This window comes from Symphalangus syndactylus, chromosome 18 (genome assembly GCF_028878055.3).
Source record: "Symphalangus syndactylus isolate Jambi chromosome 18, NHGRI_mSymSyn1-v2.1_pri, whole genome shotgun sequence".
Lineage (NCBI taxonomy): Eukaryota > Metazoa > Chordata > Mammalia > Primates > Hylobatidae > Symphalangus > Symphalangus syndactylus.
Window position 1 is genome coordinate 22624192 of NC_072440.2, and position 69448 is coordinate 22693639.

Sequence of the window (69448 nt, forward strand, 5' to 3'; positions counted from 1 at the left end):
GGCAATATGTACAATATATACACATATATATGTGCTTTATTTTAGATGCACAAATCATCTCTGATGATACACAAGAAACTGACATAGTGATTGCCTGGGAGAAAGGAATTGACTCACAGGGGCTGCTCTGGGAGGGAGGCTCCCGTGAATCCTTTGGTACCTTTTCAGATCTATCCAGAGTACAGGTGTTGCCTCCTCAAACAATAATATATATTTTGAGACGGTGTCTAGCTCTGATGCACAGGCTGGAGTGTCGTGGCGTGATCTCGGCTCACTGCAACCTCTGCCTCCTGGGTTCAAGCGATTCTCCTGCCTCAGCCTCCCAAGTAGCTGCGATTACAGGCACCCACTACTATGCCCAGCTAATTTTTGTATTTTTAGTAGAGAGGGGGTTTCACTGTGTTGGCCAGGCTGGTCTTGAACTCCTGATCTCATGATCCGCCCGCCTCGGCCTCCCAAAGTGCTGGGATTACAAGTGTGAGCCATCGCACCTGGCCAATAATTTATTTTTTAAAAACCAGTTATTTAGAAATCATGAACTCACAACTTTCTCTAATTGCCTATTCTGCTATTTTATTTTTGGGTCTTTAATAAATATTTCTTATGGCCATTTTTTTTTAAGGCAGCAGAATCGGTTGGAACAGAAATGATTGAGTGTGATGATAATTCAGAGCCCAGTTCCTGCAACTCCTGTTTGGACTCTGCTGTCCTCGAATGGCAAGCAGGTGACTTAGTGTAATGATACTCAGCCTCACTTTCTATTGCAATCCGTTGCCCCAGTGCTGAATCTGCCAGCCAGCCTAACACATTCGCACCTCCTGTGCAATGGCCAGGCCAGGACAGCTGCAGCCTCCGGGGCTTGCCCCCTCCTCCCTTGGCTCCTGGCGGCTTCCCACCCCATCCCTGCTCCCAGGCTCTGTCTCCCATTTTCCTTCCTGCTTCCACCCTCCAGGGCTGCACTGGAAAGACCTCAGTTCCAAAACCTCTTTCTGTTCGCCTCAGGTTGGCCATCCTGCCCTATTTCCAACCCCAGGGTCCCAGGCCCCATGCCAGCGCCTCAGCTGACCACTGGCCGGACACTGGCGAAGCCTCCATGCAGGGTCTTGGGGTCCTCCCTGCACAGTCACACGCGTCCCCTCCATGCCTGCTTTCTCCTTTCCCATATTCAGCCCACTCGGAGTATCCCAGCTCACTGCAACCTCCGCCTCCTGGGTTCAGATGATTCTCCTGCCTCAGCCTCCCAAATAGCTGGGATTACAGGCACCCACCACCACGTCCAGCTAATGTTTTGTATTTTTAGTACAGACGGGGTTTCACCGTGTTGGCCAGGCTGTCGCGAACTCCTGACCTCAATCACCTGACTTATCTATGCCCCTCACCTGTAAAATGGAGGATAGTAACAGCCGTTTCTCTGAGTCGTTAGACTCAATGGAGACGAAGCACTTAGCATCCTCTCTGGCACGGGAAACAGTAAACAGGAAGGGTTATTAAGGTGTCTCTCAGCCCTGACGGTGTACTTGTGTATATGTTAAACATTCATTGGCCCCTGCAGAGACAGAGGGAAAGCTTCCCTTTCTCCTGGTGAAGGCTCGCTGAAAATCAGCAGACAAAAGGAAGATTAATTGGAGAAAAGGCAAAATCTATTTCAACGTGCAGAGCATGACGGAATCACAGAAGTTACCGAATAACCCAGCGGGGTACAGGTGCATACGCCCTCCTTCACGGGGCAAGGAGAGATGGGGGACACGTGGCAATTTGAAGGACAGTCAATGGTTTTTAGGGGGAAACGAATGAGTCCAATGTCCAGATGATAATTAATAATTTCTTTGGACATTAAAAGGGAAAGAGAGCAGATAATGGTTTGGGATGAAGTTTATCTGGGCTCTAGGTGTGGTGTTTAATGTTCAGTCTCATATCCTCTGGGATATGAGTTTTAACCTCTAGCTAATGATATTCCAGGGAAGGTAATTGTGTTCCCCTCTGGCAAGTCCCATTTCTAGGTAGATAAAGAAACTTCAGAGAACAGCATCATCCTGCACTTTGAGAGAGACAGAGGATTCAGAGAAGGAGGCAGGGAGGTCAGATAGACCTTGAGGCTGCTTCATGTCAGAGCGCCATATTTTAGGGCAACGCTTTTTGAGCCCCAACACCCCCATCCATGTCAGTTACTGTGCTGGTGCCAGGACAAGAAACATGAATAAGATACGTTACCCCTCAAGGGTTTTTACAGCCCAGCCAAGGGAGGTAGGCGGGGCAGGTGCAGGACAGGAGAGCAGTAACTATAACAATACAACATGGTGGTCCGGCACTGTGGCTCAGGCCTGTAATCCCAGCACTTTGAGAGACCAAGGCAGGCGGATCACTTGAGGTCAGGAGTTCGAGACCAGCCTGGCCAACATGGTGAAACCCCGTCTCTACTAAAAATACAAAAATCAGCCAGGTGTGGTGGTGCGCACATAATCCCAGCTACTCCAGAGGCTGAGGCACAAGAATCGCTTGAAACTGGGAGGCAGAGGTTGCAGTGAGCCGAGATCTTGCCATCTTAAAACAAACAACAAACAAACAAACAAGCCCGTGGATTTGGTGCTTATGAGGGCAGCTTCTGCTCTCAGTGCTATGTATGAATCAAATCACTTCATCCTCACAGCAATCCTGTAAAGTGGATTACTGCCACGTCACAGATGAGGAAATCCAGGCCCCTCTGCCCACACTCACGGCCAGGGAGTTGGAGGTCAGGGTGCTTTGGAGGCCGCCCTTTGAACCGTCCCCTGCTGCAGCTCTCCCTGGAGCAAGAGGGCACAGTCCAGGGAATTCATAAAAGGAACTATGGGCAAGTGCAGAGGTGCCTCTCAGACCCAGAACCAGCCCCCCAACCCATGGCGGTTCTCTGTGTTTCCACTTCTCAGATACTCCTCGCCACGCTCTTGCCAGGATCCATGTCTGTCCCTCCCCATGGGGTGAATGCCCCCTCTCAGGGCTGGTCTTTATCCTCCATGCCCCCAGATCCTGCCACAGGGCCTGTCCCTAGGAAGTACCCTGGAATGAATGGAGGAGACAGGCTGAGTGTTGGGTGTGGGCTGAGTGGGGGACCTGGACAAAGGCAATGGGAGTAGAGGTGGAGGTCTGACTGGCTGTGGGTAAGTGGGACAGAGTCTCAGATCACTTGCTGCCAGGTCTGGGCCTGGGTGACCCACAGGTGGTGACCATGCACGCTGAGACAGGGGACACAGGTGGAGGAGCAGGATTGGGGCCTGGCAGGCTACGACTCAGGGATCTGAGTTCAGGAGGAATCGAGTTGCGGGAGGTCCCGATTCCAGAGTCACTGGCTCAGCACAGTCGTTGAAACCATCCAAATGGTGGCATTATCTAGAGAGTGGGCCCGCCTCGAAGCGGGCCGAGGGAGACTGCAGAGAACACGGACGGCAAACCAGAAGGGCAGTCAGCTAGGATTCAGTATCGAGGACCTGAAGACCCCGAAGTCCTAACAGTTTAGGGGCAAGGAGCCCCTGCAGGTATCGATGTGCAATTAAAGGATCAAACAAAGCCCCCGGAAGTTCAGGCAAGATCAGCCTACCATGTTCCACCCCTACTAGGTTAATAGGCAAAAAATGTAGGTGCTTAAAATAACACTTTCCGTTAACCTGAATATTTCAACATTTCATCTTCCCCCAAATGATTCATCCTCCATGAGTTAAGGATAATAAAGCTCCATTGTGCTTATATAGCTGAGGTTATTCCAGTAGGTGTGACACCTGACTTCACTTTGAGCCTTACCTGATGTGACATCACACCCACACTGGGCATGGCAGAACTGAGTTTGCTCCCGTTTTTCAGATGAGAAGACCGAGGCCCCAACAAGAAGGCTCTGGAACGCAGACCTTCTGGGGCCTGATGCAAAGCTGATTCCACAGCACCAGGACCAGATCACTGCATGTATCCATATTCGGCCCACTGTGTGGATGGGGGCTTTGATCTCTGGAGGCAATGATCCAGGAAGTGGAAAACATTCCAGGGTAGCTGGTTAGGCAAGGTTGGGAAACACATTTCCAACTGTTCCAGACACAGAGGGGGCGCCAAGCAAATATTTGCCAAGTGGATAAAAATTTCATCATTCTTGTTGCTCAGTGTTGCAAGTTCCTGCCTCGAACACACAGGGTGGGTGGGGCGGGCCCTGGCAGAGGCCAGGATCCTGCAGTGAGTGGTTAATTATTCTAGGAGTTCAGGCTTGCAGGAGGTGGGACGGAGCTGGGGAGGGTGTGTGTCTAGTTCATTTCTAACAAACTCCTGCAAAGTTAAACTAAAGCTCTGTAGTCCTAGAAAGGTGTGGCTAGATTGCCCACCTCTAGGCAGGTCACCTTCGAGCCTGTCCAGACCCAAGGAGGACCTTCCCAGGAGAAAAAAGCCCAGGCTGAGATCAGCCTTGGTTTCCTTGCTGCAGGTTGAACTAGGGTAGGGGAAGGGCGCCTACAAACCCATTGATTAAATTCCACTGCTCAAGGTTTCCCTGTGGAGCTGAGAAACATGTGGCCATCTTCCCTGAGCTTCTCACGCGTTTCTGTTCTCACCTTGATCCTGAAATCTGGAAAACCACGGCAGGCAAGATCTGCTGGAGAAACTCCTCCCCTGGGGAATTCTAACTCCAGTTAGATTCCTTTAGCAAACTAGCTGTGTGCCCAGAGGCAAATCACTGAACCTCTCTGAGCTTGTTTTCCCACCTGTAAAATTAGTCTGTTGTGAAATAGATCATTTCACAGCACCCCCTTCTCTCTGGAAATGCACTCTAAAAAACTAGCTTCTCCTCCCTAGTTTGGAAGCTTTGAGAGGGCTGGGACACAATTCTATTTGTTACTCTCTCTCCTCCAATGCCAGAAGTGCAGAAGGCACTTAACATGCTGAATAAGTAAAACTCCTTTAAAACTAATGGGAAGAAACACTTGGTGTTTACTCTGCACTAAGCAAAACAATTTCTGTGGATTATCTCATGTAATCCTCATACTGCTCAGGAAGGTACTCTTTTTTTTTTTTTTTTTTTGAGATACGATCTCACGCTGTCTCCCAGGCTGGAGTGCAGTGGTGTAATCACAGCTCACTGCAGCCTTGACCTCCTGGCCTCAAGCGATCTTCCTGCCTCAGCCTCCCAAGTAGCTGTGACTACAGGCACATGCCACTCTGCCCGGCTCATCTTTTTTCTTATTTTTGCATACAGATGAGGTCTCACTATGCTGTCCAGGCTGGTCTTGAACTCCTGAGTTCAAGTGATCCTCCCACCTATGCCTCCCAAAGTGTTGAGGTTACAGGCGTGAGCCACCGTGTCGGCCAGGAAGGTACTATTGTGCCTGTTTTAAAGGTGAAGAAACGGGTCTGGGTGCTGTGGCTCATGCCTGTAATCCCGACACTTTGGGAGGCCGAGGCGGGCGGATCATGAGGTCAGCAGTTTGAGACCAGCCTGGCCAACATAGTGAAACCCTGTCTCTACTAAAAATACAAAAATTAGCCGGGCGTGGTGGTGAGTGCCCGTAATCCCAGCTACTCAGGAGGCTGAGGTAGGAGAATCGCTTGAACCAGGGAGGCAGAGGTTTCAGGGAACCAAGATCGTGCCATTGCACTCCAGCCTGGGCAACAGAGCAAGACCCTATCTCGGGGTGGGGGGTGAAAAAAAAAAAGAAATGGAAGCCCGCAGAGGCTGGGCAGCATGTTCGAGGTCAGGCTGCCTTGTGTGGAGTGGTTGGAACCGGAAGCTGGATCAGAACCTCACATGTTTGCAGACAAACTTGTCTCCTCAAAGGGGCAGATCCATTCCAGGAAGAAAAAACAAAGCTTGTCTGAGACCGGCCAGAAAGGGGGAGTGTCTAAACTGCTTCACTTCCACTTCTGGGAGAAGGTGCTTATGACAGGGAGACGGGGAGCCCCTCCATGTTGGGGTTCCCTGTCTCCACTGTTCCTGACTGCAGTGGTCAATTGTGTTATTTGCCCCTAGAGCAGTGGTTCTTGACTGGGGGTGATTTTTGCCCCCCAGGGGACATCTGGCCACATCTGGAGACTTTCAGTTGTCATAACTGGGCAGTGTTACTGGCATCTAGTGGGCAGAGGCCAGAAACACAGCCAAGCATCCCCCAACACACATGATGGCCCCCATGACAAGGAATCATTCAGTGTAAATGTCAGCAGCGCTGAGGCTGAGAACCCCCGGTGTGGAAAACAGGGACTCTGCAGTGGACTCTTGGAAGGGCTCTCATCTCAGTTTTCTTCTTCCGAAGTACACGATTCCCATGTTGTAGGGGAGGAAACTGAGGCTCTGAGAGGTTGGGAGTTACTTTAGAGCTCTTACTTATAAAACCAAGATTCTATGCTGTGTCGATTTCTCCCCTCCCTGTGGACTTGGAAAATGACTCAGCATCAGGGGGAAGTTGAGGGGATACAGTCAGGTGAAAAGAGAAGTAAACTGAGTCAGGGAATCTGGATCTGGCCCTGGCTCTTCATGAATTCACAGTGTGGCCTTGGTAAGTCACTGCCCCTCTCCGGTCTTGTTTCCAAAGGAAGGGCCAATAAGATAACTTTGAGCTCTCCCCAGTACCGCCTGGCAGGACACTGCCCCTGCGCTGCTGAGATGGTGCCTGGGGGCTGGAAAGACGGGGAGGGGCGATCCAGGTCGTGATGGGCAGGGGGGAATTTGGGGCCTTCTCAGACACCTACATCCACCTCTGCACAAACGATAAATCCAGGGCAAGGAGGATGGAGCCCCTACCCTTGGGAAATGGAGAGAGATGTTCTCCTTGAGCAGAAAGAATCAAACTCCCTGGGTCCACCCACTCCGGGAATTCCAGAGACCAGCCTCCACTTCACTTCCACTTCTGGGAGAAGGTGCTTATGACAGGGAGTCGGGGAGCCCCTCCATGTTGGGGTTCCCTGTCTCCACTGTTCCTGACTGCAGTGGTCAATTGTGTTACAGCCTTCAGAGTTTAGAGCCAGGTTCTCCTCCAATTCAACCCAGCTCAGCCCTTCCCTAGAACATCCCAGCGGGGCTGGGACATTCCTCCTTGGCATGGCACAGGCTCCTGTTAAGTTCTGGGCCCATCTTCTTCTGGAAATGAGATGTACTATTTACCTGCTAGAAGGGCAGGTGGTGGGAGAGTAGCTTTGGGTGGGACCACAGACATGTCACAGCAAAATTCACCTTAAATAGCCCGGATGCCAGAAGCGAGAATGCCCAGGATTATGGGGTGAGGGACAGCTTGCTAGGGGCTAGCCTGGTCACAGAAGCAGGGAGCTCTGGGGCCCCAGCACTGCTTGGAAGGCAGAGACAGGATCTCCAAGACCCTCAAGGTCCCCAGAGTGACCTCTGCTGGGCATGACAGAACCCCTGGCTCCTTAGGAAAACCGAGGCAGCCCCAGAGCTACAAAGATTTAGCACTTGGTTGTTTTATTTCCTCAAAAATAAAACAGAAAGGAGGCGGGGCCCCAGCTCAGCACCAGGCGGGCAGCTCGGAGTTGTGGCCTCCCTCCTCCAGGGCTCGCCTCCGCCTTTCCTCCCACCCCCACTGGCAGCCAACAAGTCAACGGAATTCCTGGCCTTGAGATGTCACTCCAAAAGCCACCTGAGCTGAGTGAAGAAACACTCTCTTGGTGAAAGCAGAGACGGAGCTGCCAGGCCAGGCATTGCTGGTAGCCGGCATCACCTGAGCTTGCCTGTGTCCTGCCTAGCGTCAGTGGGTCTTCCCCCGGCCCTCTGAGATGACATCCTCGGGCCGGGCACGCATGTACCACTCCACCCAGGAGCCATCGTAGATGGGCACATCGGGCTTGCCGCAGAGGTAGGCCCCTAGTGCCACGTGGCAGGCCGTGACGCCAGAGCCACACGTGGCCACCAGTGGCTTAGACAGGTCCACTTTCTTCTCCTGGAACAGATGGCGGATCTCCTCAGGGCTCTTCTCCAGCCCCTCCTGGGTCAGGAAGTCTGTGAAGGGGATGTTCACGGTACCCGGGATGTGGCCAGGTTCAATGCCTACAGCAGGGGAGCAGGGAGGAGGAGACAAATAGAAGGATGCTATGAATGGTGCCTCATATTTGTGGTGCCCGAGATATTGAGAGCATCCCATGCAAGCATGGTGCTAAATCCTTTATATCCACCATCTCATTTAATTCTCACAACCATAAAACTTGTGCACTGTTTAGAGGAGCCCCATTTTATACACGGTGATGCTGAGGTTAAGTACCACCTAAGGCTAATGCATCTAGCAAATTGCTGACTGAACTTTGAACCTAAGAAGTGGGCCCCAAGGTTTCCTGACTATGCACCCTAGGGAGAGCAAAGCAATAAACAAGACCCCTGCCTAGCTAGAATGTGCAGTACCTGCAGGCAAGGAGTTTTAATCTGGCAGGGCAGACAGGCAACTGAATAATTACAAGCACAATGGGCGTTCCAAAAATACGCTACTGGGTGGCCTGGGGCATGTCAAAAAAAATAACGCCAGTAATAGCAATAGCTGATATTATTATTACTGAGACAGGGTCTCATTCTGTTGCCCAGACTGAAGTGCAGTGGCATGATCGTGGCTCACTGCAGCCTCAACCTCCTGGGCTCAAGCAATCCTCCTGCCTCAGCTTCCCCCCGAGGGGCTGGGACTACTACAGGCACACGCCACCATGCTCAGCTAATTTGTTTTCTTTTTTTTTTTTTTTTCTGAGATGGAGTTTTGCTCTTGTCGCCCAGGCTGGAGTGCAGTGGCATGATCTTGGCTCACTGCAACCTCCACCTCCTGGGTTCAAGTGATTCTCCTGCCTCAGCCTCCCGAGTAGCTGGGATTACAGGCACCCACCACACCTGGCTAATTTTTGTATTTTTAGTAGAGATGGGGTTTCACCATGTTGGCCAGGGTGGTCTCGAACTCCTGACCTCAGATGATCCACCTGCCTTGGCCTCCCAAAGTGCTGGGATTACAGGCGTGAACCACCGCACCTGGCCTAATTTGGTTTTTATAGACATGGGGTCTCACTATGTGGCTCAGGATGGTCTTGAATTCCTGGCCTCAAGCAATCCTTCTGCCTCAGCCTCCCAAAGTGCTGGGAATATAGGAGTAAGCCACCTTGCCCCGCCAATAGCTGATGTTATTGAATGCTTACTTTATGCCAGGCACTGTTTGGAGATGGTCAGCTATAGTTTCTCCTTTAATCCACCCCAAAATTCTCTGGGAAAGAAATGATTATCCTCTCTTTCGTAAAGATGAAGAGAATGAAGTACAAAGACTAGCTTGTGCAAGCTAGCAGAGGGCAGGGAGGAATAAACCCAGGCAAGTCTATGCTTCCCACCATCACGCCACACTGGCTGGGGGCTCAGTGGGTGGAGGAAGTTTCTCTGAGAATGCCCCGAAGGATGAGTAGGATTCAGTCACATAAAGGGGTCTGGGTGGATGGAGGCCTAGAGCATCCCGGGCAGAGGGAATCTGAGAGGCGAGGGAACCACCTGTTGCTCGGAGGGGTTAAAGGTCATTGTCGCGAAAGCCCAGACAGTGAGGAGCCAGAGGCCCAAAGGGGAAGCCGAAGGGGATGGGAACGCTTTAGCAGGCCTGGAGTAAGACTTGGGGGCTTTGACCTGACTGCAGGGGGAACTCAGGCTTCTGTGTTTACTTTTTTACTGTTACTTTTTATTTTTTTATTGAGAAGGGGCTTGCCATCATGTCCAGGATGGTCTTGAACCCCTGGGCTCAAAGGATCCTCCCACCTCAGCCTTCCAAAGTGTGAGGATTATAGGTAGGAGTTACCTTGCCCAACCTAGATTTCCATTTTTAAAAGATCATTTTGATTGTAGCAGAAAGAATGGGATGGGAAAGGCCCACACCTCTGCAGACTCCCAGGGTGCTTTTTGTTTTCACTGCCCCAGCTTGAGGCAGGGGTTACTAACATTCCCATTTTCACGCAGGACTGAGATTTGCAACAAAATAAACCTTCACAACTAATGCTTGGGCCGGGCGCAGTGGCTCATGCCTATCATCTCAGCACTTTGGGAGGCCGAGGGGGGCAGATTACCTGAGGTTGGGAGTTTGAGACCAGCCTGACCAACATGGAGAAACCCCGTCTCTACTAATAATACAAACATTAGCTGGGCATGGTGGCACATGCCTGTAATCCCAGCTACTCAGGAGGCTAAGGCAGGAGAATCACTTGAACCCGGGAGGCGGAGGTTGTGGTGAGCCGAGATCGCACCATTGCACTGCAGCCTGGGCAACAAGAGCGAAACTCCATCTCAAAACAACAACAACAACAACAACAAAAACAAACAACGCCCCCCCCAAAACTAATGATTCAAATCTGAGCCATTCAGACTCTTGTCCAGCTTCTGTCTTGGTTTCCATCCGCAGTGGAGTGACACTCCCACAGGAGCTGCTGACCCATGTATCGGTATCTATTCTCAGACCGTGGCATAGAGACAGCACTCCTGAGTCCGTGAAGAGGCTGGAATGGGTCATGCATCCCACTTAACAGACACAGAAACCGGGCTTGGTCAGATATCACATAGAGACCAGCCCAGAGCAAGGAAGAACAAACTCTCAACCCAGGGTGGTGACTGTAAAGGGAGGGCCATCCCTACACCTTGAATCCCACCAAGCAAAGCATGTTTCCCCTGCCTGCTGGACTGCTGTGGCACATCGCAGGAGCACTTGGCCAGGCCTCAGGCTGTGGAGTGGGAATGATGACGACAGTGATATTCATCACTGATCCAGCTGCACTGAGCTTAGTTTGTTTTGACAACAAGCCTGCTAGGTGTGTATCACCTCCCATTCTATAGATGAGCTAGTGCGACTGAAATAAGTGTCAGGCACAAGTGTGCAGCACACTTGTGCATGAAAACCCAGAGCTGAGTGCTTTACACACTTGCTGTCCTTGCCCCTACCATGTCTTTATGCTCTGTGTTACTGCTCCCATTCCACACAGGCAGAAGCTGCGATTCAGAGATTAAATGACCCGTCGTGTGTCACGAAGCCCATGTAAATGTGACAGGGATCTGAACCCCAGTCTGGCACCACCAGCTAGCTCCCCTGTGCTGCTCATCCCCCTGGGGCTGAGACGGCGAACCCAACAGAATCCAGGTGGTGCTCTCATTAGGCTGAACCACATGAAACTGACGCCTGTGTAGGTTCAAAAATGGTTGGATATCAGCTGTTTCCTATGGTTCCGGTAACATCAACATTGCTTTGCAGGATTCCATGTGACAGGGACCTTCTGTATTCACCAAACCTCTTGAGAACATCGACTCTGTGCCAGGTACTGAGCTAATCTTCAGGATGCATTAAGAGCAGGGACAGTCCTTGCCCTCAGGCCATCCAAAACAATGCTGCCCCACGGTGAGCCCAAGCGGCTCCAAACCCAATCTGTAGCCATGGGAATGCTCTTCAGAGAGCCCTCTAGGGGCAGTGGTCAGTTTCTTGCACTCTTGAAGGCACAAGAGAAAGGGCTGGGGAGTTCCTCGTTGCTCACAGCTGGTAAGTGCGCAGGCTGCCGAGTCTGAATCCTGGCTGGGTTGTTTCTTGAGACCTTGGGCAAGGCTCCATTTCCTCCTCTGTGCAATGACAGTATCTACTTACACGGGATGTTTGAAAGACTCACACCACTGTGATCACTGACCAGCCTGCTTTGTGGGGACCCCTCCTCGCATTATACAGAGCTTACCCACAGGCTTCTTGCCTGAGGAAATCCAGCCCACAGGCAGAAGGCTCTGCCCTACCCACTTCTGTTTAATCCCCCTTCCACCCTCAGTTCTCCAAGCTTTGGCCCCTGGGAGAGACTTTCCTTTTATGCAGCCCCCGACTTTGCCTTCATTCCACCATCCTCAGGTGCATGGGTAGCCCTGATCAGGACCATCCCTCTGGGTTTTTCTCTCATACTGGGGCCTGCCCCCCAACATTCCACAGTGACCCCCCACACCTCTAGTGTTGCAGTGAGAGCTATTTGGGCAACCAGGGTTCCCAATGAGCTAGGGAGAGTCACTGCCCAAAGCACAGGAGGGGAAGGGCCAGTATTACTGCTCTGCTTAACAAACACAGTCACTGGGGCAAGTGGAAGTCCAATCTCCTTCCCCACCTCGTACAGTAGCCTTTAAAGGCAAGGTCAGGCTGAGGGGGGAGGGTCATCTGAGCCCAGGAGGTTGAGGCTGCAGTGAGCCATGATTGCGCCACTGCACTCCAGCCTGGGCGGTACAGTGAGATCCTGTGAAAAGAAGGCAAGGGAAGGAAAAAAGGGGAAAGGAGGGAAGGGAAAGGGAAGGAAAGGAAATGAAAGCAAGATAAATTAGAAAAATAAAAGAAAGGTCAAGTGCAGGGCACTGCTCAGGGCGTAGAGGCCGCGCCCCCGACGACCTCCTGCCCCCTTCCCCCGCGTTACCGTCTCGGGGCTCAGGCTCGGTGCCGCGGAACCTTCCGGCGGCTCGGGAGTCCACCACCTGGAAGCGCCGGGATTCCAGGTTCTCCTTGATGTCCTCGTAGGTCTTGATGAAGGCGAGGTCGAGCTGAGCGCGGAACTCGGCGGGAGCAGGTTGGCTCTTACCGGAGCTGAGCGGGAGGTTCTGGCGCAGCCAGTGGCGGAGGCCGCCATCAAGCAGTGACACGGCACGGTGGCCGAAGGCGCGGAACATCCACCAGACGCGCGGGGCGGAGTAGAGGCCCTGCTCGCTGGCATCGTAGATCACGACGTGGGTGGCCGCGCCCACGCCCAGGCGGCCTGCGTACTCCGCGAAATGCTCGGCGCCGGGCAGCATGTGGTCGTAGGGCGAGGTGCGGTCGCTGCACTGGTCGATGTCGAAGAAGGCGGCGCCCGGGATGTGGCGCTCCTCGAACTCGCGTCGCGCGTCGCGCCCCAGCTTCGGCAGGTACCAGGAGGCGTCCAGCAGCTGCAGGGGCTGCCCAGCGCGCGGGACCCGCAGCGCCTCGGCCACCCATTGCGCTGACACCAGCGCGCGGAAGAGCTGCGACGAAGCCATGGCGCCGACACTCGGGCTGCGGGCCTGGGCGACAGGGAGGATGTCAGGAGGGAAGCAGGGAGAGGCCGCTGTTGGGGCTGGGGCTGGAGCATGGGCGAGGGCCGGCGGGGGAGGTGGGGCCCGTGCAGGGCAGAGTCCAGGGAACGCAGAAACCAGCGGTGGTGAACCCGGGCACAAAGGTGGGTAGCCAGGGGCCTCCCTCTGCCAGGCCTCATATAAACACAAGCTCCGAGTGACCCAATGACCATGACCTCCTGGAGAGCCCCAGGCCGCGCCCCTCACCTCCACTTGCTGGGCACGAGGGTGGGTGGAGGTATCCTAGGGCAAGGCCCTGCTGGCTTCAAGGCACAAACAGGGGCAAAGTCTCCACCCCTCCCTAAGATGCAGCTCGGCTTTATTTGCAACCAAGTCCCAGATAGAAGTCATTCATTCACTCATCAAGCATTTATATTGGCGACCTAATAGGAACAGTAGCTGGAATTTACTGAGTCCTTGCTGGGTACCACTGAATCCTAACAATATCCGAGAACAATGCCTGACACAGTAGACTCTCCAGTATGTGTTGAATGAGTGATCTTAAGAGGCTTGATATATTATTGTCACCGTTTCAAGGAGGACACTCAGGCTCACAGAAGTGCACTAACCTGGCCTGGTGCGGTGGCTCACGCCTGTAATCCCAGCACTTTGGGAGGCCGAGGCGGGTGGACCACCTGAGGTCAGAAGTTTGAGACCAGCCTGGCCAACATAGTGAAACCCCATCTCTACTAAAAATACAAAAAATTAGCCAGGCTTAGTGGTGGGCACCTGTAATCCCAGCTACTCGGGAGGCTGAGGCAGGAGAACGGCTTGAACCCAGGAGGCGGAGGTTGCAGTGAGCTGAGATCGTGCCATTGCAATCCAGCCTGGGGGACAAGAGCGAAACTCTGTCTCAAAAATAAAAAAACAAACAACAAAAAATGCATTAACCTGACCCGGCGGTGCCAGGCTTCTCACTAGCCAGTCGGTCTGGCACCAGAATCCGGACTTCTCAGCCACACACTCTGTGCAGGCTCCGGGAGTCTGGCAAGGCCAGGTTTTGCCTGTCCAGCCTGGGCTCTCTCTGGCCCTTCTAGTAGCAGCAACAGTGACTTCACACCTCCTTCCCTCTCCTCTCCATCTTTCCTGCATGCCAGAGGCTGATAGTGCACCAGCTCGCCAGCCCACTACGCCAGGCCAGCCCACAGCCTTCCTGGGTGTAGACTCCCGAGATACTTTAAGCCCTTTGTGCTGGGAAGCCACCATTGTGCAGGTGAGAGGAAAGCGCCCCTTCTGCCAGGCAGGGGCTGAGCCCCCACCAGGGCACATGGCTGGGTGTGTGGAGTATGGGCTGCAGGTCAGCCCTCACTTATCCCCTGTTCGAGACCCAACCTTCACACCCATTGCATGCAGTCCTGCCAGCGAAATGAAGGGGGCAGGTAGAGAACAACATCTGTGGACCGAGTGCGTCTGTGGGCCAGGTCACATGCTCAGCACCGCAGCCTTGGGCGGGTATTAGGATGCCTGCTTTATGAATGAGGCCACTGGCAATTAGAAGAATAAGTGCCTTGCCCGTGGTCACAGGAGGCAGCCTCAGGATTTGCAACCAGAATTTGACCCCTCAGGCTGGACTTCCCCTGCCCCAGGTGCCATGATGACCAGGGCCTAATGAGTTCTAGGGTGACACCCTGTGCCCACCCCCACAGTCTCGCCGCAGCTGGCTTTTAGGAACCTACTTCACCCATGCGGTCAGGCCTTGTGCCGGACACCGAGGCACTCTTGCCTTTGCCAAGCCCTGGGGGGAAAAGTCAGGCTGTAGGCAAGAGACAGTGAAATTGAGGATAGTTTAGAATTCAGTGTTGAGCACAGAGGGCCCCTACGTCAGCCCGGGGTGGCAGCAGAAGAGGTGAGAAGGCTTCCTGGAGTAGGAGGAGGTCCAGACTAATCTGACTTTTCCAGGGGCCCAGGAAGCCTCAGCATGGTCTTTAGGGTAGGGAGGCTGCCAAGGGGTGTTTGGTTAAGGGGTGATCCCCATTATCTGCATTACAACACAGCTAGGGGGCGCTGTGCTGGCAGATGCTGCAGGTTCCTTCCTGAGGAACCCTATTGTGGGAACCACAGCAGCCCCTGTGCGCCCCCCAACACTGTCCCCCATTCTTGAGGATCCTTGTTTCCCTCACCCAATCATACATTTACAGTAGAAAGAGCCCTGGTTTGGGAGTCAGAGAGCCCCCAAAATCAATGTAAACCCCACTCCACTGCTTAACTGGTTGTGTGATGGTGGGTGTGTAGGGTCTCTGGGTGGTTTCTGTTCCTTATAATGGAGCTTCCCACCCCCACCTCTTAGAGCCAAGATTAAAAAATAAATGTAGAGGGGCAACCATCATACATTACATCTGGCTGGTTTTAATAATCATTAAAAACCGTTTAGGCCGGGCGCGGTGGCTCACGTCTGTAATCCCAGCACTTTGGGAGGCCAAGGCGGGCGGATAATGAGGTCAGGAATTTGAGACCAGCCTGACCAACATGGTGAAACCTCATCTCTACTAAAAATACAAAAATTAGCTGGGCGTGGTGGCATGAGCCTGTAGTCCCAGCTATCCGGGAGGCTGAGGCAGGAGAATCGCTTGAACCTGGGAGGCAGAGGTTGCAGTGAGCTGAGATGCGCCACTGCACTCCAGCCTGGGTGACAGAGTGAGACTCCATCTCAAAATAATAATAATAATAATAATGTTGCATTATTTCTTCCATTACTCTCATTGGTGGCCCTGGAACTGACAGCAGCAAATCTAAAATCTTAGAATTTCAGGGCTTGGTGGGACTTCAGAGATCTGAGGTCACCCTGCTCCAGTCTCCCTGCTTCATTGGCACTTCTCACAAAGGTCTGTGGGCCATAAAGGAAGGTGTGAGGGCAGGCTGTGGGTGTTAGGGAGGGGTAGAAACCAGGTGCCCGTGTGATTCAGGAGCCGGGATCACTGTAAGTGGGGGTGCCCTGGGAGTGGAGGACCCCAGGACATAACCGCCCCAGGCTCATGTCAGAAGGGTACACAGCTGCATTGAAGCAAGCGTGAGCCGCAGGCTGGATCCAGGGTACCCCTTGAGGAGCAGAGCTTTGGCGCTCCCCTAGGACCTCCCCAGCCTGGTCCCTCCTGCCCACCCCCTCCCCCAATCACCAGACACTAGGCTTTGAGGATTGCTGTGAGCATTTTAGAACAAAACCTTTTTTTAAAAAGGGGGATGAGGCCAGGGATGGTGGCTCATGCCTGTAATCTCAGCACATTGGAAGGCTGAGATGGGCAGATCACTTGAGCCCAGGAGTTCAAGACCAGCCTGGGCAACATGGCGAAACCCCATCTCTACCAAAAATTTTAAAATTAGCCGGGAATGGTGGCACATGCCTGTGGTCCCACCTACTTGGGAGGCTGAGGTGGGAGGATCGCTTGAGCCTGGGAGGTGGAGGTTGCAGTGAGTTGAGAGGGCGCCACTGCACTCCAGTCTGGGCCACAGAACCACAGCCTGTCTCAAAAAACAAAACAAAACAAAACGTCGGGGTTGGGGAACAGGGAAAGCTTCCAGGCTAGCCTCTGCAAAAGCTAGGGAGGGGCAATGGCATCCCCCAGTTTGCAAGAGCCCATGGTGAGCTTTTCAGGAATTTTGCCAACTGGTTGTTAAACACAGCTATTATTAAAAATTGAATTACATCAACTTATGATTAAACGGGCTAAAAACAGGCAATTTTTTAAAAAGCATGAGGCTTCAGGGAAGAGCCAGGTAAACAAAGGCAGCTGGTACCACCTGCGCTTCAGACCAGGGATTAGGCCTGGCCTTAACTCTGGGTGTGTCCTCCAGCAACTCGCTCTGCCGCTCTCTCCTGTCTTAGTAAGTTTCTGGCCTACTCCTCAGGGTTATTGTGGGAACTAAGTCACACCACGGGAGTACCCAGCAAAGTGCCACACCAAGCAGGCCTTGACAACGTTAGTTCCTTTCACTCACTAACAAGTTATTGGCTAGTGTCTCTTCCTGGGGCCTCTGGGTCAGCAGGATCTCGTCTCCCTGTCCTCCTCTCTCTCTCCCGCCCTCTCTGGTGGCACCAGGTCACCCCACTTCCACCCAAGGCTCCCCACCCGCCACTCGCCACGACCCCACCCGGCAGGCCGCCCCAAGCGGACAGTCACCCTTAGTGCCAACGTAGCGGCGCGCCTTCTCTTCTAGACTGCGCCCCCTCTTCCGCCCAGGCCCCGCGTCGCGCACCCCCAAACAGCCACTCCCTCCCCCTCCAGAAAGGCAAGCCGCCACGCCGCGGCAGTTACCCGGGTCTCGGACTCCCGGCTTCCTGGCTCCGCCATGGCCCCCGCGGCGCGGCGCCCCCTCCCCGCGCCCGCAGCTGTCCCCTCCTCCCGCCACCAACCTGCAGCGGGCCAAAGGGAGGAGACTCCGGCACAGCCCACCGCCGCGGCCACTCGGAGCCGCTGCTGCCCGCGCCTTCCACCGGCCGGGCCGTGGGGGTACGCCCGCTCCGCCCAGCCCGGGCCCGCGCGGCCCCCGCGCCACCTGGCGTCCCCCTCAGACCCCCGCGGGTCCCGGAGGCCCCGCGCGCGAGGTTGGCGCTGCCGGGCGCGAAGCGGCGGCGTGGGGGAGGCGCGGGATGGCGGCGGGCGGCGCAGGGTCCCCCCTCTGGCGGTGACGCGATGGTGCGCGCCGCCCGGGGAGCTGCGGCCGGGGGTTTGAACCGGCCAACTTCTCGAGCGGGCCGGGGCGAGCGCCAGCGCTGCGTCCGGGGCGAGTGAGTGCGGGGCGGGGGCGGCGGCCGGGCGCCTGGGCCGCCGCCGGCCGGGCCACCTGCTGCTAGGGGAAGGATAGCGTTGCGAGAGTGGGACGGGGTGCCCCGGGAACACCTAAACCACCTAGGGCAGAGGGCAGCGAGCTGCGGGCCGGACTCGGGCACTCTGGAGGCGGGCGAGCTCGGGCTGCCTGGGGAGGCCGCAGGCGATGGCGTGTGAGCGGCCCGCGGAGCTTCCTCGCCGTGCGCCCACCCCCTCTGCCTTGGAAGGAAAGGGGATTCTAAGCCCAAGATGCCATCGCCCCCCATCCCGGGCATGTTTTCACTGCTCTTTCCTGGCAGGATCGAGTACTGTAGCTTCTAGGAGCCAGACCCCCGCCCCAGGAAGCGCCCCTCTCTGGAGTCCTCGGAAACTCTTGCCCCACCCGCTTCTGCGCTGGGCCCCCGGGCCCACTGGGAGGGGCGGGGCCGGCTTTCCAGAGGGAATCTGCAAACTTACCCCGCTGCACGCCCCAGCCCCGCTGGCTTGCTGTAAACAAGGAACCGGGGGGAGTGCGGAGGGAGAAAGAGCTTCTCCCAGGCCTCACCCTACTGCACACACCGACTTCCTTCCTCACGCCTGTCTCTCTTTCCTGGTTCCCACCCGTGCCAGGTGACACGCAGAGCTGAAACCATGGTTCATCAGGTGCTCTACCGGGCGCTGGTCTCCACCAAGTGGCTGGCGGAGTCCATCAGGACTGGCAAGCTGGGGCCCGGCCTGCGGGTGCTGGACGCGTCCTGGTACTCACCAGGCACCCGAGAGGCCCGCAAGGAGTACCTCGAGCGCCACGTACCCGGCGCCTCTTTCTTTGACATAGAAGAGTGCCGGGACACGGCGTCGCCCTACGAGATGATGCTGCCCAGCGAGGCTGGCTTCGCCGAGTATGTGGGCCACCTGGGCATCAGCAACCACACGCACGTGGTGGTGTATGATGGTGACCACCTGGGCAGCTTCTATGCTCCCCGGGTCTGGTGGATGTTCCGTGTGTTTGGCCACCGCACCGTATCAGTGCTCAATGGTGGCTTCCGGAACTGGCTGAAGGAGGGCCACCCGGTGACATCCGAGCCCTCACGCCCAGAACCGGCCGTCTTCAAAGCCACACTGGACCGCTCCCTGCTCAAGACCTACGAGCAGGTGCTGGAGAACCTTGAATCCAAGAGGTTCCAGCTGGTGGATTCACGGTCTCAAGGGCGGTTCCTGGGCACCGAGCCGGAGCCGGATGCAGTAGGTAGGTGTCCCAGTGCTGGGTGGTCCCTGGGGATTATTGCCCCATGGAAGGATAGGGAGTAAGGATGACTGGGACCCTCTCTAGGGTCCGTCCCATGCCTTCAATCCTCCCATGTAGGCTTTCCATCGATAAAACCAGAAGGTGGAGACAAACCTAAAGGCTTTTTCAGCTTGGATGCACAAGGACCCAAGAATGTGTCCTCGTAGCCATGTGCTAAGAAGCCACCTAGCATCTGTGTGGAGTGACATCAGCAGAAGTCACTGGTGACATGTCCACCACCTCCACTCCCAGGCACCAGCTGCCCCACATGTACTAGGATATACCTAAGGGTGTCATGCCCGTGAGCCAGCGTTTGCATTGCTGTACAGAAACCTCCCACGGACACATCCAGCTTCTCCAGGCCTCTCAACTCCCGCAGAAACCCTTATAGACATCAACAGTGTCCCTCCCCCAGGATCCCCCTCTCCCCAAATCTAGCTCTCCTGGGGCCCCTGACTGCTGTTTGCAAAGGCGGTCTGTTCCATAACCTTTCCAGGCAGCTGCAGCCTGTCGGCAGAGCTGTAACAGCAGCTGCCATTTCATGCCAGACACTTGGCACCGCATTATCTCAGTGAACAAAGCTCAATGCCCCTGTTTTGGCAGCAGAGGGGTGGGGAGACTGAGATGCCAGGACATTAAGTGGTGGAAGTCAGGATTCGAATCCAATGCTGCCTTGTTTCAAACGAGGGCTATAAACCAGGATGCACCCCATGCTGCCCTACCTCTACTTCCCAGGGCCAGGAGGGAGTCCCCTCTGCTAGTTGCCCCAGGAAGGCGACTCAGAAGTTCCCCTCCTGTGGAAGGGAAGGCCAGGTGGATTGGATACTGCTTGAGGGCTGGGGGGAGCCTCAGGAGAGGAAGTGCTGAGTTCTAGAACCTCCTAACCAGAGAGAACCTCGGAGGTCTTCCCTTTTCTAGAGGCAGGACTGCAGTCTCGCTGCCATCACTCCTGCTGAGGGCCCTCCAGTCCCTGCCTGGCCATCTCCAGGAGCAGGGCCCTCTCTTGTCTCTGGACACCTTTGTGGCTCTTTCCTCGGTCAGAGCTCCTTCTCTACAGAATCTAACTCGTGTGCAACATTTTGCCTGACTTGTTGAAAAACATCTCTTCCTGTCTGTACCTCCCACAGAGAGAATGCTGGGAAAACTGTTTTGCACACTCTTAGAGCTGGAGGGCCTGAACAGTGACCTCATCTGACAGAGGGGAGACTGAGGTGCACAGAGGCAGGGGCCAAGGCCGCATAGCTAGTTAGTGACAGAGCCAGGACAGCAGGGTCTCTGCCCTTTCCAGTGCAGCTTTTTCCAGGCCCCATATTTTTCTTGCCTGCTTGCTCTCTGAAGGTCTGGAGTTGAAGATTCAAGTTCATTTGGCACCTCCCAGAGAATCCTGGCTGGGAACGCCTGCAGCCCTCTCCTGGCCTTGGTTCAAGACGCCTCTTCTCCTTGGGATTTAAGCTGTCATGGGGGAGGATCAGTGGAATTGGTTCTCTTGCTGCTTCCCAGCCTGCCCTGAAGCAACCTAAGAAATAAGTGGAAGGGACAGCTTGGAGGTGCCAGGCCCAATGTCCTCACCCATTTTACAGATGAGGAAACTGAGGCTCAGAGGAGGAGAATGGCCTGCAGTGGGTAATGCCTCCTGAAGGCCCGGGATGCTGAAGTTCCTCCTCTGTAATCCTGTTCACACCTCCTTCAGTTTCCCTCAGGAGCACCAGGGAACATGGATTCTCATTTCAGCTCAGCCACTTCTCCTTGGGGTGACCTCAGTCCAGTTGCTTGGCCTTTCTGGGTTTCCTTATCATAAAATGAGAAGAGTCACGCCAGCCCTACCCACACAAGTACGCATTTGTTTAAATGTAGCAGTGGCGGCCGGGCGTGGTGGCTCACGCCTGTAATCCCAGCACCTTGGGAGACCGAGGCAGGCGGATCACAAGGTCGGGAGTTCGAGACCAGCCTGACCAACATGGTGAAACCCCATCTCTACTAAAAATAAAAAAAAAATTAGCCAGGTGTGGTGGCGCACGCCTGTAATCCTAGCTACTTGGGAGGCTGAGGCAGGAGAATCGCTTGAACCCAGGAAGTGGAGGTTGCAGTGAGCCAAGATCGTGCCACTGCACTCTAGCCTGGGCAACAGAGCAAGACTCCGTCTCAAAAAAAAAAAAAAAAAGTCGCAGTGTCTGGAAAGGGATTTCGAGAAGGGTAAGGAACGATACAAATCCTGGAGGGTGTGGCACTTCCCGCCCCAACCCCCTCCTCCAAGAGGCTTTGCTGGCCTCCCATACAAGATATTTTGGGGACACAAAGGCACACGAGGCTCTGCCAAGTTTATGGTTCCCAGCTTGGTGTGGGATCAGGGAGGCACCCTGTAGGTTCAGCGGTCCAGATGTAACACACAGGGGCATGGGGGTGGCAGGCCTGAGGGTCAGGCATTGGCCCTGATCATCTCTGGAAGGAATGACCCTAAATGGAGCTGGAAGCAGAGCTTAGACACCTGGCGGCCACTTCCTGCTCACCTTAGGCAAGCGCCTTCCTCTTTGTCTGTAGTTTTGTGCCTCCACAAGCCCTTAGTCCTGGAGTCGGCCAGACCTCAGGTTCCATCCAGGTGTGATACTGATGCTTAGCCTCAGGGTAGTGCTTTCACCGCTGACTGTTGTTCGTGAAAGGAGCGCTGCTCACCTGTGAGGGGGGCTGGAGGAAGTGAGAGAGGCAGAGTAGGAGTTTATCCAGCCCAGTTTCTTTATCGACTTAATTTTCTTTGCCTCCCTTCTTGGAGGGAGTGAGGGTGAAGAAGGGAGGAGGGTATCGACCCCCTAATCAGCACTTTTTATTTGTAGAACCCTTTTTATATAGTCTCTTCTGGACACCTACAGCAGCCCTGCAAGGGGAGGCAGGCAGGGGTAGGTAGGCTGGGTCCCACTTTGTGGGTGGGGACAAGGAAAGGGCTTCTCTGTTAAGGCAAAGTGGCTGGGACTTGACCCCAGGTTGGCAGGCTTCAAGTTGGGGCTGTTTCCCAAGGCCACTGCTGTGGGTGGGGTGAGCTGTAAGCAAACCCAGGGGCTGAGGGAAAGGTCACGGGTCCATGGTGTGGCTCCCGGGCTGCTGTATGGGACTGAAAATCCACTCTGCCTGTCCCTCCCAGGGCTGGAAGCTTGGCTGAGGGAGGAGGGAAGGTGTGGGGCTGCCTCTTTCTGACCAGGGTTAAGGGGTTGCCTTCTGGGGCTGCCTGCTCTGCATTCCTTAGTGAAAGCAGAAAGGGCCAGACAGCTTTTCCTGGCCTTAAAAATCCACACCTACCAGTGGCCTGAGGGATGTTAACTCGACTAGTTGAGCATGAGAGGTCATCTCATCCATTCCCCAGCCTCAGTCTCCTTTTCCAGGGAGGCTCAGGGTGGTCAAAGAACACAGGCTTTGGGGGCAGACCAATCAGACTTCATTTACGTCTGCTGTGTGTCCTGGGGCAAGCGACCTCACTTCTCTGAGCCTGGGCTCCCCAGCAATGCTGAGAGAATAATCTCCCCTGCTTTGTGAGGATTGAGGAGGATACAGTTCTTGAGAGCATCTGCTGCCAAGTGCCTGGTGCCGCAGGTTATGGGAATGAGGGCATGCCTGCTGGGGGCAGGGAGAGCCAGAAGCCTTCAGCTAGACTTGGGAAGAGAAGCATGGGAACCTCTGCTTTCCGGCCCAACGTGCCTTTCCACCAACTGCCTGTCTTTTTTTTTGAGACGGAGTCTCGCTCTGTCACCCAGGCTGGAGTGCAGTGGCGCGATCTTGGCTCACTTTAAGCTCTGCCTCCTGGGTTCACGCCATTCTCCTGCCTCAGCCTCCTGAGTAGCTGGGACTACAGGCACCCACCACCACGCCAGGCTGATTTTTTTTTTTTTTTTTTTGTATTTTTAGTAGAGACGGGGTTTCACTATGTTACCCAGGATGGTCTCGATCTCCTGACCTCGTGATCCACCCACCTCGGCCTCCCAAAGTATTGGGATTACAGGCGTAAGCCACCGCGTCCGGCCAAACTGGCTGTTCTTGAAAGTTCTCTGGCCCAGATTCATCTCAGCCCTTCCCACAGTTCATTTAAATGCCCCAGACAGGCCCTGAGCTCCCCTCGCTTCACCCCGTCCAGCTGGCCCAGTGTGGGAGGCCCGCTCTACAGAAACTCCCTGACTTCATCTTTACTCAGAAGGGGTGCCCTTTATGTAATCAGAAGAACACAGTGGGGCTGTGTCATCAGGGATGGGGGCAACAAAACAAAACAGGATTCAACCCGTTGTTCTTTCAAATGCACTTCAATCCAGCCCACTGTGGAAACATTTTAAAGCTGGGTTTCTTGGGAAAGAATGCCCTCGATGCCAGCTGATCCATTGTTCCTCGTTGGTAGGGTGGGCACACATCTTAGATTCAAGTTTCCAGGCAAAACAGATGAAACAGCAGGAAGAAATTGCTCTAATTTTATACATTATATTCAAACTTTATTTTTTAATTCATTATTATTATATTTTTGAGACAGAGTCTTGCTATATCACCCAGGCTGGAGTGGCATGATCACAGCTCACTGCAGCCTCCTGGGCTCAAGTGATCCTCCTTCCTCAGGCTCTCAAGTAGCTGGGACTACAGGTGCATGCCACAATGCCTGGCTCAGTTTTTTTTTTTCTATAGAGATGGGGTCTTTCTATGTTACCCAACTCCTGGGCTCAAGCAATCCTTCCATCTGGGCCTCCCAAAGTGCTGGGATTACAGATGTGAGCCACCATGTCTGGCCTTTCTACTTTATTTTCCGGCTATTCAAGTGAAGCAGTGGGAGTGGAGAAGGAAGAAAGAAATCTGTAACTGGTGATCAGTTGATTGTAAACACCACTGCCAATCAAACTCGACTTGTACTAATAGATTTTGGAATCGTGTTTGGCCCCGGGGTGAAAGGACCAGGACATAGCTGGCGTGATGATGTACCAAATCATGTGCCTGCCAGGGTCACTGGGTGCTTTTAGCTGCAGTAGTTAGACTTCCCCACACACCTGTGAGGTGGGTGAGGTTTACTTTTTTTTTTTTTTTTTTTTTGAGACGGAGCCTCGCTCTTGCTGCCTAGGCTGCAGTGCAATGGGGTGATCTCAGCTCACTGCAACCTCCGCCTCACAGGTTCAAGCGTTTCTCCTCCCTCAGCCTCCTGAGTAGCTGGGATTATAGGCGCATGCCACCATACCCGGCTAATTTTTTATATCTTTAGTAGAGACGGGGTTTCACCATGTTGACCAGGCTGGTCTTGAGCTGACCTTGTGATCCACCCACCTCGGCCTCCCAAAGTGCTGGGACTACAGGCGTGAGCCACCTCGTCCGGCCTAGGTGGGGTTTTGTCCCCCTTCTGCAGGAGGGAGACTGAGGCTCGGAGGTTCAGGGCCTGCTTGGCTGTACACGGCTCCAGTTTGTGCCTTGGCCACACTAGTCAGATCCTTCCCTTCCCACTCCTGCCACCCTGCTCCTGCCCTGTCCCATAATCCAGGTTGAATGGGGGTGGGGATTTGGGGAAGAAGGAGGGCTCAAAGAGATGGAGATAGGCCTGTGTCAGGCCAAAGTGCAGGCTAGGCACTGGGAGTGGGGCCAACCATAGAGCGCCCACCCCTGCCAGGGTGTGGGCTGCTCAAGGAAGACAGGAGTGGCCTGGGGCATGTGTGAGATTGGCCTGTGGCCTCACCCTGTGTGTGGCACCAGCTCTGGCCATGGCCTTCCCCTTTGCCCCAATTCCTGGCTCTTCTGAAGCCAGATTTGGCCGAGGGCCCTCATGGGTACTGAGACAGTTCCAGAAAGGACCCTAGAGCCAGCCTAGTCCCTCCACTCTGCTTCCATCCAAGTTCTTGGAGGGGACCAAAAAAGCCCACACTGTCTCTATTGTCCCCCTACACCCTCCGGAGGTGGTGGAGTGGCTGGGGGCGCAGCATGGCAGGGTGGGTGGGCCAGCCTCCAAAGCCAGCGCTTTCCTTGTGCCACCCGCTCTGTACAGCAGCCAATACCCAGTGGGTACTCTCATTTCCATTTTTCCTATGGAGAAACTGAGGCTCAGAGAGCTGACATAACTTGCTCCAGTGGGATTTGACCTTACGTCTGACACCAGGTCACTTGCTCTTTCTGCAACTGTGTGCTTAACAGAAAACCAGAGGCCCCGATGTAATCCTGGGTCTGCCTTCATCTTTCTGTGTGGCCTTAGGTGAGCCGTGTTGTTTTGCCAAGCCTCAGCAGATTCATCTGTAACATGGGGTGACATATCTGATTAGTTATGTGGTTATCTGTTTAGCATCTGTCTTTCCTGTTAGACTGGAATCTCCCAGAGGGCCTGGCTGTGTCTCTGCCTTTCATCGCTGTGTTCTCAGCACATAGCAGTTGCAATAAGTTGTCCCATTTGCTCTTCTCAACATGGCTGTGAGATAGGTATGTACCACTGAGCCCATTTTACAGACGAGAAAACTGAGGTTCAGAGAAGTGAAATGATTTGCCCAAGGTAAAGGTTAGTGGAGCTGAGACTCATGCCACTGTCCTCTCAAGCAGGCGTGCTTTTGGGCATCTCTACTTCAAGACAGGTGTTAGGGGAGGGGTTTCAGGCATCTTAAGTCATGAGAAATGATAGTAGGTGGGGCTGGGAATAAATTGAGTTCCAAGCAGAGCAAAGCTGTTATTTTTATTTGCAAAGCTATCTATCCTTCCAGCTACAGCTGACGGAATCCTCCAGGCCCCATTAGTCCCCAGCCCTCATACATCCCCTAACCTGTGTCCTCTGCCCTGCCCAGGACTGGATTCGGGCCACATCCGTGGCGCCGTCAACATGCCTTTCATGGACTTCCTGACTGAGGATGGCTTCGAGAAGGGCCCAGAAGAACTCCGTGCTCTGTTCCAGACCAAGAAGGTGGATCTCTCGCAGCCTCTCATTGCCACGTGCCGCAAGGGAGTCACCGCCTGCCATGTGGCCTTGGCTGCCTACCTCTGCGGCAAGCCTGATGTGGCCGTGTACGATGGCTCCTGGTCCGAGTGGTTTCGCCGGGCCCCCCCAGAGAGCCGTGTGTCCCAGGGAAAGTCTGAGAAGGCCTGAGCTGTGATCTCTCCTGCTTACTGTAACTGCGGCCGGTTTAGTGACCCCATGACTTGCAGCCGGTTCTTACCTCTTAGGTGAAGGAGATTGACATGTTAGAATTGCTGTGCAAGGCTCACCCTGTCTCTGTCGACACTGGAATAAACTTTGCCTTTTCTGAGTAGTGTGTTTGCCTGCCTCTCTCTGGGTTCCATCCTTGCCCCCAAACTTCCATCTCTTTCAAACTCCGGAGACTCCACCAAGGACAGAGACCACCATAGCTCCAGGGTGGTCTGCATATTGTCTGCCCCCTCATGTTCATGCCCTATGTGACCCTCTCCCTTTCACAGCAGGTGGGACCCGTGACTTGCTTTTAACCAACAGCCTACGGCAAAGGTGATGGATGCCACTTCTCTGACTATGGTACACAATACTGTAATGCCCCGTCTTGCAAGGGGACTCCCTCTTTGCTGGCTTTGATGAAGTCAGTGTCATGTTGGGGGGCCCACATAGCAAGGAAATGAGGGTGGCCTCTGGCTGACAGCCAGAGAGAGCCTGAGACCCTCAGTCTAACAGACTGCAAGGAACTGTATCCTCCCACAGCCACATGAGCTTGGAAGCATATTCTTCCCCAGTGGAAACTCAGATGAGACTGCAGCCCTGGCCAATACTTGGATTGTAGCCTGCTAAGACCCCAACACAGAGAACTCAGTTAAGCCATGAGTAGACCCCCGACCCAAAGAAACTGTGAGATAACAATTGTATGTTAAGCTTTGAAGTTTATGGCAAGATTATCATGCAGCAATAGATAATACTTAGGCAAGCGATGGGGGTGGCTTGGACCAGGGAGTGGGGGGAGTTGTGGAAGTGGACGAAGGCATCCAAGTCTAGTGTACTTTGACGGACTTGCTGATGGGTTGCTTGTGGAAGTAGCTTAGAGTTTTGTGATGTCTCTCTCTGTGCAAGGCAATGTGCTACATTTTGCAAAAAATTGTTTTATTCACCCATCACCCTTATCTTTAGTGTTGGGTGATATCTGTTTCACATGTGAAGAAAGTTCAGCTAAAGGACTTGGCCAATCTCTTATCTAATAAGTGACAGGTCCAGATTCTGGAGACTCCAAGTTTAACCACAGCGCTCTGTTTCCTGGGGAGATCCTGAAAGGCTGGGCTTGCAGGAGGCATTCACTATACCTACTCTTTGTCCAGACTGAGCAACAGCCAGACAGGAATGGGCCAGTGCTGGCACCAATGACTTCTGCCTCCTTCTTCTCTGCAGAAAAGAAGTCACTTAATTTTGTTGATCTCCTTCTGTAGCCCTTGTTGTTCAGGAATAGGAGAGAGGACTCTCACTGTTCCATTCTTGCTTTAATTTTACTCCCAGGTCCCTGATCCCTGGGCATCCAAATCAGACAGCCCCAGATGCATCTTTTTCCTTCCCCATTGACCTTGACCTACATTTATGCTGTTATACACATCCATGCCTTTAATATTCTCACCCCTTCAAAACTGTTAAGTTCCTAGGCATCCTTCAAGATCCAACTCAAATGGCTCTTTCATAAGTCTTTCCTCCTTTTTCCTACACAGACCTAGTTCTTCTCCCTACTTAGTGCTTTGAGCTCCCAAGAACATCTTTTGCACTTGGTAGCATCTGAGCCCCCCGTGCCTGGCACACCTGGCACATAGTGAGGGTTCAACCGACATTCTTGAGTGGATGAGAGAGTGAACAATAAATGAAGCCCCTCCTGCCTCCTCAATCCTGGTTTTCTCCTGGCCTCTTTTCCCTATGGGTGGGCCTATCAGCCCTCTGAGGTAACAGAGCCCTGTGTATAGTGATCACCATGGCAACTCCAATGAACATCTTGGGGAGGGCCACTTCCCAGCAATGATCCATTGGTCTTCACTAGTAGTTCTGCAGCAGGTATCTGCACTCCTGGGCTTCAGCACACATCAGGGTGGTTCACATGTTTCCTGCTGTTATGAAAGAGATTGGAGAGGTGAGGCAGAGACTTATGAAGGGCCAGGGTTCTTCCAGGACATGGGGTTTCATCTTCCTTTTCCCCATTCAGAGTTGCTTGTGAGTGAAGACTGCCTAGACTGGAACTACCTTCCCGCTCTCTTTGACCAAAGTCTCTTGGGATCTCTCTCTCCAGGTCAGAAACTGGAAGTGAGTCCACACTTCTATTGTAGCCCGTCCAGACTGCTGTGGACTGGCAGTGCACTGGGACGTACAGAGCTGCTGTGGGCACATCAGGTGGGTGGCTGGGGATGGGGGATGGGGATAGGAGGATAAAGACAACTTGAAGGAGCTAACTTGAACTTCACCTAGCTTGAAGATGTGCAACTTAATTTTAGCCCCACCTGGTGAAGTCCTGTGTCTTTTCTGAGCCTCATTTTCTCCATCTGTGAAAGAGGATAAGTTAGTAGTGCCTCCGAGCACCTTACTGGGTATTTGTGAAGACCAGACTAATTTACCAGATGTGAGAATGCTTGACGTGGACTTGTGTTAGTTATCTCTTGCTGCACAACAAATCACCCGAAAACTTAGTGGGCTTAAGACAACATTTACTATCTCATAGCTTCTGTGAGTTGAGAATACCGGTGGCGTGTTGGTGATTTTTCTGTCCCAGGGTCTCTCACAGGCTGCAATCAAGGTGTTGCTTGGGTCTCTAGTCTCATCTCAAAGCTTGACCAGAGCAGGAACCTATTCACATGGCAGGATCCAGCTCCTCTGGAGCTGTTGGCAAGAGGCCACTCTGAGTTCCTTGCCCTGTGGACCTCTCCATAGGGCAGCTCACAACAGGGAAACTGGCTTCCATCAGAGAAGATGAGCTGAGGAGAGCTGCAGAGAGTGTGTGAACAAGACAAAAGTCGTAGTCTCTTATAAGTTCATCATGGATGCGACATCCCTCATTTTTGCCACATTCCGTTCATCACTATGTCCAGTCCGTACTAAAGGGGAGGGAATTATACCAAGAAACGGATCATTGGGAGCCATGTCAACTGCCTACCACTGTCTGCCCTCTGGCCCCCAATAATGTACATCCCTTCCACATGCAAAATACATTCATCCCCTCCTAAGGTCTTTAAAATTCTCATCCTATTAAAGCATTAGTTTAAAAGCTAGAATCTGGTCATATAAATCAGCTCCAGGTGTGGCTGAGGCTCCTCCAGTGTTGTTCCTTAAGTACAGCTTCTCAAATTCAATTCTTTTCCATCATAGATCTGTGAAACTAGGTAATTTGCCCTGAACACACCTAACATACAATGATGTGATAGGCATAGGATAAAAGCTAGTGACATTCCTATTCAAAATTGAGGAAAATGGAGACATGGAGTCAATGGTCCATAGCAGTTTTGAAATCCAGCCACACAAATGTTGGACATTCCTTGATTAGGTTTCAAGGTCTGGGAATCATTCTCCATGGCTCTCAGTTCTGCCTTCTGGACTCTTGCTTCCACTCTCTGACTTGCCTTTTTTATTTTTATTTTTATTTTTTGTTCAAGGGTATCTTTTCATTTTGAACTGTCTCTATCTCTTTTACCCCAAGCTGCCAACATTTTGCTGATGTTATTTTCTCAACAGTAAAACTTACAGGGGTTCACTCCATTGAACAAAACTCACACCCCTTTTTAACTGGGGCTCCTGTTGAGGAGCCTTAAGCTTCCTAGAGGTCCTATGGTTCTGTTAAGAGGATATATCAGGCATCTCTGTAAAGCACCCTTTGTGTGACGGAGTAATATCCTGATCCTTTGATGTTTCTGAAGTTTTAACAGCAAGTCACACAGTCACACTCTTGGGCACACTTTCCAGACAGTCTTCTGAAGTCATTTCTTTTTTTTTTGAAACGGAGTCTCGCTCTGTCGCCCAGGCTGGAGTGCAGTGGTGCAATCTCGGCTCACTGCAAGCTCCGCCTCGCGGGTTCATGCCATTCTCCTGCCTCAGCCTCATGAGTAGCTGGGACTACAGGTGCCCGCCACCACGTCTGGCTAATTTTTTGTATTTTTATTAGAGATGGGGTTTCACTGTGTTAGCCAGGATGGTCTCGATCTCCTGACCTCGTGATCCACCCGCCTCAGCCTCCCAGAGTGCTAGGATTACAGGCATGAGCCACTGCGCCCAGCCAAAGCCATTTCTTAATTTTAGCATCTTTTGGGATCTGGAGAGGATGAGACTTCAGAACCATTAAGTACTGGCATCTTTTTGTTTAACAGTCCCTTCTTCAATTCATCACCTTCCTCTCACATTTCACTACAAGCAGCAAGAAGAAACTAAGAGGCAACTACAATCTTTTCTTTGGAACTCTTTAGCTAAATCACTCAGTTCATTAGTCACATAACTGCAGATGACAGTGTCACTGTTTCTGCCACTACATAACAGGGTCTTTCTTCCACTATTTCTAGTAATATATTCCTCACTTCCATTTGGGCCCTTACTGGCAGCATCTTCCAACTCCAGATTTCTGCTTAAAAAAGAAAAAACAAACTGTTTAAGGTGATTTAGGCTTTTTCTATCATGCTTCTCAAAATCCTTATAGACTGTGACCACTGCTTGGTTCCAAATTCAGTCCCAAATTTTTAAGTATTTGTTATAGCAACACCCCACTCTTAGTACCAAAATGTGTATTAGCTATGTATTGCTGCATAACAAATGACCATAAAGCTTAGAAGCTTGACATTGTATGTTTAAAACAGCACAAATTTATGATCTCAGAATTTATGGGAGTCAGGATCCTCACTTGGCTGCGTCCTCTGGCCCAGGGTATCCCACAGGCTATAATGAAAGTGTCATCCAGCCTGTGTTCTCATATCAAGGTTCAACTGGGGAAGGATCCACTTTCAAGCTCATTCATGTGTCAGGATTCTTTCAGTTCTTCAAAGACTGTTGGACTCAGGGCTTCTATTCCTTATGAGCTTTTGGCCAGAAGTCACCCTCAGTTTCTTGCTCCATGGGCTGCTCCACAGGGCAGCTCAAAACATGGCATTTGCTGTCATCAGAATGAGCAAACCAAGGAGAGCCAGGGAAAGAGAGCAAACAAAATGGAAGTCACAGGCTGGGCACGGTGGCTCACGCCTGTAATCCCAGCACTTTGGGAGGCTGAGGCAGGTGGATCACTTAAGGCCAGGAGTTAGAGATCAGCCTGGCCAACATGGTGAAACCTTGTCTCTACTAAAAATACAAAAATTAGCCAGATGTGGTGGTGCACACCTGTAATCCCAGCTACTCGGGAGGCTGAGTTGGGAGAATTGCTTGAACTTGGGAGGTGGAGGTTGCAGTGAGCTGAGATTGCACCACTGTACTCCAGCCTGGGTGACAGAGTAAGACCCTGTCTCAAAAAAAAAAAAAAAAAATCACATAAGAAAATGAAACACAAGCACGAAAGCTGCAGAGGCTTTTGAAGCTACCCCTCTAATTTGAATCAAAGACCTTAGAGAGAAGACTGAGTTTACACCAGAGCAAAGTGTGGGTTCCTGCGCTTGGCTCTCCTTCATGGTGGCTAAGCTGCTTCCCTTCCCTGACCACGAATGACCAGTCAGCAAATGGACACAATCCTATTTAAAGGAAGACAAATGGTTGCCAGGCTGGGAGCCGGGGCAATAGGTTTCACAGCCAGGGGCCTGCAAGGGTCTCCTAGGGTGGTGGTGATGGGGGAGAAGAGGAGGAGGAGATGAAAGGAAAAGATTATGAAGGAGTAAAAGGAGCCCAGGGTCCCAAGGCTGCTTGAGAAAGGCCTTTGAGGACTGGTGGGGTGGGGTGGGGGTGGCCAGGGCTTTTCAGAGAGGGCAGAGGCTGCAGAAGTCCAGGAGGCAGCCCCTGGGCCAGGGGGGATGAGTGAATGGGGCAGAGGCTCCGTGGGTCTGGGCAGTACCAGAGGGCACCAGGAGCAGCTTAGGAACCTCTGATCAGGGGTGGGCAGACAGCCACAGGCCTTCCTGTTCAGCTCCCAGCTCATCTGTGTTCACAGAGACTCTGTGTGTCATCTGAGATGATGAAACGTGGTGCTTTGTTTACAGGACTAAGCTTGGAATTGCCTGTCCCACAGCAAGAGGCTATGGAGCTGGGCCACCAAGCAGGTAGGACGGGCAGACCAGGGATGTGCTGAATGCACATCCAGGCTTCTGGAGGGACTCGCTGGGGCAGCAGGGCACAGGCCGTTTCTCCTCCCCCTCCGTCTTATGTTGGCCTCCAGACCCACCATTGGCCCGGGCTTCCTAGGGGGCATTCTGTTGGAAGACAGAAGGAAAAAGGAGGGAACGGACTTACTGAGCCCTCCTATCCTGCCATGTGTAGGGATTATCACCCCGATATGGTCCCCATCCTGAGGGGGTGACTCAGGTGCTCTGAGTCTTGTGTGCACCAGAAGGGCAGGGCTGTGGGGGAACATGGTGTGGATGGGAGGTATATACCGGGTTACATGTGAGCCAAGACCAGGGGTAGTGTAGCCCAAGGAGTGGAGGGGAGTGTTCCAGGCAGGAGGGACAGCTCAGGCAAAGGCCTGGTAGGGAGAGAGGTCTGGCACTTTCGTGGAGTTCTGAGAGCAGGGACTCTGCCCTGAGGACAAGAGGAAAGATTTCAATGCAGGCGTGACTGAGTCAGGCCTGCTCTGAGAAAGGGTCCCCAGGGGTGAGTGGAGGGTGGCTGGGGCTGGCAGGTGGGATGGGGAGAAGAGAGTCCAGTGAGTTGTGGTAGTGATCCTGCTAAAATCTTCCTCCAATGACCTGAATGCCCAGGGGCCTTGTTAAACACTCAGATTCAGGGCCTTTCTGATGCAGCAGCTCTGAGAGGGGCCCAGGAATCTGTGTTTTTAATGAGAGCCCAGGGAATCCTGATACATGGCCACATTTAGATAAACTCTGTGGACTGATCATTTGATCTTCATAATAGCAAATGAAGCAGGGTGTACCCTGCCCGTTTTACAGCTGAATGAATGGAGTAGAGGAAAGGTGTAGCTGCAATGAGATTCTTGAAATGGCAGATGCAGGTCTTCATTCATTCATGCAGCATCCATTCATTCATTCGACAGATATTCAACCCTGAGAGGAAAGGGGTTGGCTTTTTCAGCTCCCTGTTGTGTCCCTGTCACCTGGCACACACCTGACATGCAGTTGGTTCTTGCTCAGTTGATGTGTTGGTGAATATGCTAGCTCTCCGGGCCAGGGATACAAGACACATTTCGGCTATAAACATGACCGTAACCTTAAAGGGCAGGCTGAGCATGAGCCGGCAATGGTGACAGCACGTGCTGATAGAAGAGGCAGTGCAGGACTGGCTGTCCCGAGCCCGAATCTAGGAGGAGCCCATTCCTGCACTGAGGCCTCAGTCTCTTGAGGAGCAGGGTGAGGGGGGCTGAGGTTGATCAGGTGGGTGGTTTTCCCGCTGTCTGTCTCTGCTCTTTTGAGGAGGGTCATCATGGCCGTCCTGACAGTCCAGCTGTCCCCAGATGTGCCCCTCTGCTTGGCTGCCTGCTGGTTGGGGCAGAGCCCACTACAGGAAGAAGGAAGTCTGGTCTGGGGGAACAGGTTTTCCCTCTGTCTGTCGTGTAGGTGACAAAGAGCCATGACAAAGGCACCAAGAGGAAGGAAGGCGAGGAGAAAGTGGGCAGGGAAGCAGAGAAACCTCAGCTCTCTGTCTCCCACTGCCCTGGGGAAGGGTCTGCAGTCCCCTGAGGGGTAGGCAAGAAGGGCCCTCCCCTAGCTCCACATTTGTGACAGCAGAGCAGGGACCCGTGGGTGTGAAATAAAAACCCCAGTGGCTGCCAAAGCCTGATGTTTGCAGCATCTTTCTCTGAGAAACTAAACTGGATCGATCTGAATGTCCCCCAGTGGGGGGGTGGTGGAGCCCTGCAGGGGAAGGGAAGTTAGGGCTGTCTCTGCTACCTTGAGTAGATCCCCAAGGCAGGGTGGTGCATTGAACAGCAAGTTACAAAGCAACACATGACTCTGGTCTCATTCATACACAAAAGCGAAACAAAGCTATGTATCTTTTTTCTTTTTTTTTTTTTTGAGGTGGAGTCTCACTCTGCCGCCCAGGCTGGAGTGCAGTGGCGTGATCTCAGCTTAATGCAACCTCTGCCTCCCAGGTTCAGGTGATTCTCGTGCTTCAGCCTCCCCAGTAGCTGGGATTACAGGTGCATGCCACCACACCCAGCTAATTTTTGTATTTTTAATAGAAGCGGCGTTTCACCGTGTTGGCCAGGCTGATCTCGAACTCCTAACCTCAAGTGATCTGACCACCCCGGCCTCCCAAAGTGCTGGCGTGAGCCACCATTTACAGGTGTGTCATTAATGACCCTTACAGGTATGAGGCCCTTAATGACCACTTACAGGCATGAGCCACTATCATGTGCGTCCATGTGAAGAGACCACCAAATAGGATTTGTGTGAGCAATAAGCCTTTTAATCACCTGGGTGCAGGTGGGCTGAGTCCGAAAAGAGAGTCAGCAAAGGGTGGTTGGATTATCATTAGTTCTTATAGGATTGGGATAGGCGGTGGAGTTAGGAGCAATTTTTTTGCGGACAGGGGGTGGATCTTACAAAGTACATTCTCAAGGGCAGGGAGAATATTACAAAGTACCTTCTTAAGGGCGGGGGAGGATATTACAAAGTACCTTCTCAAGGATGGGGAGGGCATATCGTACAAAGTACATTCACAAGGGCAGGGGAATATCACAAAGTGCGGGGAGGGTGTATTGTCACAAAGTCAATTGATCAGTTAGGGTGGGGCGGGAACAAATCGCAATGGTAGAATGTCATCAGTGAAGGCAGGAACTGGCTATTTTAACTTCTTTTGTGGATCCTCAGTTGCTTCAGGCCATCTGGATATATACGTGCAGGTCACAGGGGATATGATGGCTTAGCTTGGGCTCAGAGGCCTGACAGCCACGACGCCCAGCCCCTATGTATCTTTTAAGAGGACTGGAGAACTCATCTTGAGGTTTTGGAGGGAAGGCCACCAAACACATTTACAGCTGTAATCTGGGGTGGAGGATGGGGCCAGGCTGTGAGGAGACACTGAAGGCTGAGAGCAAGAGACCCAGAGGAGCAGAGGCCGTGGGCAGGGACGTGGGAGACAGGGAGAGGTGGGGAGGAGAGGGCCTGGGAGGTGGCTGGGATGGCGCCACTTCTCAGCCCTGGCAAAGGGAGGAGGTAGGTAATGGGGAGCAGCCTTGCATTGGGAGCAAAGTCTGGGAGTCCCAACCAACTCCAGTATATCGCAGGCCTGTGGCTTAGCCCCAGGAACGCCTCTGCCAGTGCCGCTGCTGCCAGATTCTCACTGTGGAGAGTGAGGGGGAGGTTTCAAGATGGAAAAGTGGGGAAGGGAACTACCCAAATGGAGCCAGGGACATGAAAGCACAGACAGGCCAAGTCCCTTGCTTGTGGTCACACAGCTAAGCCTCAAGGCAGGACAGGCTCGGGCAGCAGCCCTTGTTGCCCCAGGCAATGTGGACTAACCCTGCCCGTGGGAGGCACGGCGGGCTGACCGCTCTTCTCCCTTTGTGTCTCCTAATTTCCCACCCATGCCTCTGGTTCCTACGCTTTCTCTCCGTCCCTCTCCCCTTCTCTGGCTGTGGAGCTCTGGGGCTCTTTGTCTGTCCATTCCCCCTCCTCACCCCCATCTCTGCCCCTCTCCCCACCCTCTACTTTCTGCCCTTGTCTGCGTGTCTGTCTCCCTCCCCCTCTGTTTCTCTTTGTCCTGCTCAGGTACAACCACTTTGACCGGGGCCCATCTGAATGACAAGGAGGGCCAGCAGGACTTGGACCCCTGGAAAGCCGCCTACAGTTCCTTGAACACCTCCAAGTTCAAGAACCAGGGTCTGTCATCCCCACAGCTCCTGCCCCAGGGAGCCAGCGCTCAAGGCAGCTCCCTAGGGCAGTGCCACTTGAAGGAGATTCCCCCTCCACCCCCGACTGCTGCCAGCAGGGATTCTCTGGGGATGGACCCACAGTCCAGGTCCCTGAAGAATGGGGGCTCTCGATCCTCCTTGAGAGAGAACAGGACCATCTTGGGAGAGGGGGCTCAGCCATGCCAGGGGACAGATAACGGTCCCAGCTTGGGGGCCCAGGACCAGAGGAGCATGTCCACGAACCAGAAGGGCGGCATCATTCCTAACAACATTCGCCACAAGTTTGGGAGCAACATGGTGGACCAGCTGGTCTCCGAGGAGCAGGTGTCACAACAGGGGCCAGGAGGGTGATGCAGAGTCTTATAATGAGGACATAAGATAAACTCGCTCTTGAGTACAGAGTCCCTATAATAATACCACTAGAAAGCAGTATCTCCTGAGCACCTGCTGTGTGCCAGGCACTGTGCACTGTTTAAACTTCACATATAACAAGTTGTTACATCTTCCCAGCAACCCATGAGGAGGGTACTATTATTATCCTCATTTTATGGATGAGGAGCCCGAGGCTTAGAGGGGTTAAGTCAGTCAACCAAATTCACCCAACTGTGCGAGACGAGGGTGCAAACTGGGTCAGCAGATTCTGGAACTCTGGTCCTTAATGACTTTGCAGTTAAAAGGCTTTTGTGTGAATTGGATGCTTTCCATTTGAACAAGTCTCCCAAAGAAGACAGCATTTAGTGGGTGGATAGCATTTATTGGGAATCAGAAGACTTGGGTTTGAATCCTGGACCTGCTCCTAAATGCTAGGTGACTTTGAATAAGTTACTTACCCTCTCTGGGTTTCAGTCTCCACATCTGTAAAGCGAGGCAATTGGACTAGATCAGGCTGACAAATACATGGTGTACGTGTCACAACCCTCCCAGCCTGCATTCATGGCAGACATTGCTAGTCAATGCCAGCACTCTTTTCCACCCAATATAGCATTCCAGGCAGTCACTACGAATCAACTGAAACTTGAGATAAAATTCATCTACCATTTCTGGTCAAATGCTGTGTTCTTTCTGCCCTGGCATTCTGAGACATATTTTCAAAGCCACCATCTCAACCCTCATAGCAACTGCATTGTGTGGAAGGTCAGGCGGGAGTTATTGCTTCCTTTTTAACAGATGGTATAACCAAGTCCCAAGGAGGGGCTACGATCTGCTTGGGTCACAAAAGCTGGGGGTCAGGCTTCTCCCAGGCTCCCCTTCCACTCTGTCATCTTAAAGTGTGGTGACCCCACCACCAGCAAGTCTGCAAGGTCGCAATCTTGACATGTTCTGCCCCACTTGGAGGAACTTGTCCCAATTTGAGGTTGACTCTGTGGTCACTACCTCTCACTGCCCTGCCCAGCCTTGGGAGATGTCCTTTCTTTCTTCAGCCACCACTGTCCCTGGCTCGAATCAAGAAATCTGTGTTTTCTGCCCACTTGTAACTTATGTCATAAGTGTCATTGAGCCAGCAAGTGTCAGAGCTGGAAGTCACTTCAAAGACCATCCAGTTCCACCCTGCCTTCACATTTTACACGTAGGGAAACTGAGGCCTAGAGTGGAGAAGAGGCTTGCTGAAGTCAGCAGCCGATATATTGCAGAATTGGAACTCAAACCTAGGCGTCCTGCCCCTGGGCCTGGGCTCAGCTTCTCTGCATGTCAGTTCCCCTATTGGTATGAAGAGGGAGTTGGCCTCGTTGAAAGTTAAGCACCCACCCAGAGCTGCCCTGTGTGATGCCTCAGTTGTAGGAGGCAAGCCAGGGCTCTGTGGCCTGCCAGCCATGTGAACTGGGTGATCTCTGGCCTCCTGAGGCCCACTTTCCTCATTTATAAAATGGTGGGAAGAGTGGCACCCTATAGTGACCCCCCACCCCAATGTTGCACGTAGCAGGTGCTCAATGCTTGGAAGAGGTTTTATGATCGTTAACTTGATGCCCCCCACCCACAGCAGTGAGGGTGATGAGAGGGGTTGGGGCTGGGGCCTTTGTATACTCCAGCTCCCCAGCCCTGTGAATAGGTTGAGGGCTGCAGGCTAAAGGTGGGATCGGGGTGGGGGGGCAGGGTCAAGGGAGGAGGAGTTGGAGGGAGATATGGGGCTTGACACTGCTTTTCCATCCCCTGTCTGTTGTCCCTGCCTCCCTGCTCAGGCTCAAAGGGCTATTGATGAAGTCTTCGAGGGCCAGAAGAGGGCATGCTCATGGCCCAGCAGGACCCAGAATCCTGTGGAAATCTCCTCCGTCTTCTCAGACTACTATGATCTTGGCTACAACACGCGGTCAAACTTGTTTCAAGGTCAAGTCAAAGGGCAAGGGTGGGGCTGTGAACACCCATGGTCTCCCAGGCATTGGGCAGGGAAGGCCTTTGGGGTTTCCACTCCATATGGGGTCTAGGACCCCAGGGCACATCTTCAAGGACACTTATTTCATGCCCATGTGTCCTCTATGTCAGCCTGTGAGTGCTGGGAACATCCAGTCTCCTGTCCTTGATGTGTGGATGATTCGTCCCAGTTGGCAGTCAGGCACCTCTGGTCTCTCCCCTCCCCTCCCCTCCCCTGCCCTCCCCTCCCCTCCCTTCCCCTTCCCTTCTCTTCCCTTCCCTTCCCTTCTTTTGTTTTTTGAAGTCCCACTCTGTTGCCCAGGCTGGGGTGCAGTGGCATAATCTTGGCTCACTGAAATCTCTGCCTCACAGGCTCAAGAAAGCAACCTTCCCACCTCAGCCACCCCCCTGCCCCCATAAGTAGCTGGGACCACAGATGCGCGCCACCACACCTGGCTAATTTTTTTCTTTTCTTTTTCTTTTTCTTTTTTGTATTTTTGGTAGAGACAAGGTTTCACCATATTGCCCAAGCTGGTCTCAAACTCCTGGGCTCAAGTGATTCACCCACCTTGGCCTCTCAAATTGCTGGGATTACAGGCTTGAGTCACCGCTCCCTGCCCACCTCTTGTTCTTAATCTGCCAGTAGGAGGCCCAGGACTCGGTAGAAGGCCCAGGACTGCCGCTTTCCTCCCCCAGCCCCATCCCAGGCACCTTTGATCACAGTGACAATATCAAGTTTCTTTGGTTCAAAGCTCAGCTCAGCCACTCACTAGCTGGGTGTGACCTTAGGTGGGATCCTCAACCTCTCCAAGGCTCTGCTGCCTTCTCAGTACAGTGGGGATGACAATGAAAGTATGGCCCTCACTGGGTCATTGGCAGGACTTTATGAAGTGCCACATGAAGGTGCTTGGCCGAGGCAAGTCGTGAGCACTCAGTAGCTGTCAGGCTATCACTTTTCTTCTCCAGAGCCTGGAGGTGGTGCCACCTGGAAAGAAAGGAAGGGTGGGTTGGAGGCTCTGACATTTACAGGTTTCTATTGGATCAATGTAGTCCTGTTTGGTTGGGGTGGGGAGAGTGCTATTAGCTCCATTTCACGGGCAGATTTCAGATCATTTGCCTTAGAACTCTCAGTAGTTTGTATTGTGTCTAGGACTCAAAGTCAGGTGTTCCTTCTGCCTTCAAAGCCTCATAGTCTTTTCTTGACCACTAAGTCACCTCCCTAGCTACGATCCTGTTCCCAGGGTCTTCTGGATGGCTCAGATGCCTGTCACAGCATGCAGGGCCTTCTCTCTGCCCCACATTCTGGTTTGGCCTCATTGCAAAATGAGGCTCTTTCTGGTCCGGCTCCTTCCTCTCTCCTCACTCCAGGCCCTCTCCAGTGCTCCCAGGGCCTGACAAACCTCTTCCACCTGGCTCGGATCCCTGTCACCCGAGGAACCAGACACCCACTGGAAGCCTTTCTGGATTTTTCTCTGAGCTTGGAGAAGGGATGGTGCTGGGGGAGGAAGGAGAGAATACAGTTCTGCTTGTTTTCTGTTCTGGGCCTTCCAGATCCTGCCTTCCAGTTCTCTCTTTAACAACTATCGGTCACCTAATAGCTATTCCATACAACTTTGTATGATAATGTCTACATAAATGTAAAAGAATCTATTTTTTAAAATGTCCATGTCCCATCATCCCGCCTGGGAATTAGAACTGTGCCAACGGTGTGCTGGAGCTCATTGCAGCTTGCACCAGCTCACAAGAGGCAATTGTCTCCCTGAACTGATTGGCACATAAATGCTGTCTTAAAATTGGCCATGCTAGTAGTATTTACACTCTGGAAATTGGCAAACACTATGAATCAGGGCTTCACCCTGCAGCACAGTGCTGCCAGTGTGCCCATCCATCTGTCTCTCTCTGTCTCCACCCACCCGGGGTTAGCCTTTACACTTGCTGTTTGAGGTTGGTGAGGCTGGTATGGCTGCACAGGAGTGAGGCAGAAGACATCAGAGGAAACAGGCTGGGTCATGAAGCCTGCTGGAAGGTCTTTACTCGGAGTGAGATGAGAAACCAAGCCGGGATTTTAAGCAGCAGAATGGCCCTGTTTGGCTCAGGTTAAAGGCTCGCTCCAGTTGCTATGGGGAGAATGGACATAGGGAGCTGGGGCAGAAACAGAGAAACCGGTAGGAGGCAGCTGCAAAACTCCAGATAGGAGAGATGATGCTGGCTTGGTGTTGGAAGCTGGGCTAGTGCACTGCACTATTCTGGAAGGCACCATTGTGCAATATAGCAGCTCAGGGAGGTAATGGTGAAGGTGGGCTGATGTAGTAGGATTCTGGATATTTGTGTAAGGCAGAGAGAAGAGAATATGCTGATGAATAAATTTTGGGGTGAGAGACAGGAATTAAGCTTGACTTCAACATTTTGACCTGAACAACTGGAAGGACGAGATGGCTATTTACTGAATTAGAGAAGCTGCCAGGGGGAGCAGGTTGAGGGACTCCTATCCTACACTAAATCATAGATCATCTTTTATACAATCTTCAAAAATATTTAGTTTTGCTTTTCACATTTAACTCTTTAATCCACCTGGAGTTGATTTTTGTTTTTAGTATGAAGTAGGGATTCATTTTCAAAAACTGTAGATGGCTTTTGTGTTTTAGCCATTTAAGAAAGCAGTAAAACTGAGGCTTGAGGAAACTTTAGGCAGCATGCCCAGCTATATGAAGAGTGAGATGACGAGCTCGGGCACTCCTTGGGCATCTATGTGCCCAGCCCTCAAAATAATGGAACAACACCACCAGAAATCTTTCCCCAGTAGGGATTCATTTTCAATTCCTTCTTTATGTGGATTACTGATTGCCTCAGTATCTTTTATTGAATAGGCTCATCTTTCCTCCCAGTGACCTGCAGTGGTACCTCTGTTATCCATCAGGTTTTGACACATGCATAGATCGATTTCCAGGCTCTATTCTGTCCATTGGTCTAATATTACATTTTTAATCACCAAGGTATTATAAGTAGCCTGATATCTGGTCAGGCAATACTCCCACTGCCACCCCTCCACCACCATCACCAGTTAATGTCTTGGGTTTCTAGGCCCTTTACTCTTTCATACAAATATTATTAATATACGGAAATTTCCATGAAAAACTCTGTTGGGATTTTGATTGGCAGTACATCGAATCTATAGCTCAATTTAAGGGCTGTTGTCAGCTTTCTAATGAATTTTCTAATATATGAATATGGTATATTCCTCCATTAATTTAAGTCTTCCTTCGACATCTCTCAGTAACATTTTGTGATTTTTTTTTTCTATAAACATCATGCAGGTTTTTTTGTTAGACTTACTCAGGAGAATCTCTTTTTTTGCTGCTCGTTGAAAATGATATCTTTTTAAAATTATACTTTCTAACTTTGCTGCTGATACCGTATACACAAATGCAATTTTTGTTTTTATATATTCATCTCATATCCAGAAGCTTTATGCAGCTCACCAATTAATTCCAATAATTATTTATAGATTCTTTAGGAGTGCTACATTTATGCATAGTATTTAACATATGCCAGGTACTGCTCTAAGTACTTTATATATATTTTTTATTCTCCACCTGAATCCCATGCGGTAAATGCTACAATTCCCATTTTTTTTTTCCAGATTAAAAAAAATTGAGTCACAGAAAAGTTAAATAACTTAATTAAGGCCACACAGGTAGGAACAGTCAGACTTGGGATTTAAACCCTGCCAGTCAGAGGCTAGAGTTTAAATTCTTAAACACTAGGCTTTTCTCACCTTTATATCAGCATCTGGCTGAACTGTCTAGGACAACGGTGTATATAAGCAGAAAAATCAGGCATCCTTTTCTCCTTCTTGGTTCTAACATTACACCATTAAATATAATATAGTCCATTTTCACACTGCTGATAAAGACATGCCTGAGACTGGGTAATTTATAAAGTAAAAGAGGTTTAATAGACTCACAGTTCCATGTAGCTGGTGAGGCCTCACATCATGGCAGAAGGTGAAAGGCACGTCTCACATGGTGGCCGACAAGAGAGAATGAGAACCAAGTGAAAGAAGTTTCCCCTTGTAAAACCACCAGATCTCATGAAATTTATTCACTACCACGGAAATAGCATGGGGGGAAATGGAGCTGGCTCTGGGTCTTAGTCTGGCTTTGGGTGTCTTGAGAGTTTAGTGAACTTCATGTGGGGAAAGTATTGGCACGGCCGTGAGTCCTGGGTGTATAGGCTTCCCACAGCCAGGCACCAGACAGGGCTGCGGGGGGACCATGTGGGATGGCCTGCAGGAATATGGCCAGGGTGAGTGGCCCTTTGTGTATTTTCTGCCTCCCAACTCACCGTGGCTCCAGCTTAAGAAGGAGGTCAGAGCAGAACACCCCTGTGGGCTAACATGAAGGTCCTCATCTGCTCCATGCAGCAGGGCTGGGAGGGGAGAGTGGAGGGTCAGCCCATGGTAAGGACAAGCCAAGTACAAATCAAAACCCTGGCTGGGCTCACCTGGACATTGTCTCTTTGAGTCACAGAGCAGGCAGAATGGTAGCTTACGTCCTGTCCTTTTCCCTCTGTGTCCAGGTATCCATGGATCCCCGAACCAGCTTACCAAGGATTTTCTTTTTTTTCATTTCTTTCCATTGTTGGAATTCTGATTTCCCCTATTTGGTGTCTTCCTCTTTCTTGGTTTGCTCTCTTGTCTTTGGGGTGGATTCCATCTCCTAGCTTGATGTCACTGTCATTGGAGAACACAGCCCTGTAATGATTTCAATCCTTTGAAATTGTTCGGATTCGCTTTAGAGCCCAGTAGATGGTGATTTTTGTAGATGATCTGTGTGTGCTTAAAAATAATCTCTCCGGGTGCCGGGCGCGGTGGCTCACGCCTGTAATCCTAGCACTCTGAGAGGCTAAGGCGGGTGGATCACGAGGTCAGGAGATCGAGACCATCCTGGCCAGCATGGTGAAACCCCGTCTCTACTAAAAATACAAAAATTATCTGGGCGTGGTGGCACTTGCCTGTAATCCCAGCTACTCGGGAGGCTGAGGCAGGAGAATTGCTTGAACCAGGGAGTCGGAGGTTGCAGTGAGCCGAGATGGTGCCACTGCACTCCAGCCCAGTGACAGAGCAAGACTCCGTCTCAAAAAAAAAAAAAAAAAAAAAATCTCTCGGGAGGCAGAGGCAGGCAGATCACAAGGTCAAAAGATCGAGATCATCCTTGCCAACATAGTGAAAGTCCGTCTTTACTAAAAATACAAAAATTAGCTGGGCACAATGGCGCACATCTGGGGCCAAATTCCTGGGGTGCAAACCCAGGAATTTCTATCCAAAGCCACTTCTACTCTATCAGTCAATCGTACTGCAGTGTACGTAGTATGACAGTGCAGTGCCTAACAGGGCTGAGTGTTTATGGTGCCTGTTGACTGAGCACCACAAACACTCAGCCCTACTAGGCACGGTGAAAACAGCAATATGAATGCAATACAATATGCAATACAATAGCCTGTAGTACCAGCTACTTGGGAGGCTGAGGAAGAAGAATCGCTTAAACCCAGGAGGCAGAGGTTGTAGTGAGCTGAGATTGTGCCACTGCACTCCAGCCTGGCAACAGAGCAAGACTCAGTCTCAAAATAATTAATAATAATAATAATAATCTGTTGGATAAGGCATTCTGCATTTGTCTAATAGAATAGGCTTGTTAATGATTTCCATACAAATCTTCTAATCCTTATTAATATTCTTTGATCTATTAATTACTAAAATATGTGTCTCTAAATCTCCCCCTATAATAGCAGCTTTGTCCATTTCTCCTGTGGTTCTGTCAATTTTTCCTTATCTATTTTGAGATTATTTCAATGTAGCAAGTTCAGAATCATTACATTACCTTAATGAATTGTGGTTGTTTTTGTTTTTCATCATGCCTTTGCCCTGCAGTCTATTTTGCCTGATATAATTAGACCAGATTGCTTTTGGTTAGTGTTTGCCTGGGTAGATCTTTTTCTATTCTTCCACGTTTATCCTCTCTTTTGTCCTTTTAAGTATGCTTTAAATGATATATACTTGGAAAACATTTTCTGTAGTGTCATAATCTGGTTTTTAACGAATGGGTTTAATTCATTCATATTGATTCTCTTACTGACATAGAATATTTGGATTTATTTCCATGATCTTATTTTGCATTTTCTATTTGTGCAGCATTTTCTTTGTGGCTTCTTTTTCTTTCTCTTTTTGGATTTGCATCAGTTTTCTTATTTTCTCAATCTGATATTTGTTCTTTTCTACTCCTCTTATTCTTTGAGTGGTTACCTTTGACATTTTTATGTGCATAGTTAACAAATTATAAAGTTAATCCAGGCATTTGTGTTTTCCTGAACACTATAAGGGCCTTAGAGGGCTTTAACTCTGGCTGGGCGCGGTGACTCACACTTGTAATCCTAGCATTTTGGGAGGCCGAGGCAGCTGGATCACAAGGTCAAGAAATCGAGACCATCCTGGCTAACATGGTGAAACCCCGTCTCTACTAAAAATACAAAAATTAGCTGGGCATGGTGGCGTACACCTGTAGTCCCAGCTACTCAGAAGGCTGAGGCAGGAGAATCATCTGAACCTGGGAGGCGGACGTTGCAGTGAGCCGAGATAGAGCCACTGCACTCCAGCCTGGTGACAGAGCGAGACTCTGTCTCAAAAAAAATATATATAATAAAATAAAATAACTTTAATTACTCTCCTGACCTCCACCTCAGCTTACGTGTTATTATTTTATAGAATATATATGTATATATAGAATTTATATATACATATATATAATTTTTTTTTTAGAGATTGGGTCTCGCTTTGTTGTTCAGACTGGTCTCAAACTCCTGGCTTCAAATGATCCTTCTGCCTCAGACTTCCAAAGTGCTGGGATTACAGGCATGAGCCACCGTGCCTCGCCTAGAATTAGACATAAGCAAAATAGTTTAAGCTGTGGAGCCTGGAGCCACAAGGTCTGGGTTTGAGTTCTAGATCTCATGTACCAGCTGTGTGACTTTAGACAAGTTACTTAACTTCTCTGTGCTTCAGTGACTTCAACAGTAAAATGGGCATAATAATTATATCTACTTCTTAAGAGTTGTTGAGGAGACACCCAATGGAAACCATGGAGTATCCGACTGCCACTGAATTGGGACTTGGGGTTTCTTCATGGTATTCCACAGGGGCTGTGGAGGAGACAAAGAGCCTCATGAAGGCTTCCTACACACCAGAGGTCATTGAGAAATCAGTGAGGGACTTAGAACACTGGCATGGCAGGAAGACGGATGATCTGGGTAAGTGAAGAGCTGCAGGTGATGGGAGGCACTGTCCTCCACGGGCAGGGTGTGTTGGCTCTAAGGTTCAGAGAGAAACCAGAGCAGGAGACAGAGCCAGGGGTGGACTTGGAAGAGGTATGAGTCATCCCTGGGGTCTGGGCAACTCTAGAGACTGCTGGGTGATCTAATCTGTTCTGGCTCCTCTCCTGCTCTCTGTAGGACGGTGGCACCAGAAAAATGCTATGAACCTGAACTTGCAGAAAGCACTGGAAGAGAAATATGGGGGAAACAGCAAATCCAAGAGCTCAAAGTACTAGATTTGACACAGTAAAGGTGTCTTCTACTCAAATAAAGTGCTAACAATAAGGAAAGGCTCAGGTCTGAGTCCCTTTCCTGTGCTTGGTGCCTTTCTTCACATTGGAGTGGAGGCCAATGTGTAGTGTTGGAGAGACCAACTGGGGGAAGATAGAAGCCCTGGGATCGCAAACTATTCCCTAGTCCTCCCTCCTGCACACATGTGCACACACACGTACCTTCACCCATTATCCCAGGAAAGTACATGAGAGCTGGGCAAGACTCTGTCTCAAGCCCAGGGTGCATGGCTTCTCCCACATGCCCTATATGAGGGGGTCCTATGGTGGACACTGCTGGATCTTACGCTACATGCTCTTCCTAGAAGATGCCAATTATTCCCAGACATCTGTTCCTCCCCCACATGAGACATGGGCTTCAGAGGAATTGGCCACACACATTTCCTCCAATCTAGTGGTGGGTTTGATTGGTCTCATAGTGATTCTTAACCCCTACCCCAACCCCATCTCTTGCACGTGATTGGTTCAGTCATGCACATGTGACTCAATTTGGGCCAATAAGATGCAAGGAAACGTGTGGATGTGTGCAGCCTTCTGGGAAATTCTTTTCTCCACTGGGAATGCTGGGAGAGCATCCATCTTTCCTGATGTAATGAATGAGGAACCGAACCATGCAGCCCAGACCACTCCTGCCAGACACCTATGACCAGAGGAACTGCAGACCATGCAGCACATTCTGGGTCCTCCATGGCCTCGCAGAGCTGCTCCAGCAACTTGGCCAGAAGCTGCCGGCCTCTGGACTTCCTGTAATGTGAGCCTGAGGATCTCCTCATTGTTTAAGCATCCAAAAGCATCCTCAGCCCATAAGATCCTTGGGACTTGGAGCCCCAGGGAAGAGTCCCCAGATAATGGGTTCTAGGTCAGACAGTTCTGTTTTGCAGTTGATCCTGAAACTTTTCACCTGATGAGCCTCTAAGCCTGCAGCATGCTCCACCCCCAGATCACTGACTTGGACCCTCAGACCGTGCTCTACCCATGGGTTATTTATTATTTGCTGTGTTCCAAAACACCACCAAAACTTATGGGCTTAAAATGACATGATCCTTAATTTGCTCATGACTGAGCAATTTAGGCAGGGCCCAGGAGGTATGGCTCATTTCTGTTCTGTACAGCATCTGCCGTGAAGACGCCTGCTCCTCTCCCCTGCCTAGTGCCTCAGCTGGGATGAGAACCACAGTGGGGGGCTGGCTGGTCATCACTCTCTCTCATGGGGCCTCTCTTCGTGGCTCACTTGAGCTTCTTTCGGAATGGGGACTGGGTTTCAAGAACGAGCTGTCTCAGGGGACAAGATTCAACATGAAATGGTTTATCAAGCCTTGCACTGGCTTGTCAATGTCCCTGTGGCCAAAGAGACATATGGCCAAGCCCAGACTTTGTGAGAGGGGACCACATAAGAGTATTACTATATGCAGGAATGGTTCATCGGCAACCTCAAAATAATAGTTTGTCCCAGTGGTCATTTTGCTTTTGAAAGATCAAAAGTGAGAGGAATAATCAAAATCACTACAAGGAAAGAGGAGACATGTTCCTACTTCTCCCTCAACTGCCCCTCCTCCCACAAAAGGGAATGACTTTTTACTTTTTTTCTTTGTCCTTTTTTTTTTTTTTGAGATGGAATCTGGCTCTGTTGTCCAGGCTGGAGTGCAGTGGTGTGATCTTGGCTCACTGTAACCTCCGCCTTCTGGGTTCCAGCTATTCTCCTGCCTCAGCCTCCCGAGTAGCTGGGATTACATGAGTGCACCACCATGCCCAGCTAATTTTTGTATTTTTAGTAGAGATGAGGTTTTACCATGTTGGCCAGGCTGGTCTTGAACTCCTGAGCTCAAGTGATCCACCCGCCTCAGCCTCCCAAAGTGCTAGGATTACAGGCATGAACGAGCATGCCCGTCAGGGAATGACTTAAAGGTAGGATTGGATCGGAATACAATACAGGGAAGTGAATCTGACTTGATTTAATATTTATCAAGTACCTAATTATGTGCAAAGTGCAGAGTTCAGTTCAACTTCTTTACTGGGTACCTAGTTTCTGCAAGACCCTGTTCTGGGCACTGGAAACACTAGACTTTGTCTTTATTAACTACTATGTGCCCATCACATGTGACATCTGAAAAAATGAGCCGCCCAAAGTCTTGCGGCTACAGCAGACTCGTGCTATTCTGACGTAGAAATGATAACGTGGCAAATGATTATGTGCCACATGGTTTATCTATGCAACTGTATTTCATCCTTATACCAGTCCTCAAAGCTGTTATCATTCCCTTTATGAAGGTGAGGAAACTGAGGCTTGGAGAGGCCAAGGAAATTGTACAAGATTATATGCATAGGAAGCTGGGGTGCAAACCCAGGAATTTCTATCCAAAGCCACTTCTACTCTATCAGTCAATTGTACTGCGGTGTACGTAGTATGACAGTGCAGTGCCTAACAGGCCTGCGTGTTTGTGGTGACTGTTGACTGAGCACTGCAAACACTCAGTCCTATTAGGCATGGTGAAAACAGCAATATGAATGCAATATGCAATATGCAATATGCATATGCAATATGCAATATGCAATATGCATATGCAATATGCAATATGCAATATGCATATGCAATATGCAATATGCATATGCAATATGCATATGCAATATGCAATATGAATGCAATACAGTCCAGACCTCAGAGCTTTGCAGTCTGCAGGAGATTGAAGTGGAAGAAGCTGGCTTAGAGAATTATCTACCCATGATATGCCCCTGACCAGCCCTGATCAATGAGCTGGACGTGCAGAAATAAATAAGACATGGTGCCTGTCCTCAAAGAGTTCAGAGTCTGGCAGGGAGACAGAGACATCAGTACATAGATGCTCAGAAGTCTTACACATGCAGTGAGACGTTCACGTGGGGCCAGCAAAAGCACAAAGGAGAACGTGGTTAGCTCTGCCTGGGATGAGGTGGGGTGCCGGTCATATGGTAGGCTTCATAGAGGAGGTGGCTCTTGAGATGAATCATGGAACATGAGTAAGGATGTTCAGGTGGACTGGAAGAGGCACAGCATTCCAGACAGAGGGCATGGTATGCCTGAAACTGCAGCATGATGTATTTGGCAAGCTGCAGGTAGCTTGTTAAGCTTCGAAGGTAGGGCTCCAAGGAGGAACACAGAGGTGAGGTAGGAAACAGAGTCTATGCCTGGACAGGGCTGTCCTCTGTGAGGGCCTTACATTTGAGACTCAGACCTTCCTTCTAGGAATTTACAGTCTGGCTGGAGCATAAAGAGTTAATGACTAAAGAAGCCACACAGAAGAGTTGAAAAGATGCTCATTATCCCCAATAATCAGAGATGCAAATGAAAACAATCCATCAGGTTGGCAAAAATTAAAACGCAAGTGTAGATGAGAATGAGGGAAATGGAAATTTTCATACACTTGATGAATTATGAGCCAAGAGCAGTGGGTGAGTATTTAACAAAATTGAAATTATATCCTACAACCTACAGTTGCCATTTCTACATAGCCTAGAGAAACTCTTGAACATGTATATAGGGAGTGCGTGCAAAGATCTCCATTGCAGCGTAGTTTACAATAGGAAAACAACCTGGCAAGTATTAAAAGATTTTGTTCTGGGCAGGGCGCAGTGGCTCATGCTTGTAATCCCAGCACTTTGGGAAGTTGAAGTGGGCAAATCATTTGTGGTCAGGGGTTTGAGAATAGCCTGACCAACATGGTGAAACCGTGTCTCTACTAAAAATTCAAAGAGATTAGCCAGATATGGTGGCGGGTGCCTGTAGTCCTAGCTACTTGGAGGCTGAGGCAGGAGAATCACTTGTACCCAGGAGGCGGAGGTTGCAGTGAGCCAAGATCGTGCCACTGGACTCCAGCCTGGGCGACTGAGCGAGACTCCATCTCAAAAAAAAAAAAAAAATGTAAAACAATCTAAATGCTTTTTAGCTGGACAATGGACAAGTGGGATGATCTATGACAGTGGAAAGAAATGAACCACATCTGCATGTATCAGCATGGGAAGATCTCACAATACATCATGGCAGGTGAAAATGACAATCTGCCGAACGACTGCTACAGCAGGAAATGTACTGTTGATGTAGCCTTCAAAAGGGACACACAAAACCAGTCCATTGCTCATGGGTATGAGTGTGGAAGATGAATGGGAAGGATGCCACAGAAATCCAACTTCACGTTACATTTAATTTAGTACTTTTCAGAAGCAGCTTTACGAGAGAGCTGCCAAAATGCTTTCTGATGAGATAACTAAGATGCTAGCAAGAGTGCCTGAGAAACACAGTGTTGGTGAGCTGATCTGAAGTTAAGTGAGCAATTTCAATGTTGACATAAGGGAACAAATGTCTCATGTTTTATGACTTTGTCTCAGTTAAAGATTCATCCTCAGAAAGAGAAACCCTTTTTAATTAAACATTGAATATTCTAGAGAGAGAAAAGCTGTAATCTTGGCAAAGTAAATAAAATATGCGTAGATTTTTTTTAACTTGAAGAAGGTTTTTTATTTCGCTGGCGTGGTTTCCAATAGCATTCCTTATTCTTCATGTTCCTGAGGTCCCTAGATAGTGGAATTCACAATGATTCTTAAATTTCCAGGAGGCACAGGGACCAGGTAGTAAGTAAACATCAATTCAAATAGTGAAAAGAATTGGTCACACTTCAATTCATGCAGGGCCTCATTTGCCCATTTTGATTCGAAACCATCTTCATAATTTCTGTAATATCCGTGTACCACTCAAGGGAACACCAATAAAATCAATTTAGGATGCTTTAACCCAGGATACAGAAGATGAGCCTGCCATGGCTATAATCCCAGTCCAGATCGCCCCCTGGTGGCAGTATATCCAAATTGCAGGCCCAGAGATTTGGAATCATAAGCCCACAATGTACATGCTATGGAGGGACAGAGAGACCATTTAGTTACATCTTTCTAACCGTGCTTTCCTACTCCCACTCCAGTTCTATGTTATAGATGAGGAAACTGAGGCCAAATTGAACACATTTATGCTTAAATTGCAAGAGAAGAGTTTACGTTGCCTGCTTTGCAAATCCAAACTCTCAATGATGTCAGAGGGGTAGGCTGATCTTTTCCCCATTCTCCCTCCCAGAATCATGGACTCTGTAATAAACAGGAACTAGAAGGAGCCACCGGAGAGGAAAATTCAAATGCAGGTTTGCTGTAGAAAGGCAACAAGAGACTCTAGCTAGGCTCACGTTCTTGGGAAGACCACCTCGCTTGTCAGAGCCAATTCTCATTTCTAGAGTACTAACAGAGGGACAGTTCCACCTCTTTCAGAGGCTATTGTGAAGATTACCTGAGAAAATGCATGCCATGTATCTGACACAGAGCCAGTTATAAACATGCAATAAACACTTAATGCTTTTCCTTCCTCCAGGCCCGGTTTCCTAAATATGTTTAAAAGAACTCTGTGGCATGTTAACAGATGTTCTATGAAAAATTATCCCATTGTCAAATAAATCAGGTTATGCTGGTTTATATAACACTACACAGATTGCTTTTGGGCGAGACTTCTCAGAACTTTGAACACGCTAAAATTGATTGCATCACTCCAAATTATTACACATAGTTTTCACTGTTCCTCACTTCGCCTGGCACAGACAGAGAGCTATGAACATCAGTTACAACAGCTGTGATTATGACAATGATTTTATTAAAATTGCAGGTTCAGAAGCCTGGGAGGTCAGCCGAGGAAGAGGAGTCCTATTTTGGGGGGTGGTTAGAAGGGCTGATGTGTTAATCCAGATGCCCATTACCAATGCTTATGGGGAAATGTGCCTGCCAAAGGCCTGGCCGCTTCCTTTCTCTGGCCCACACTGCAGGCATCGCACTTGGGAAGCAGATAATCACAGAAGGGAGTAAGCCTACTCTTAGCACAAGGGGTTGAGTTTCTTTCATTGCTGGCATTGCATGAATCAGTTTGAGTGAGGGCATCTTAGCCTCCCTGTGCTGCTGGCTTCCCTGGTTTACGACAAGCAAGAGGGGTTAGGTGACCTGTCCAGGGCAGTGGCAGGAGCCAGGCCTGGGCCCCTCCTATCCAAATCCCTTTTCAGTGGGCCAGTATATATATGTATCTTTGAGACAGAGTCTCACTCTGGAGTGCAGTGGTGCGATCTCAGCTCACTGTAAAACTTTGCCTTCTGTGTTCAAGCGATTCTCCTGCCTCAGCCTCCTGAGTTGCTGGGATTAGAGGTGCATGCCACCGTGCCTGGCTAGTTTTTGTATTTTTAGGAGAGATGGGGTTTCACCATGTTGCCCAGGCTAGTCTGGAACTCCTGAGTTCAGGCAATCTGCCTACCTCGGCATGCCAAAGTGCTGGATTACAGGTGTGAGCTACTGTGCCTGGCCCCAGCAGGCCAGTATTTACTGAGCACCTACTATATGCTGAGTGTTTGGCACCATGTGGGAGACAGAGATGAGTAGTCCTTGGCTCAGAGGGATGATAATATGGACATAGATGAGCTTAATACAAGGTGGTGAAGGGTCAGGAGAGAGAAGGTGCAGCCTGGGAGATGGAAGTCAACCACCTGGGGCTTCCAGGGTGGGAATTTAGAAGCTGGGGAGCATTGCCCCAGGCCCCAGGTGATTTGGGGTCAATGTTACTAGAGGCTTGGAGCAGGTCAGAGTCCCATGCAGACTTCCTAGGGTAAAACATTCCAGGTCTCCAGGGGGAAGGGAATTGGTCGCTGTGGGCCCTTTGGAGGTCAGAAATAAATAGTTCAGCTGCTCATTTGCTCCCCAGATGGTTCCCACAGCACATCCCCTCTGGCTTTCCCTAAACAAGCAAGCCCATTCTTTTGTGCAATCAATTCCGGGCGATTATAGGTTTCTTCCAGTCATCTTAACCTGTGGCCCTGCTGAGGGATTTTCCCTAGATTTTGTTTTATATAATATTTATTTATTTACTTTTTTAAAGATTTTTTTTTCTTGTTGTTGAGACAAAGTCTCACTCCGTCACCCAGGCTGGAATGCAGTGGTATGATCTTGGCTCACTGCAACCTCTCGGCTCACTGCAACCCTCCCGGGTTCAAGCAATTCTTGTGCCTCAGCCTCCTGAGTAGCTGGGATTATAGGTGTGCATCACCACACCTGGCTAGTTTTTGTATTTTTAGTAGAGACGGAGTTTTTACCATGTTGGCCAGGCTGGTCTCAAACTCCTGACCTCAAGTGATCCACCCATCTCAGCCTCCCAAAGTGCTGGGATTACAAATGTAAGCCACTGTGCCTGGCCTTTATATAATATTTTGTTAGGTCTATTTACCTTACTCCCCAGCCTTCTTGCAATGTCCAACACAGATAAGTTGATTCACCAAGGACAGACCACATTTTCTGACTTAAGGGACTTGAACCACAGGGTGACCCCATTAAGAATAATAGCTAGCACTGAGAAAGCACTGTATATACATGGACTCACTTAGTCACCACAACACCCCTGCCAGGTAGGTACCTTTATTGCCCTCATTGCCTCATAGATCCAGAAATTGAGGCACAGAGAATTCTAGTGACTTGCCCAAGGTCACACAGCTAGTGTGTTGGAGCTGGGGTTTGAATCCAGGTGGTTTAACTTGGAGGTCCTCACCTTTAACCTCACCTAGGTCACGTTGCTCAGGGGAAGTACAAACTATGGTGGGCAAGGTTGAGGTCTAGAATACGTATGTAAAAAATCCAGAAGAGAGGCTGGGTACGGTGGCTCACGCTTGTAATTCCAGCACTTTGGGAGGCCAAGGGGGGCGGATCACTTGAGGTCAGGAGTTTGAGACCAGCCTGGCCAATATAATGAAACCCCGACTCTACTAAAAATACAAAAATTAGCTGGGTGTGGTGGTGGGTGCCTGTAATCCCAGCTACTTGAGAGGCTGAGGCACGAGAATCACTTGAACTCCGGAGGCGGAGGTTGCAGGGAGCCGAGATCACACCACTGCACTCCAGCTTGGGTGATAGAGCAAGATTCAGTCTCAAACAAACAAACAAAGACTCCAGAGGAGGAAGTTTACATGGAGATTTTCATATTTGCTGCTAGTCATTAAATTCTTCCTGATAATGAAGTGCGAGAGATATTTTAAAGCTGGGTGAAGGAGAAGGAAAAGCTGCAGATGCATTTGGTAGGATTTGGGGAAAAGCCAGGCAACGTCTTCAAATAAATTAACCCGAGATCATTACAGACCGACTTCAGGTCCATAGTCCAAGCAGGGCTTCTTGGACTGTGGACTTTATAACACTTTAAAACACTTTAAGTCTTTATAACACTGTGCTCCCTCCCTGAAGAAGAACAAGAGGAAAAAGGCTGGGAGGTCTTTAGACGCCCCTCTCTGCACCTTCCTGTTTAACAAATGGGGAAACTGAGGCATGCATGGACAATAAAGTGAACTGTCAAGGTCCCAAAGCATGTGAGAGGAAGACACAGATTGAGCTCAGGTCTCTCGGCTTCCTTTGGGGCACCCTCTCAGTGACCTCGCTGCCCTGGCTAATTCAATGCAGGGTGTTCAGAATCAAGACTCAGCTCTGGATGCCAGCTCAGCTGCCAAACAGCTGTGAGACCTGAGGCAAGAGGCCTCCTCTGAGCCTCAGTTTCCTCATTTGTAAACTGGGGATAGTCAGAGAACCTACCTCATGGGGGGGGTTGTGAGGGTCTAGGGGCTCCTGGGATGTAGTGCCTGCCGTAGTACCTGGCGTGGAAGAGGGTCTGGGTAAGTGCGATTTAGCCTTAGTATATTTTCCACATACCCCAGCCACCCAGAAATGATTAGAAACAAAGGACAAAGGAGAAACCCTTTCAGTTTAGATGCAGGAAAGCTGAGAGAGGAGATGAGGGATATCTGTAGGGACAGAAATTAGACCGTAGGGTGGAGTCTGGGCTGGGCTTTGCCTGCGGGTGGGCAGATAAACATGTTACACATTGCCCAGCTGAGAATAAAAACCAAAGCCCCTCCAGAACAGTCCCTGGGGACCAAGCCACATGGCTGGGGAAGAGCCTCAGAGTTTGGGTTCCCTAAAAGCAGACCCCGGAACAAGGATTCCCATGCAAGGGTTTACTTGGGAACCCTCATGAGGAGATGCAGGGAGGGGAGTGGGGAAGAGAGAGAAAGAAGGAAGATAATCAAATGTACACAACTGGCCGGGGGCGGTGGCTCACACCTGTAATCCCAGCACTTTGGGAGGCCGAGGCAGGCAGATGACCTGAGGTCAAGAGTTCGTGACCAGCCTGGCCAACATGGTGAAACCCTGTCTCTACTAAAAATTCAAAAATTAGCCAGGCGTGGTGGTGGGCACCTGTCATCCCAGCTACTCAGGAGGCTGAGGTGGAGAATCGCTTGAACTTGGGAGGCAGAGGTTGCAGTGAGCCGAGATCATGCCACTGCACTGTAGCCTGGGAGACAGAGCGAGACTCCATCTCAAAAAAGAAAGAAAGAAAGAAGAAAGAAAGAAAGAAGAAAGGAAGAAAGGAAGGAAGGAAGGAAGAAAGAAGAAAGAAAGAAAGAAGAAAGAGAAAGAAAGAAAGAAAGAAAGAAAGAGAGAGAGAGAGAGAGAAAGAAAGAAAGAAAGAAAGAAAGAAAGAAAGAAAGAGAGAGAGAGAAAGAAAGAAAGAAAGAAAGAAGGAAGGAAGGAAATTACCCCTGGAACTTAATCCTCCTAGGAACTCTAGGAAGCATGTAGAATCTGTAGAACCTCAGAGCTATTGAGACACTGGGGGAGAGCTGCCCCCATGGCAGGGGAGGGCTGCACCTCCTTGGCACTTGCAGCCTTGGGGCAGGCTCTGCTCCAGCAGCGGTGGCAGTAGCCTGTGTCCCTGGCATTAGAGGCCAGTGCGGGCGTTGGTGGCAGGAGTCAGGGGGAACACCCTGAATGGTCCAGGTGGCAGAGTGGGTGTCAAAGGCAAACACAGCCGACATGAGTGCAGGCAGTGGAAGTGGAGGCAGACTTGGTTCAGCAGGGGAAAGAGCTGAGCTCTGTTCCAGTTTGTGCAGAGGTGGCTGGGCAGACGTTTGAAAGAAAGAACGTGGGAGCTGGGAAGACAGCGGGCACTCGAGTGAACAGCGATGAGGGCTGGGCAGGGTCGGTGCCATCCCGCCAGTTGTGTCTGCGTCTGCAAGCTGGCAATGATCTCAGCTGGGATTCAGTTCACCCACAGAGACAAGGAGACAGAGGCCCTGTCCTTCCCGAGGATTCCATTTCAAAGGAACAACTTTCAGGCCGCTGCTGAGCTGTAGAAGATGAACACACATCTCAAAGGGACCAGGGAGGGATTCATCATGGTAAGCTGTTCTTAAGTTAATTTTCTAAGAAAGAGAGGCTGGGGCTGGTATAATTTGGGTATTTGTTGCCTCCAAAATCTCATGTTAAAATGTGATCCCCGATGTTGGAAGTGGGGCCTGGTGGGAGGCATTTGGGTCATGGGGGTGGGTCCCTCGTGGCTTGGTGCTGTTCTTGCAGTAGGAGTGAGTGCTTGTGCGATCTGGTTGGGTAACTGTGTGGCCCCTCCCCCCTCACTCTCTTGCTCCTGTTTTCATCATGTGACAGACATGCCTGCTCCCGCTTCACCTTCTGCCATGAGTTAAAGTTCCCTGAGGCAGCTGGGTGCCGAGGCTCATGACTGTAATCCCAGCACTTTGGGAGGCCGAGGCAGGTGGATCATGAGGTCTGGAGATCGAGACCATCCTGGCCAACATGGTGAAACCCTGTCTCTACTAAAATACAAAAAAATTAGCCAGGTGTGGTGGCGCATGCCGGCAGTCCCAGCATCTCAGGAGACTGAGGCAGGGGAATCGCTTGAACCTGGGAGGCGGAGGTTGCAGTGAGCCGAGATCCTACCACTGCACTCCAGCCTAGCGACAGAGCAAGACTCCACCTCAAAAAAAAAAAAAAAAAAGATTCCCTGAGGCTTCTCTAGAAGCAGATGCCAGCATGATGCTTCCTGTATGGCCTGCAGAACTGTGAGCCAATGAAACCTTTTTTCTTATGAATTAACGGCCAAATACAGGGACCTATTGTCAGGCATTGGCTAGAACAAAAACAGTCAATTCTTCAGGTAATGTTGAGCTTTCTCAAGCAGCATTATTTATCTATTTATTTATTCATGTATTTTTTTTTTTTTAGAGACAAGGTCTCATTCTCTCACCCAGGCTGGAGTAGTTGTGCAATCATAGCTCACTGCAGCCTCCAACTCCTGGGCTCAAGTGATCCTCACACCTCAGCCTCCTGAGTAGTTGGGACTACAAGTGCATGCCACCATGCCTGGACTTTTTTTTTTTTTTCAGACTGAGTTTCCCTCTTGTCGCCCAGGCTGGAGTGCAGTGGCGCCATCTCGGCTCACTGCAACCTCTGCCTCCCAGGTTCAAGTGATTCTCCTGCCTCAGCCTCCCGAGTAGCTGGGATTACAGGCAACCACCACCACGCCTGGCTAATTTTTTGTATTTTTAGTAGATACAGGGTTTCACCATATTGGGCAAGCTGGTCTCCAACTCCTGACCTCAGGTGATCCGCCTGCCTCAGCTTCCCAAAGTGCTGGGATTACAGGTGTGAGGGCCATTTTTTTTTTAAAAGGTACAGATGGGGTCTTGTTATGTAGCTCAGGCTGGTCTCAAACTCTTGGGCTCAAGTGATCCTCCCTCCTGAGCCTCCCAAAGTGTTGGGATTACAGGCAGGAGCCACCGCACCCAGCCTCAGGTGACATTTTAATGGGGAGAGGATGGTGGTGCTGGAGTCATCCCAGGGACATGTCCTGATGCTCCTAGGAACCAGCTAGAGTTTGGTCTTCCCTTAGTGCTGAGGTTAGGACAGAGTTTTCTGGTCCAAGAGCTCTGCAGTTCAGTGGGTGGGACCTGACAGCTCCTCTTATAGGAAGACACCCTCTTGCTATTCTTTTTTTTTTTTTTTTGAGACAGAGTCTTGTTCTGTCACCAGACAGAGTGCAATAGCATGATCTAGGCTCACTGCAACCTCCACCTCTCAGCTTCAAGCGATTCTTCTGCCTCAGCCTCCCGAGTAGCTGGAACTACAGGCACCTGCCACCACATCTGGCTAATTTTTGTATTTTTAATAAAGAGGGGACTTCACCATGTTGGCCAGGTTGGTCTTGATCTCCTGACCTTGTGATCTGCTTGCCTTGGCCTCCCACAAAGTGCTGGGATTACAGGCGTGAGCCACCGCGCCCAGTCCCTCTTGCTATTCTTCAGCAGCCTTGGAGTGAGAAACCTGAGGCCCCTGTCCTTCCCTGGAACAGAGAAACCTGCTGTCTCACATGCATATATGCACACACACACACAAACACACCATACATGAACTTACACACAGACATCTAAGGCCGGGCGTGGTGGCTCACACCTGTAATCCTAGCACTTTGGGAGGCCGAGGTGGGTGGATTGCCTGAGGTCAGGGGTTCGAGACCAGCCTGGCCAACACAGTGAAATCCCGTCTCTACTAAAAATACAAAAATTAGCCAGCATGGTGGTGGGTGCCTGTAATCCCAGCTACTCGGGAGGCTGAGGCAGGAGAATCGCTTGAACCCGGGGGTGGAGGTTGCACTGAGCCGAAATTGAAATTGAACCACTGCACTCCAGCCTGGGTGAAAAAGCAAAACTCCGTCTGGAAAACAAAACAAAACAAAACAAAAACCAGACATCTAAGCACGTTTGTACAAGCAGGTGCACGCAAACATGATGCATACACACAAATATACATATTTGTACACATACACACCTAGGCACAGCATACGAAAGCATTGCTAACTGAAGTCCAAATACAAGCATGCCAGCCGGCTTCATGAGCATGCAGCCTATAACCTGTGCAGTCCCAGAGGGCTCATTCTCAGAGGGCGCTGCACTTGATTTAATGCTCTACTGTTACAGTTTTGAGATTCTTAATAATTTTTGAACGTGGGGCCCCCATATTTTCGTTTTGCACTGGGCCCTGCGTGTTCAGATGCACACACAGACATTCTCTATCTCATTCTGTCTTGCCCTCTCCCCTATCTTGACTTCACTTTGGAAGTTCCCACAAAGCTCCATCCTCAACTCTGAAATCCAAGGGCTTAAAATGAAAAGGGAAAACTGCAGCTGGGAGCGGCTGCCCCTGCGGAAGAGGGGTTGAAGCAATGTCTGCCGCTGACCTCTAGGTGGCGGCACAAGCCGAGCCAAGCCTCAGCAGCGGATGGGAAGGAAGGAGGCGGGGCTGGAAGGATATGGGTGTCACCGCGTCGCTGGTGCAATCCTTCTACAAACGGCACGATTTCCCAAAGCACGAGATTCTCCGAGGAATTGTCTCACTAATCCATTCTTCTACCAATTCAGTTTTAACAGTTTTCTTTCTTTCTTTTTAAATTTTCTGATTACAAATGCAACATTTTTTGTTATAGAGAATAGTGTCTAAAGGAAAGTAAAAATCATCCATAACTAGACACTTTTTGGTTCTTTTTATTTACTTATTTTAGAGTCAGGGTCTCACTCGGTCACCCAGGCCGAGTGCAATGGCGAGATCTTAGCTCAATGCTGCCTCGAACTCCTGGGCTCAAGCGATCCTCCCGGGGACTACAGGTGTGCGCCACCAGACCTGGCTAATTTTTTTTTTTTTTTTTTTTCCTATTTCATCCCGTGGCTAACAATGCCTGACTTCCTGGGAACGCAGCCCAGTAGGTCTCAGCCTCATTTTGCCCAGCCCCTGTTCAAAATGGAGTCACTCTGGTTTGAATGCCTGTAACAGTTCCAGCTCCTCCTTGAACCTCTTTTCCAGCACCTCTGTCAGCCTGGCTTACTTAGTGCTCCTCTGGCCAGCTCTGCTCTGCTGCGAGGGCCGCTCCTGGAGGAGGAGGTGTGCGTATCCCATGGGGGCACCTGCACTGCACAGCGCCCCCATGAGGGAGATGCACTGGCTCAGCGGCTCCCCATCTGCCTCAGGTCCTGCCCTCCTCCAGGGCACACCCCACAGCCTTGGCCTGCTGGGGTGTTCTCACCCAGTCGTCTGCCCCCTTGGATGGGCTCTGCGTGGCCACTAACACCTCAATCCCTACCTTGGAGTCCACTTGCATTTTAGAAGCTCCCTCATCCTGTGGCGTCATGGGGTGGAAGTGTGGCAGCCCCACTAGCCTCCATCCCCCGTGGTCTCCCTCTAACCCTCTCCTACCTATCAGAGGTCAGAAGGCAGAGAGTACAGCAAGGTCCCGCAGGCACGATGGATTGTTCTCACTGGGGAACAAAATGTGAGTCTCCCCTTAGTGAAGGCCCCCAGCCTCTACCATTGCTCCTCTGGGAGGTATCCTCACCTGGCTTGGGGCAGAGGTGTGCACCCCAGCTCCTTCTTCACGGTAAGGGGGAAGGAAAAGCCACAGTTTTTCTTACCTGGCTAAGCACTCACCTCTCTGACACTTCTTCCCTCTCTCTAGCCCAGGTCTCCCTGGCCCAGAGGAGGGCCAGAGTGTGTTAGTGAGGATGTGGGGTTGCAGAGCCCTGAGAGGGCATCTGACCCCCATTGTTTATGGTTCTTTGCAGATGTGGGCTTCTTGATGCCTCTTTGTCTGAATTTGGAATCTTGAGAGTCCCCCTCATCATATTGTTACACTAACCAGATGTCCACTGATGGGAGCTTCAGATATTTCCAGCTTGGGACTATTACAAACCACACCCATAGAACATCCTTCTACACATCTTTTCATGCTCATGTCAGAATCTCACAGCTCAGTGGATTCTTCTTGCCCACCGCCCCGGAAGAAAGCAACGGGAACGGGAGGTGTTGCCACCTAGAAAGAGTTTAATAATCATAGGGACTGCCAGGCGAGGGGAACAGGGAGAAATTTTTCAAACCCATTTCCCTGAGAATTCAGAGGCTAGGGTTTTTTTAAGGGTACTTTGGTGGGCAGGGGGTTGGGGAACTGGAACCATTGATTGACTGGAGATGAAATCACAGGGGCATCTAAATCTGGCCGGGCACGATGGCTCACGCCTCTAATCCCAGCACTTTGGAGGCTGAGGTGGGTGGATCACTTGGGGTCAGGAGTTCGAGACCAGCCTGGCCAACAAGGTAAAACCCCGCCTCTACTGAAAATACAAAAATTAGCCAGGCGTGGTGGTGCGTGCCTGTAATCCCAGCTACTCAGGAGGCTGAGGCAGGAGAATCACTTGAACCTAGGGGGCAGAGGTTGCAGTGAGCCGAGATCGTGCCACTGCACTCCAGCCTGGGTGGCAGAAGACTCCATCTCAATAAATAAATAAATAAATCTGCCTTTATGCAGCTGAATCAGTTCCTGGGAGTTGGGGGGTGGGGTGGGGTTGCGGTGGGGGTGGGTGGTCTCAGGACCAAGTGGTATCTCTGGGTCTATCAAAATGCTAAATCTGAAAAATATCTCAAAGACCAGTTTTTTTAGATTTCGCAATAGTGATGTCATCTATAGGAGTAGTTGGGGGAATTATAAATCTTGCCACTTAACCCCCAGTTAGGTGACTCTGGACAGTAAGCGACTTTTAGAAAAACAAGCTAAGCACTGGCCGGTCATTGTTTAACTCTGCCTATTCCTTAGCAAAGTTCAAGCCTCTACCTTAATTCTCCCCTTGTCTTATGAATGCAGCTTCAATCTTTGGAGAAGGAGCGAAGTGGTGGGGGGGATCAGTTTTCCTTGCCTGTAAGTTTAGCTATAAACTAAATTCCTCTCATAGTTTCTTGACCTCTGCACTAAAATAAGCAAAAAACCAATTTAGCCTGTGAGGTTAGAAGCAAGACGGAGTCAGTCACATTAATTTTCTCTCATTCATTACTTGTAATTATTATTATTATTATTGTTTATTTATTTTTATTTTTTTAGACGGAGTCTTGCTCTGTTGCCAGGCTAGAGTTCAGTGACGCGATCTGGGCTCACTGCAACCTCCGTCTTACAGGTTCAAGCGATTCTCCTGCCTCAGCCTCTCCAGTAGCTGGGACTACAGGCATGCACCACCACACCCAGCTAATTTTTGTATTTATTTTTTTGAGACGGAGTTTTGCTCTTGTTGCCCTGGCTGGAGTGCAATGGCGCCATCTCGGCTCACTGGAACCTCCGCCTCCCAGGTTCAAGCAATTCTCTGCCTCAGCCTCCCGAGTAGCTGGGATTACAGGCGCCTGCCACCACGCCCTGCTAATTTTTGTATTTTCAGTAGAGACGGGGTTTCACCATCTTGGCCAGGCTGGTCTTCAACTCCTGACCTTGTGATCCACCCGCCTCGGCCTCCCAAAGTGCTGGGATCACAGGTGTGAGCCATTCTGCAAAGGCAGTTTCAGTATTTCCGTGGGCTAGGTTTCTGAGAGTAAGACGGCATGTTTAGTTAAAATGTTATTGTGTAAGTTAACAAATTGCCTTCCAGAAACACACAAATTTGCACTGTCATTAGTGTGAGTGAGCGTGCCTGTTTCCTCCTCTTCTCATGGACTTCTGCTGTCACTTGCTTTATTTTCAGTAATATGAGAGGTCTAACAGGATCACACAGTTGTTTCATTTTGCATCGCTTTATTAGTGAAATCGAGCACCTTTGCTGTGGAGGGCCTTGATTATGCTTGCAACCTTGGGAAGGGGATTAAGAGAGAGAGAAACAAACAGAGGGAACACACTATTTGACAGCTCTGAAAATACAGAGTCCTCCAGAGCAAAAGGGCATCTTCGTTCTCCTCACAGGCACTGTCAGCCCTTATAGTCTGTATCTCAGATGGGCAAATTCCTCCTGCCAGGTTTTAAAAAATATATTACTTTTGGCCGGGCACGGTGGCTCACGCCTGTAATCCCAGCACATTTGGGAGATCATTTCAGCAGATCATTTGAGGTCAGGAGTTTGAGACCAGCCTGGCCAACATGGTGAAACCCTGTCTCTACTAAAAATACAAAAAAATTAGCCAGGCATGGTGGCAGATGCCTGTAATCTCAGCTGCTCCAGAGGCTAAGGTAGGTGAATCGCTTGAGCCCTGGAGGCAGAGGTTGCAGTGAGCCGAGATCCCGCCACTGCACTCCAGTCTGGGCGACAGAGCAAGACTCTGTCTTAAAAAAAAAAAAGAAAAGTGTCATGGAAGGACTTAGGATCTCGGTTCACTGCAACCTCCACCTCCCAGGTTCACGCGATTCTTCTGCCTCAGCCTCCTGAGTAGCTGAGATTACAGCCGCCTGCCACCACGCCTGGCTAATTTTTTATATTCTTGGTAGAGACAAGATTTCACCATGTTGGCCAGGCTCGTCTCTAACTCCTGACCTCAGGTGATCTGCCCGCCTCGGCCTCCCAAAGTTCTGGGATTACAGGCGTGAGCCACAGTGCCCAGCCTTCCATGACACTTTTAAGACTACTGTTAGCATTCAGAGGGTGTAGGTCTGTCGGAGTCTTCAAAGGGAAACAGCTACAGGAGAAACCAACTCTTTATACCGGATTGTCCATGTCAATTCCCTGTCACCACCATTCCCTTCGAAGGTTTCCTCTGGATGGCAGAGACTTCCCAGAAGCCCCTTCCTTGTGTGGTTCTAGCTTTGTTCCCCAGTGAGAGGCTCTAGAGAAAGATCTAGAAGACAGGAGAGAAGGAGAGGACACTGTCTTCTGAAGACACCAGTAGCCAAGTGTGGGGCAAGTGAGATGCCCAGCCCCTCTCTTGGGAGCTCTTGAAAGCCATCCTTGCCCGTTAGTGGCAGCTTCTCCCACCCACTGGTGGCTTCTCTGGCTTTTGCTCTGCATGCTCTTTCCACAGTTGTTTTGGTTTTAAACGGGGTTTTTGGAGAACAAATATTTGAATATAGGAATCTGGAATTGTTCCTTTCATCTTTTTAGATTTGAAGGCCACAGTGACTTCATTGCCAGTGGAAAGTGAGACACCAGCTCTTCCTGACATGCTTTGACAAATCAGTTACCTAAATTAGCATCTGTAATTGCCTGGGGTCAACTGCCTATGGAAAGCAAGGCCTTGGGACATCAAGTAGCTGTTGCAATATAAGATTCTTATATTAGATTCTTCTTATAGAATAGGCTGGATTTTTCTGACCATACTGGAAAAAGTGGAGGAAAAAAAAAGAGACAAATTTAGGACTGTAAATTTCCAGCTGAAGGCAAAGATAGACAACCAGAGAATTATTAGATTACTCTGAAAGAACTCCTTATTTCTTATGGTCACTGGGCCAAGATTTCTTCTCTCTCTCTCTCTCTCAGTCTCTCTCCCTCTTTTTTTTTTTTTTTTTTTTGGAGTATAGTGGCATGATCACAGCTCACTGTAGCCTTTATCTCCCAGGCTCAAACGATCCTCCCACCTCAGCTTCCCAAGTGGCTGGGGCCTCCAGGTACACAGATTGACATAGCATCTGGCTTTTAGCTTCTCTTAATGTATTAGAAGCTCTGACAGCATTGGGCCCATGTTCCCATGTGGAGACAGTTGGTGGGTACGAGATAGGCAGCTACCCCTGTCTTTCAATGGGGCATGCACTCCAATTCACCACAGACCCCACCATTCCCTACTGCTTCTCATTCCTCCCTTCCTTCACTTATGTTATCTGCCTGGACTGTCTGCAAGGGTTTTCATTTTTGGTTCCTGTTTTAGGAACAGGCCATGGTGTGGCCTTTCCTGACCTTGTCAAACCTCAGGTTCCCAGAGGGGGCCAAAATAGATACTCCACATTGTGGAGGGTCAGCTAAAGTAATATAGGTGAAAGCTCTCAGGAAGCCTAAAGCTATCTGCAATCACAAAGCTATACAAATAAAAATTATTATCATCATTATTTATAACCACTGAAAGGACAGAAGACAAAGAAGTCAGTCCCCACTGTACCCCTCCCAACCCCAAGCCCACAAGGGTATTTGTGCCATTCTGATGGCATTGATCATTGACACTGACAGTTATTATTAAACGATGTTAACTTCCAAATGCAAAATGTTTACCAAATGAACTAAAATGGGCTGGCAGAAATAATATCCAGGTGCTGTCTACCTTCAACTCCTCTTCTCATGAATTTCCGTGGCATTTCTCCAGGGCCCGGAGTCAACAAGGGAGAGAGAAATGACTCCTCTGGTTTATTGAAGGTGTGACTTGTGATTCCAGCCAATATCCTGTTGGTTCCATTGTCTCCCCTGCCACTACCCATGTGGAGTCTTAGATCTTGGAGACTGCACTATGTGGGCCAACTCTCTCCTAAGACACATTTATTAAAAAGTGGGTGAAGTATCTTCTCCTTTCCCTGTGTCTTTTGCCCAAAGGGAAGCTGATTGACGACAATGCACCTTTTTCAAGCTCAGATTGCAGACGGAGGTTGGATAAAGCACCTTGCTGTGATCTCTAAGTGGGCTGTGCGTTGAAAACGTGATTGTTGTGTCTAATCGTGTGTGTCTGTGGCTCCCTTGCCACTCCTGATTGCCGTGTCACTTGGCTTTATTTAACGGACCTTCAGGACCCATTGTATCTGTCCCGCCTCTCTCTGGGTCTCCCCAGCTCTGTGGTTGCCTCCCTGCTTTGTTAGGACTAAAATTAGCCACATTTCCTGCTATATTCATGGCCCCTAGGGGATGCCACATGGGTTTGGTTCTTCATGCTGTTCCTCTGTCTAAAATATTCTCTTCTGTGGCAGCTTCCTGCAAACATCTTCTTCTCTTTCCAGACTTTCTTTGATTATTAAGAAGCTTGCAGGACCCGAGTCTTATAATTCTGAAAATCATCTCCTAGTTTCCAGGACCCCAGATGCACCAGCATGGCTTAGGGAAAGGAAAATGATCTTTGGAGAGAGAATCTTTGGAGGGATTTGAGCCTTGGCATTGCCACTTACTAGCTACACCATTTGGGACATGTTACAAGCCCCTCTGAACGTCGGTTTCCTCATCTGTGAAATGGGCATAATGACAGGACCTAAATCTTGTGGTGAGGCTTAAATGTGCTAATGGATATAAAGTATACATCATCACAATGCCTGGCACATAATGAAAGATTAATAGGGGCAATTAATATAGTGTTTGAGATGGACCCAAAGATAGACTGACCCGAGGCAGACCCTGGACACCTTTTCAAGTGAAATCCTACCACCTTATGTTTTGACTTCTAGGCTTCCTTTCCCTAAAAGGGAAGTTTGGAGAAGGATCTAGAATCGTTGGTTAATCAAGGGCTTGCTACCTTCTAATCACTTCATGTTGATATTAGCATAAAGAGCAAACATCCTTCATGGGGTTTACAGGGCCCTCCATGGCCGGGATCCTGTTTATGTCCCCAGCCTCACAGCCCACTTCTCCTCTCTCCCTGGGTGGTGGCACATTGCACAGTACCCTTGCACATGCTCTTCCTATCGGTGAACCACCTTCATCTGCATTGCCTGCCCACTTAATGCCTGCTCATTCTTCAGAGCCCAGGCACTTCCTCTGGAAGCCTTCCACAACTCCCTGCGTTCCTTCCCAACAGAGTGTAACCGCCGATTGGGTTCACCTTGCCCGCTGCCTAGACAGAGCCAATTTATCAAGACAGGGGGATTGGAATACAGAGAGAGAGTAATTCATGCAGAGCGGTGTTGCGGGAGACCAGAGTTTTATTATCACTCATATCAGTCTCCACAAGCATTCGGGGAGCAGAGTTTTTAAGAACAGCTTGGTAGGGGTGGGGAGGGGAAGCCAGTGAGCCAGGAGTGCAGATTGGTCAGGGAAGAAATCATAGGGAGTCACAGCTGTCCTCCTGCACTGAGTCAGTTCCTGGGTTGGGGCCGTAAGATCAGATGAGCCAGTTTATCGATCTGTGTGGTGCCAGCTGACCCATCAAGTTCAGGGTCTGCAAAATACCTCAAGCACTGATCTTAGGAACAGTTTAGGGAGGGTCAGAATCTTGTAATCTCCAGCTGCCTGACTCCTAAACCATAATTTCTAATCTTGTGGCTAATTTTAGTCCTAACAAAGGCAATCTAGTCCCCAGGCAAGAATGAGGTCTGCTTTGGGAAAGGGCTGTTGTCATCTTTGCTTTAAACTGCAAACTATGAACCATGAACTCAGTTTCTCCCAAAGTTAGGTCAGCCTACACCCAAGAATGAACAAGGACAGCTTGGAGGTTAGGAGCAAGATGGAATCGATCAAGTTAGATCTCTTTCACTGTCTCAGTCATAATTTTGCTAAGGCGGTTTCAAGAGCACTTACTGTAGTTTCTGATTTTACATTCATGACTGTGTTTTATTTGGTTCATGTCTAATTCCTCCACTGGACCGAAAGCTCCATGATGGCAGGAACCAAGTCTGTGGGTGGCCCCCTGTGGTGTCCCCAGCATTGAACACAGCAGCACGTCCCTCATGGGTGTTCACTACATAATAATTTGTTGGATGCACAGGTGGATACATGACTTACTATTTTAAGAATGTATGCATTTGAGATGTTTACTTGGAACAACAAAGGCTTATTCTTGAAGAAACAAGAGATAAGTCACCGGAAGACAGAACAGCACGTTGGACCTGGGTGGCTCCTGGCACCTGGGAAATGAACCCTTGGGGTGGTTCTCAGAAGGAAGTGAGGAGGTTTAGTCCCATCTGATGAACTCTTTCCTCTCCATGGTTAAGTTGGCTTCTGACTCAGGGACTAAGTTTTTTTTGAGGATGAGGCCACTGCTGGTGGGTTGGTTGGTCTCCTCCACCTTTCCCTTCACCCATAAATGGGATGTTGGTGAATGGGTGGCCTAACCCACCTGAGGGTTCTTATAGGGTTTCAGGAGAGCAGCCCTCATCTCCCAAGTTCCTGAACTGCCATCAAGATAACTGTGTGTGTGTGTGTGTGTGTGTGTGTGTGTGTGTGTTTAATCAAGACAGAGTCTCGCTCTGTTGCTCAGGCTGGAGTGCAGTGGCGTGATCTCGGCTCACTGCAACCTCTGCCACACAGGTTCAAGCAATTCTCATGTCTCAGCCTTCTGAGTAGCTGGGATTACAGGCACGTGCCACCACACCTCGCTAATTTTTTTTTAAGATAGACTGATTTTTGTATTTTTAATAGAGATGGGGTTTCACCATGTTGGCCAGGCTGGTCTCGGACTCCTGACTTCAGGTGATCTGCTCGCCTTGGCATCCCAAAGTTCTGGGATTACAAAGGTGAGCCACCACACCTGGCTACCATCAAGATAACTCTTTAAATAAGCCAAACATTTATTGGCCAAAAGCAATGCACACCTGCTCTCAACAAGCAGATTTGGGGAAACACAAAGAATAGAAACAGAAAATATTAACCACCCAGATGTAATCATGTTAGCATTTTGGGGCATATGTTTCTGATTCTTTTTAAAAAAATATTTATGTCTTTCTGTGTGTTCTATTTATATATGTATTGCAACCTGATTTTTTTCATTGAGCAAATGTAAAATGAACAGAAAGTGTCCAGGAAAGCAAATGTCTCCCGTCTGCTGGCCTGGTGTATTACACAGGGTTCTGTAGAGGGACAGAACTAATAGGGTAGATGCATATACGAAGAGAAGTTTATTAAGGGGTACTGACTCACATGGTCACAAGGTGAAGTCCCACAATAGGCCATCTGCAAGCTGAGGAGCAAGGAAACCAGTCTGAGTCCCAAAACCTCAAAAGTAGGGAAGCCAGCAGTGCAGCTTTCATTCTGTGGCCAAAGGCTCGAGAGCCCCTGGCAAACCACTGATGTAAGTCCAAGAGTCCAAGAGCTGAAGAACTTGGAGTCCAATGTTCCAGGGCAGGAAGCATCCAGCACAGGAGAAAGATGAAGGCCGGAAGACTCAGTAAGTCTGCTCTTTCCAACTTCTGCCTGCTTTATTCTAGAAATGCTGGCAGCTGATTAGATGATACCCACCCAGATTGGGGGTGGGTCTGCCTCTCCCAGTCCACTGACTCAAGTGTAAATCTCCTTTAGCAACCTCCTCACAGACGCACCCAGGATCAATACTTTGCCTCCTTCAATCCAATCAAGTTGACACTCAATATTAACCATCATACCTGGTATGACATTACTAGCCTTGTCCCAAGAGGCAGGAGCCCCAGAACTGCAGAGCATCTGATAGAGATGTGAATAGTGGCTTTGGAAGGAATGACTGTGACCAGGTAAGGTGACAGGTAATGGCGAAAACAGAGGCATGAAATCGTGGGGCAGTTCAGGTGAGCCATCCCCCAATATTCACCAAGAGATAATAGGGAAGGGAGAGAGAGTAGGGGTCTCAAAAGCAGGGTCATGATGCTGATAATCTGAAAAGTAGGGTCTCAGAACCATTGAATCTTTCATTTATTCACTCAACGAGAGTTTCTTGAGTGGCTAATATGTGCCAGGTGCTGCAGCAGCCAGTGGGGATTGTAGGTCACAAAAACATGACTTCATTCAAAGCATGCACCATGCACTGTTATTTACATATGTAAAGTGCTTGGCATGACACAGAAGCCCAATAATCTCTTGCAACCATAGAGATGAGCATTAATGACTTTTCCAGAATTGCATCTGTGGTTGGTGATTATTCCTGTGTGGCCAAATGACCAGAAGGAGCAGAAAGCTACATTTTTGTGGCATCTTGTATACATAGAAATGATTGCTGTAAATATGTGTTGACTC

The 69448-nt window shown here is 50.2% G+C and overlaps 3 protein-coding genes across 5 annotated transcripts; 2 read left to right on the top strand and 1 right to left on the bottom strand.

Annotated features, from left to right (window-relative positions):
• Nucleotides 1-7403: 7403 nt before the first annotated feature.
• Nucleotides 7404-17569, bottom strand: MPST (mercaptopyruvate sulfurtransferase). Of its 3 annotated transcripts, XM_063622606.1 has the most exons (4): nt 17296-17387; nt 12376-12994; nt 11019-11024; nt 10140-10207 (listed from the first exon to the last, which is right to left on the bottom strand). In XM_063622606.1, exons 1-4 carry the CDS (start codon nt 17329-17331, stop codon nt 10155-10157), a joined length of 714 nt encoding a protein of 237 aa, XP_063478676.1. In that variant the 5' UTR covers nt 17332-17387; the 3' UTR covers nt 10140-10154. The 3 variants fall into 3 exon arrangements, with proteins under 3 accessions (XP_055108874.1, XP_055108872.1, XP_063478676.1); XM_055252899.2 differs by lacking the exons at nt 10140-10207; nt 11019-11024; nt 17296-17387 and adding exons at nt 7404-8002; nt 17394-17569; XM_055252897.2 differs by lacking the exons at nt 10140-10207; nt 11019-11024 and adding an exon at nt 7404-8002 and having other exon boundaries at nt 17296-17426.
• Nucleotides 17570-17678: 109 nt separating this feature from the next.
• On the top strand, nt 17679-26298 carry TST (thiosulfate sulfurtransferase). The gene is made up of 3 exons (XM_055252978.2): nt 17679-17768; nt 18418-19033; nt 25840-26298. The coding sequence occupies exons 2-3, from the start codon at nt 18439-18441 to the stop codon at nt 26136-26138; spliced, it is 894 nt and encodes a 297-aa protein (XP_055108953.1). The 5' UTR covers nt 17679-17768; nt 18418-18438; the 3' UTR covers nt 26139-26298.
• A 1695-nt stretch (nt 26299-27993) lies between these two features.
• CIMIP4 (ciliary microtubule inner protein 4) lies at nt 27994-45962 on the top strand. Its single transcript, XM_055252633.2, has 7 exons — nt 27994-28113; nt 28270-28370; nt 32132-32191; nt 35819-36285; nt 38139-38283; nt 45499-45609; nt 45811-45962. Exons 3-7 carry the CDS (start codon nt 32170-32172, stop codon nt 45906-45908), a joined length of 843 nt encoding a protein of 280 aa, XP_055108608.1. The 5' UTR covers nt 27994-28113; nt 28270-28370; nt 32132-32169; the 3' UTR covers nt 45909-45962.
• The last annotated feature ends 23486 nt before the right edge of the window (nt 45963-69448 follow it).

Excerpts from the sequence above, each read along its gene's own strand:
- TST (XM_055252978.2), top strand. The coding sequence starts at position 18,439 with ATGGTTCATCAGGTGCTCTACCGGGCGCTGGTCTCCACCAAGTGGCTG. Across the intron at positions 19,034-25,839 it reads GCCGGAGCCGGATGCAGTAG|GACTGGATTCGGGCCACATC; the intron begins GTAGGTGTCCCA and ends TGCCCTGCCCAG.
- MPST (XM_055252897.2), bottom strand. The coding sequence starts at position 17,331 with ATGGCGGAGCCAGGAAGCCGGGAGTCCGAGACCCGG. Across the intron at positions 12,995-17,295 it reads GCCGGGAGTCCGAGACCCGG|GCCCGCAGCCCGAGTGTCGG; the intron begins GTAACTGCCGCG and ends CCTGTCGCCCAG. Across the intron at positions 8,003-12,375 it reads CGAGCCTGAGCCCCGAGACG|GCATTGAACCTGGCCACATC; the intron begins GTAACGCGGGGG and ends CCCCTGCTGTAG.
- CIMIP4 (XM_055252633.2), top strand. The coding sequence starts at position 32,170 with ATGGAGCTGGGCCACCAAGCAG. Across the intron at positions 32,192-35,818 it reads GGAGCTGGGCCACCAAGCAG|GTACAACCACTTTGACCGGG; the intron begins GTAGGACGGGCA and ends TGTCCTGCTCAG. Across the intron at positions 38,284-45,498 it reads GCGGTCAAACTTGTTTCAAG|GGGCTGTGGAGGAGACAAAG; the intron begins GTCAAGTCAAAG and ends GGTATTCCACAG.